General features: G+C 34.0%; 7 protein-coding genes across 8 annotated transcripts; 5 read left to right on the top strand and 2 right to left on the bottom strand.

Moving 5' to 3' along the window:
* Positions 1–15,558: 15,558 nt before the first annotated feature.
* On the top strand, positions 15,559–16,947 carry LOC118059644 (L-type lectin-domain containing receptor kinase S.4). The gene has a single exon (XM_035072553.2). The coding sequence runs from the start codon at positions 15,725–15,727 to the stop codon at positions 16,754–16,756; it is 1,032 nt and encodes a 343-aa protein (XP_034928444.1). The 5' UTR covers positions 15,559–15,724; the 3' UTR covers positions 16,757–16,947.
* A 5,171-nt stretch (positions 16,948–22,118) lies between these two features.
* LOC118059641 (proline transporter 1) lies at positions 22,119–26,307 on the top strand. 2 transcript variants are annotated; one of them, XM_035072549.2, is made up of 7 exons: positions 22,119–22,966; positions 23,388–23,612; positions 23,726–23,820; positions 24,184–24,373; positions 25,088–25,212; positions 25,589–25,804; positions 25,908–26,307. In XM_035072549.2, exons 1-7 carry the CDS (start codon positions 22,858–22,860, stop codon positions 26,283–26,285), a joined length of 1,338 nt encoding a protein of 445 aa, XP_034928440.1. In that variant the 5' UTR covers positions 22,119–22,857; the 3' UTR covers positions 26,286–26,307. The 2 variants fall into 2 exon arrangements, with proteins under 2 accessions (XP_034928440.1, XP_034928441.1); XM_035072550.2 differs by having other exon boundaries at positions 22,850–22,991.
* Positions 26,308–27,381: 1,074 nt separating this feature from the next.
* LOC118059642 (uncharacterized) lies at positions 27,382–29,477 on the bottom strand. Its single transcript, XM_035072551.2, has 3 exons — positions 29,319–29,477; positions 28,603–28,849; positions 27,382–27,661 (listed from the first exon to the last, which is right to left on the bottom strand). The coding sequence occupies exon 2, from the start codon at positions 28,844–28,846 to the stop codon at positions 28,613–28,615; it is 234 nt and encodes a 77-aa protein (XP_034928442.1). The 5' UTR covers positions 28,847–28,849; positions 29,319–29,477; the 3' UTR covers positions 27,382–27,661; positions 28,603–28,612.
* A 108-nt stretch (positions 29,478–29,585) lies between these two features.
* LOC118059640 (syntaxin-81) lies at positions 29,586–33,916 on the top strand. Its single transcript, XM_035072548.2, has 8 exons — positions 29,586–29,808; positions 29,904–30,001; positions 30,100–30,183; positions 30,297–30,401; positions 30,882–31,025; positions 31,564–31,812; positions 31,936–32,067; positions 33,540–33,916. The coding sequence occupies exons 2-8, from the start codon at positions 29,924–29,926 to the stop codon at positions 33,681–33,683; spliced, it is 936 nt and encodes a 311-aa protein (XP_034928439.1). The 5' UTR covers positions 29,586–29,808; positions 29,904–29,923; the 3' UTR covers positions 33,684–33,916.
* A 1,280-nt stretch (positions 33,917–35,196) lies between these two features.
* On the top strand, positions 35,197–36,350 carry LOC118059638 (large ribosomal subunit protein eL33w). The gene is made up of 4 exons (XM_035072547.2): positions 35,197–35,350; positions 35,480–35,515; positions 35,827–36,055; positions 36,145–36,350. Exons 1-4 carry the CDS (start codon positions 35,319–35,321, stop codon positions 36,184–36,186), a joined length of 339 nt encoding a protein of 112 aa, XP_034928438.1. The 5' UTR covers positions 35,197–35,318; the 3' UTR covers positions 36,187–36,350.
* A 9,145-nt stretch (positions 36,351–45,495) lies between these two features.
* On the top strand, positions 45,496–49,174 carry LOC118059637 (probable sugar phosphate/phosphate translocator At3g11320). Its single transcript, XM_035072546.2, has 4 exons — positions 45,496–46,322; positions 46,896–46,999; positions 47,098–47,326; positions 48,638–49,174. The coding sequence occupies exons 1-4, from the start codon at positions 45,882–45,884 to the stop codon at positions 48,782–48,784; spliced, it is 921 nt and encodes a 306-aa protein (XP_034928437.1). The 5' UTR covers positions 45,496–45,881; the 3' UTR covers positions 48,785–49,174.
* Positions 49,175–52,427: 3,253 nt separating this feature from the next.
* LOC118059636 (LIM domain-containing protein WLIM2b) lies at positions 52,428–55,532 on the bottom strand. Its single transcript, XM_035072545.2, has 6 exons — positions 55,350–55,532; positions 54,812–55,012; positions 54,272–54,371; positions 54,141–54,175; positions 53,935–54,024; positions 52,428–52,885 (listed from the first exon to the last, which is right to left on the bottom strand). The coding sequence occupies exons 2-6, from the start codon at positions 54,944–54,946 to the stop codon at positions 52,676–52,678; spliced, it is 570 nt and encodes a 189-aa protein (XP_034928436.1). The 5' UTR covers positions 54,947–55,012; positions 55,350–55,532; the 3' UTR covers positions 52,428–52,675.
* Between the last annotated feature and the right edge of the window lie 3,288 nt (positions 55,533–58,820).

Raw genomic sequence — 58,820 nt, 5'->3', positions numbered from 1 at the left:
ATATTAATACATCATGAACATAAATTTTTCAATTTAAAATGATTTTCTTACAATTCTCAAAACCCAAAACTTGGCCTGGTTTAAAAAAGCCTCGTCATATTCCCATTCGCTAAGGTTTGATCGATTGTGAAATGCTAAGTAATATGCTTTTGAATTCAAAATTCTTCATCTTTAGATGTGATTGCTTTAACTCTTTTTTCATTTTTGTGTGACCATCTCATCATGGTTAGCTTAAATTCTCAGACATCAAGTTGTGGAAGTCTCTTTCATTTTGAAGGGAAAGAATTACGTACAAAAAATTGACTTGTAAAAACCACTTACCAAGTTTTATTGTTTCCGTTAGATTGCCTTCCCATGTTTCATTTTTAATTAATGGAAGATGCTCAGATTAGTAACCAACTGCCTAAATTAGAAACTTTTGTAAGAATACATGCCAACAACAAAAGAGATGCTCACACTATTCATGAAAGTTTTCTGTGGTCACGACATCATCAGCTACCTATCGCATCTACTTTGTCGTGAACAAATATACATATGGTACTGGCATACAAAATCCATTCTCACCACATATATATATATATATATATATAGTTATTTCACATAATGAATAAAATATAAATATTATTAAATCTGATTTAAACTCAATTCAAACTTAAATCATCAATATATATTTGTATTATATAGATATATACGAAGAATAATTATATTTTTTTACCTATTATTTAATTACACTTACGAGTTAAAAGTTAATCCAGGCAATATTGGCTTGGATAAACCAGGCAACAGAGAGAAGAAGCAACGGCAAACAGTAACAAAAGGAGATGTGCATGCTTTCCAACCAACCAAAGTGCATGTACCGAGTTCACTCTGCGGAAATTGCAAACCCAACAGGACCACACATATACACCCAAAATGAAGTCCATCGAGGCGCCAATTATCGCCTTTTATGGGAGGAAATGAATGCCCCTCCAGTGCTTGTATGACGGCAGAATGGGGTCTGGCATTTGTGATATATATTCAATCTCCGAGGTGACTCAGATTTGCACATTGTTAATAGTGCCTACATAATCTAAGAGTTTAACGTTTTGGGTTCAAAACAAGCAATGTAATTCATCCATATATATATGAATTCGGTCAAGTTTTCTTATAAAAATCAATACAAGCAGTGTCCATGTATTAGTTGAAGTCAGCTGCACTTGCTAGCCCAATACAAAGTTCCCAAACCCACAAATCATTTGGATTATGGAGAACACGAACTGAAAAGATGTCAATGGCAGCTTGTGCCCCAAAACTAACAGATTACTAATATTATACATCCATGAAAAAGCTTTCGATAACAAGTCACCTTCAAAGATCGAAAGTCTTGTTGGCAACTAAATGGAATTTTTGCATATGAAATCTCAGGTAGCCGAGACAGCCCAGGTCCTACTTCTAATGCACACCTGACTACAAGCTATGAAAGCCGCTCCAAACAAATTAGGAGTAGGGCATAGAGCGGTAGGGCAATAGTGTGTCCTTGGCACTTTGTGAATTGTCCTTCTCCTTTTAGGTGAGACGCTCCTAAATGGATCGGATCCATGTGACATAGAAAATTCTAGTGCTAGCTAGAGAGGTGCCAATCATTCTGATCATTTCAACACATGGTGATATTTTAGGGTGTTTGCTCCGTGAAAAATAGTTTATTTTTAAAAGGTGATTTTTATATAATTTTTTTTTTAAAAGTAAATTAATTTTTAATGTTTGAATATATCAACAAAAATAAGTTAAAAAACTTTAATGTTTGAAAAAAAAACTTTATAGTATTTGAATATATCAAAAAAATAAGTTAAAAAATAAATTGCTGATGTTTTAATTTTTTTATGTTTATTAAAAGAATAAAAACCAAATTTGATAGATAAAAAAAATTAAAAGATGACAAAATTGAAAAAAAAAAATTTATAAATTATTTTAAATAAAATAAATAATAATAATAAAATATTTGATAAATAAAAATTTTCAATTAAGAAAAAGATAAGAGGAAAAAAAATAACAATAAAAAAATAAGGAAAAATTTAATATAAAAATAAAATAAAATTAAATTCTGATTAAGGGATGAAATTGAAAAAAAATTCAAAAAAAAATATTGTAATAAAAATATTGAGGCCTAAATTTGATATAATCAACAAATAACAAGATATTTTTGAATTTTTCTCAACTTCTAGAAAGTGTTTTCCACTCAATATAAAATAAAAATATTTTTCTAGAAACCAAGTCAATTTTTTCTTTGACTAGAATTTTTTTTTATTGATCAATTCTTTAATGTTAAAAAAACACATAAAAATTTTAAAACTTTTATTTTTAAAATTATTTTTTATAAAACAAACTAGCTTGAGTTAAAACTATTTTACAGTGCAACATCACCACCAAGAAAATCTAATTTCATAAGGTGACCAAATTTTTTGTTAATTTCATGAAGAAATCAAGGAACATTTCAAGGCCACATATATCTAAACTTTTATGATGTCATCTATATATTACCACAGAAGCTTTTCAGAATTTATCCTTTTAAAATTAGTGGCCGCATAGAAATTTCTTTCCCTGCCTAGCTACAATATGAATTACTGCAAAATTAATACTAGCTTAATTTACCAATGTGGATCTGGTCCCCAAAATTAGCTTAACTAGTCGCTAGACTGCTAAAGTTGTCGCACCCTTCTACCCTTCAAAGTTGGAACCATTGCTTTCGGTTCAAAACACCAGGAAGACAAGGGTGCGGTCATTGCAGGTTAAAAAGTTTGAGTACTCGTAGACTAGCATGGAAATGAAACACGACGGAGAAGCTAGCTATGACTGTATATCATTTATACGCAGATTTATATTTAGTTACCTTCCTCCATGATTATTTAGTTTTGTCCACAGCTAAATATTGATTCAAGAAAAGAGAAGAATGATGCCAGCAGTTGTGGTCCAACGCCTTGAAGCATCGATCCGATGAAGAAATATTGTAGTTGGAACTAGAGTTTAGCCAATGTAGGACCTAGAATTCGAAATGATACAAAAGCTATAAACCAAAAATTCTGAAAACGGGAAAGATAATGATACAAAAGTACAATTCACCATGCATCAACAAAGTTTATAACTGTATACATGTGATGACTACACCAGAGTGATAGTATAGACACTTGTTGGTGAAATTATAGATATTATCCAATGAAAAAAGAAATGTTTACTCAGTTAAATCTAGTTAACTTTACCGGTTAAAATCATGTATATATGATTAATACCAATTTTTTTAAAAAAATAAATGATAAGATGATATAATTTTAATAAAAAAAAATTACTCTAAATTACTGAATAACAAAACCAGGACCCTTACCTTTTTCTAAATCATATCACAATCGGAGTCTGACGTACGTCAATGGCTGAAATACTGGGGGACAATAGTGTTAGCATGAGCACCCACTGACCTGAAAAGTCCATGGCAACACTGATCAGGCGTATGGAAGGTGGCACAAAGTGAAATCCCATGTGAGGAAGCTTATGATATGTAGCTATAGGCAGCATTTTGGCAGGGTTCTTCCAAGGTCCTTATGCTCTACCAGATGGGAAACAGGGACTGGGTGGATATAAAACTTATGTCCTGCAAAGAAGAGACATTTGCTCTCAGAGGTGAACCCCTGGTGATGGATACAGACCAAGATGCAACCAAAACCTATACTCTCAAATCACCATATCAGACAGTATCAGCAAACCACTTTTACCCCACTATAATGTATGCGCGAGTAAAAATATGTGGTGCGTGGGGTCTGTACAGCACCATGGAAAGCCTGCACTGTGCTTGTGGCCCATTTATGCTTCATGATTGTGGACAGTATCTAGCACCATACATCAAAATCTAAAGGGGTCAACTGAGGAATTTTGCGGTGGCCCTTGTATCCAATGGCTAGTATGGCTTGTTGAGATGCCATGATGTTGTAGCAGAACGCTAGCTAGCTTTCATCTTTTTCCTAATTTCAAAAATTTTCTGGTGTTGGTATATGGCAGGAAAGGAGACTGTTATTGGAATTTCGGTTCTGAATTTACATGCACAAATGGATGGAAGAAATCATCGGCATTGAACTCTATTCTCTCACTTTCTAGTTAGAAACAAACAAGAAATGATAAGCTTGGAAAAAAGATGGAGTGTAGGAATTAAGGAAGAAGGGAGACCTTTTTTTATTATTACAAGGAAGAAGAGAGACCAAGGCCCGTTGATGAAAAGCGTTTTTTAAAAATTTAATTTTTTTCTATTTATAATTAAGTTTTATGAAAATCGACCTGGGCTTCCGAAACTAATCTGATAGCTTCCATAGAATCCAAATTGCATAGCATCTTTCTGAAAATCATGTCCCAAGCAAGACAATTACTTGATTAATTGCTTTGTATTTATTTGATTTTGTATGTTCGTGAACAAAGTCGAACTCGAAAAAAAAACTGAAATTTACTTGGAAATATTGGAAAATTTTAAAATATAGCGGCCAAAATGAAATGTTGCCGAACATACAATTTGGGTTAGAAAATAGTTTAATCAAACAATATTATTCCTTCCTGTATTTCAGCAAATCTACCCATCCACCATCTCAATAGGATTTAAATCCCAATACTTGTAAGTTACATTATTCCATCGAACCATGGATGTCTCAAGATTTGTGTGCATATATAGCCATACTAATTAACATTGCATATGATGCTTTTAATATCCTTAATAATTTCTTATAACTGTTCTAATCTTTTTAAATATTCTCTGATAAAAATATCGTTCCCACTAGAAAAAAGAAAAAGAAAAAAAGAGAGGCATGACGTGAGAAACTTGACATGTTGAAAGCCAATGATTTTTGCTATATGAAAACCAAAATAAATCGTGGAGTATATATAGAGATGTGATATAATGATAGACAATGGCCTATGGCACCCCCCACAATTGTGATTCATCATACACGTTTTCGAACCATGAAATTTCTCTCCCCGTCGATCTATCACTTACCAACTTAATTATTGGGTTTTTTTGGTGTGCATTATGGTCATGATATTGGAAGCTCCTCTTTTCAGTGATTGTCCACCCCTTGACTTCTCACCGAAATTCATCATTGTTCCAGCGTTTTATTACAAATTTAATTGTGCCTAGCTAAGAAGGCCATTCATTATATGGTGAAATGTAGTGTGTTGTGGGATTAACAAGCTCAATCAAGTCATGAAATTATAGCGTCTGCCTTTTGAAATCACCTTTAGTATTTAAATGTATTGTCTTGCATTCTTCCGGAACTATTTGCATCCTACTGCTCCAAATGTCAATACATAATGTTTGTGTCAATATTCAACTAATATATATAATTAGAATCTTTTTATTGAAGAAAAACTGTAATTAATGAGAAATATACAGTGCTGTTTTCAAAGGGTTGGAGTTGAACAACCCAATGGCTATAAGACTCGAGATTTTCAACAATTCACTCTAGGGTTACAGGTTAAAATTCCAAGGATGGAGGATGGTTACTCTCATTTTGCGTAGCCCTGACTCCTGAGTCTATTCGATCTCGTGTGCGCGCGCGCGCGCGCTGAAAAACCAGAGGTAATCAGTGCAATTTCATTATTGAAATTGTGAAGGAGACGGTAACTATATTAATAATATTAAAGTTAATAGTGTGATTTAATTGAGTCTTGATTCAATGTTTAGCGGAAAAAGGTTTTATTATTATTATTAAAAAAAGGTAAAACATTATCAGTTCAAAAAACCAACTTAAAACTCACTCAACCTTTTACGTGGAAGTAATTTTCATCACAAAAATAACCAACACCAACCTCCCATACGCTATTTTTGTTTGATTCTTCATTTGATCGATGCTGGTACTGTCCTAGATGTGTGTGCGTGTGTGTCATAAGACTCAAGATCACTGACCAGTTTGGTTCCGGTTTAACAGCTAATTACGATTACCCTTGAATGAACAGACCTACATGTAGATGCCGAGAAATGAGCAAAGTACACTATGGATAATCGGATATATATGATCTGGGAAGCTGAGCGATACCTTATTAATTTATTAGTGAAGCGAGAAATTATTGAATTAGTCAGACCAAATTACTGATCGTGTCACGTGTTCTATCTTTGACCCCGCCGATATGAAACTAAATCCTACAGCTAGCTTGTTATGCTTTGGATCCACTAATAATAATTTTCAGTCAATCATATGGTCATATCATTGACCTATATATGTAAGCATCTATACAATTGGACCAATTAATGGAGACGATATATAAATATATTTATATGACCCAAAAAAAAGTTCGACATAAATATTTGGACAAGTAATGGGAAATTGGGAATGTATTCCTTGTGAAAGAAGCATAAAAAAGGTTGGTGTAAGAAAGGGAACATGGATTGGACCACAAACCTTGATAAAATAAGCAAACAGCTGAATAAATATCGCCACCCAACTTGCTGGGGTATTTCTCAGGAGAGATGGATCATGACCCACTACTGGTAAAACCTCTCCCCTGTGTCTGGTTTAATTTGTAAGAAAATGGGGTCTACAAGTAAATAAATATCTTTTTAAAACATCTCCTGATGATTTGCTAAATCTAAAGAAACAAATAAATCATAAGTAAAATAGCATTTGAAGCTGGAGAAAAAAGGAAAGAAAATAAAATATAATTAGTCGTTGTTAGAGCACTTGCTCTCTTTTATATGGAAGGCTGATCAAGGCTTCCCTCAAACCACTTTCCTCTGTATAGAAGGGGAGAGAGAGAGAGAGAGAGAGAGAGAGAGAGAGAGCGAGACTTCTACGGAGGAGTTTCTATGTTTCTACTGCAACTAGAGGAGGCATCCAAAGGGATCGCATTGATCCCGAGTGTCCCTGGCCATAATTTTGGATCATGCTATCCCTTTGGATTCCTCCTTTGGTGGCTTCTATAGCATTTACGGGTTTCAGTGGCGATGCTCCACACTCCCTTCTCGTGCATCATCAACATCAGCAACTTCAACATGGCTCGAGAAAGAGAATTCTATAATTCCAACAGATCAAGTAAGTCATATTTATATGCGTGTGTGCGTGTCTGTGTCTGATTTCTCTTTTAAAACCAAGTACAACCGTGTAGCAGCTTCTCCTTGTTCCCTTAGCCTTCCTTTGGCTGGAACATGTTTCATTGATATTGGAAGTTTGCATGACTCTGAATATATGGTTTATACTAGTAACAAATCAATTTTCCTCTCATATTATTTGCAGAAGAGACTTTTTTCAAAATTGTATTTTGTGACTAACTCTCTACTCTATCCGATCGATCTTTTATATCTGCTTCTTTCTTTTAATTTTTATTTTCAAGCCCCGTTTGGTTAATCCAATTCAATATTAAACTCGTTATTTAAGATTCTAAATGAATCTTTGCAATCCAAAACCGAAACTCGGCATGAAGTCATTGGATCTGAACTTAAGAGGGCTACATAAAAACTTGCTCCTAAGAAATAAATATCGGACATTGGCTCCAAGAAAATCTCCAAGAGAGAGGTACGTATCTTGTTGTTATTGTTGCTTACAGTTGTCATGAATGTGATTTGCTAATTTTATTAAATACACATCCACTCCTTTAAGATATATGGCAAACCTGAAATCAAGGATATTTATTCCTTCTTTCAAAAACATGTGAGACAATAAATTTATATGGGTGTTGAGGAAGATGTCCGCACCGGATCTTTAATAGATCTTTTGTTGTTTTCAAGCAATGCAAGTGAAGTCTTAGGTGTCAAATGAGTTCATAGTTCGATTAGTAATCACATTCCCCTCCTCTCGGAAAGTATGAGTTTCTGACCTCTCCTTTGTAACGAAGGGGTGAGGTTTTTTTGCCGGAGCTTCTACACAACCACGAGCCGACTCCTCTTATTTTTCGCAGAAAGAATTTAAACCAACTTTGGAAATTCTTGGTGAAGGGAAAATTTCTCTTGCAGCTAATTTACATGCATATGTACATTCTGTCTCTTACAAACTACAAGCTTTGATTCTTTTCATTACACATCGTCATCAACGTGATAACCAAGTGGAAGCGAGCTATTCGGGCAACTATTGCAAATAAAACAGTGGCCCTTGTATTGAAGATGATATAATTAATTTCTACCCATATAAATGCTTTGGCAAGAATTTATTATCCCATTTCCTTGCGCTTCCAACAAATTGATTTCACCTTTTCAAAGGTTTGACCCTTTTCTCCCGATGAACACTAACAATTAACTGCAGGTTTGTAATAGTTTCTATAGTTTCAGGCTTAACCTAACTCCTATTGACATTAATTACTTGCCTAAACCATCTCTAAAAAGCTATGAAACATGGGTTAAAGGTCCTGAACCACTCTATGGTATGGTTCGTATATATGCCATGTGGCCCTGGATCAAGGTCCAAATCACATGGTTTGAGGACTTTAATTAGAATCCAAGGCAGTGGAAGATGATATTAAAGGACTTCTTTTTACCACATTGGGCCTCAAATTGAGTGTCCCAAAGGCAAAGGAATCATTCACATGTGATGAGACCTTAAAAAAGTCCTTTATACTTGCCCTAATTTTTGAAATAAAGGGTCTTTATGGGATCCCTCCTAGCACATGACACCAACATTCTAGTAATGTCTTACCATTTGATCCCTTTTGTCACATGGCCCCAACACCTTTCTGCATTAGGTTCCCATTTTTCCTCTAACACCAAGCATTTATGCGTCTCTCGCGCATTCAAGCATCAATGTAAGGATAACTTTAAAATAGAACCGCCACCACTAACACATGTAATTGAGCTTTTCTAGACATGGTTATCCTTTCCTTTTTCCATAAACGTTCACGTAAGTATAGCTAAGTGTTGCATATTCTGATACCTACCGGTTCAAATATTAATTTGTTGATTAGATGTTTGTAAATAAGTGCTCAAGGTTTATCCTTTTTTATTGAGGTTAATTATTTTGATTCTTCGCCTTTATGAATAGGAATTGCACTGTTGAGTTGTTGTTTCAGGATATGATTCAGATTGTCATCGCTTGTAATATTAATGTTCTTTCCTTCGGCTGAGCAAATTATATCATGACTGCACAATTATTTTTTAATCCTGAACCGCTTTGCTAAAAGCCAATCACTTGATAAGTGTAGAATTGGTTCAAAACCTTTATGTGTATGCTTTGAAACTGTTTTTTTTTTTCTTTAATAATCAAGTGTATTAATTAAAATATGGTCATTTAGAAGATGTATTATGAAAAGTTAAATAACCGTTTCTAAGAAAATAAAATGTCTATGTTACATATTAAATAAGATGAAATAATAATTGAATTAGTGATGTGTGTGTCCACATCTGAATATCGTTTGCACTACCAATAAAATTATTACCCGTGTAGCTGAAATTAAATTTATTATACTTTAACCAAACTGATAGTCTATGTAAGATAAAAAGAAAAAACTAAAATCTTAATCCGGCTGCATCTTGTTAAAAATTAGATAATTTTTTATGAGACAAACACTTCACGTTGTGTTGAAAAAAAAATTCCAAACTCAATTTATCTTTCATTAAAGAAAATTATTGATAAATCAATAAATCTAAAGTATGTCTAGAATACTCCCCATCGTTATAAGAATTTTGCTCATAATGACTAATTACTAGAGGAATAGAATAATGAATGATCCAAAATCTTCTGTTCCACAGCACAAAATAAATATTTCGGATTGCTCTACTATAATAACTGATGTCTCAAAAGAAAATAACATAGAAAGTCAAATTTTGACTGCCAGCAACATAATTGAGGAATCTTACTATATGTTTCCCAACTTTCCATCATAATATATATATATATATATATATATATATATATATATATATATATCTTGTTTAATAAACAAGAAAATAATAAAATAAATTAAATAGCCTTAGCATTGCACAAAAATATATGTGTGTGTGTGTTTGGTAAATATACAATTGGTGCATTAGCACCAAGTTATTTTTATGTTAATTTTTTAATTCATTAGAATAAGAAAAAAAATAACAAGATCTCAAAAGTTTCCCGAATCTATGAGAAATAGCCTAATTAACACTTTGAGTTGTGTAATTGATTGGTAGTGGAGTCGTGATTTTTGAAATGATGATTTTCAACTTAACAATGAAAGAGTCAAATTCTTCAATCAAATGAATATGAAGTGGAAACAATACAATAAGAGGGGGTCCTAGGGCTCGGAAGTCATCATTTTTCGGACACACGAATGTACAAAATGTCTTCGAACGTGAAATATGTAACCCAAATGTCACCCTCTTGGACTACATATATAAATTTTATGAAGGACATGTGTAACTTCCATAAGAAAAACCCTAGGTGTGATTTTTTTTCTAAGATCTCGAGGAATTGGATGCTCCTTGCCTGGGGACCCAAACCCTTTTGACTTCCCTTCAAAACTAGCGCTCCCTAACCCTCTCCTTTTCTCGCACTGTGTATAACTTAATTTGTAGCCATGAATCAGGATAATATCGATTTGATTGAGATATGTTATATAAAGTCGGATAGCTCAAACCATTACCCTTTCTTTATGTGCTCTTCTTTTTTCTATTCGAGATTGATTGACTAATCATGGAAGGATATTGACGCTGGTAATCATAAGACACTAGCTTTGTTAAATATATATACACGATTAACCCAATTTAAAACACTCTAATTATCAATTAATTAATTAATATTCCCTTGAAGATCAACCACACTTTGTTTACACCTTAAAAAATCCATTAAATCACGTTCTAATACTTATATAAACGCCTTTCTATATTATCAATCGATCCATCAGTAAAGAGCACACATCCCTTTGGGTCCTAACCCTGGGAGGTTTCTAGCTAATTACATTGAGTCCATATATCAATGCAGCAATGAGCAAGACTTAAATAACATGACAATTTGCTCAAGCAGAGTTGCTAATTATACTATATTGGATGCTTTATTGAAAATATATAGGGCTGGGCCACCCAAAGATGTTGGAGACTGCGTGTAACATGTGTAACCCCAAGGTTTTGGTGGGTTGCACCTTCGGTGGTGCTAAGAATCCAACGATGTAACTGTAAACTGGCTAGCTGCGTACTGATATATTTCTGAGGTGAAACACAATCTTGATAGAATCCTCTACACCATCATGCTGTGTTTGACTGAATTGCTACACTATGTATCTACCTTTATTAAGAACTAGTGATGATTTTGTGGGAGCAAGTCCAAGGTCAGGGAAATAGGACCTCACTCGACATCATTTTGCCTCCAAAATTATGTAGATTCAATGAACTCTAGAATTCTAGGAATTTTCCTTGTACAATCCCCCAACCTTTTGTTGCGATAGCATATGATGTTTTCATTCCTATATCTCGCTGCTATCTGATTTTTATTGCATTTTAGTGCCTATTTATAGATGGTACCTTCTGTTGAGCTAGCTCCAAGTGGATGCAGATCATCAGCACTCTAATGGATGCATACACCTATCACCCATTTATAACTAGAAACAAAATCGCAATTTTAATAATTGGTTTTTATTAGAACATAATCATGAGAACAAGCACCGGCAATGAGGGTTAGTGCATGGATATCTCATATCTCACTGTGGTTGTGTTAGAAACGAGTGTCTGTTGATTGGCCAAGTCTGCCTGGCTTCAGCATTGAAATTGAATGACAGAAAGGCAAAGCTCAATATATATAAGAGCCTCAATCTCTCTTAAAAGGACAGATCAATTAGCCTCAGAAGTTCTCCATTTTTCTTAAAGTTATTGATCATAAGCTTGCTGTGTCTACGAAGTTGAATGTTCACCATGTTAATCTCCATTAAATTACAAAGGAAAATCCTAATGTAATCTAAGAAATTGAAAATCCAAGGGTCAAGATCTCTTATTAAGCTTGTGCTAACCCAATAAGTGTTCCTCTACATGAAAAATATGAGATCATGGTAAATATTAGTGGCATGCTTTTCCTACGAAAGAAACCAAGATTTATAGAACAGTACCGACCGAGAACAAGCAAAGGGCACTGGTGAGAGCAGGCAATTCCTGGACACAGAAAACAAAGCTTCAGTGGGCTGGATTTAAGGGTTCTTCGAGCTTTCTGTACCGTTAATAAAAACTGTGAAATTTAGCGATATCAATAGTTACAAATTGCACCATGATCGATAACTTAACCTATTCGATATTTCCAGTGGCAATCAGATAAGATATTGATGGAAGAGTACACTGAAGAAGTAGTCCTTTTATTGTAATTTCTTTGTTATTTCTCTTTTTTTAATAAGAAAGAAATTCTAACTGATTTTTAATAGCACCAATGCCACTTAAGTTGACAGCATGTTGGCTGCATCAATGGTTAAGCATGCAGTATTATTCTTAATTAAATAAAAAAAAATTAAAAGGTTATGACTTTTACTGTAATTTTTAATGTAGCTTTGGCATTGCAATATTAAAATTATCATCTTGCATTTTTTATAAAAAAAATTTGGCCTTTGGTAGTTGGGTAAAAAGGTAATTTTGTTGTTTTGCATGGTAACTTACCAAAATGCCCCTTAACTAGTGGACATGGCTTTTTGCTTTTTATTTTTAGAAAGCATAATAAAATCAATATATTGCTCTTGAATTTAAATTATTTTTAATTTGAGTCTTAGAGTTTTTTAGTTTTTTTTATGATGATTTGTTTTATCATCAAGTTTGATAGCGGCAATTTAATATTTTAATAGATATAAACATTATTTAATATTAAAAAGTTAATGGCGTGTTTATTTTTATTTTGTTTAATTAATTAATTTATTTATTATTATACTATTAAATAAAATAAAAATTATTAAATCTAATAAAATTAATCACAAAACTCTTATATTTTTTCTTGCTTCTTATAAACATAGTACATAATTATTTTTTTCGTTAAAAGTTTTTTAATCCATCATGTGGCATAACACGAGTTACCGGTTAATGGCATTTACCCACCGGCGGCATTTCTGTCTGTCGTATTTACCCATGAGGCTACGACGATGTTAGAGGGTGAGAGCATCTTAGTTTCCAGGCGTGTCAAAACATTACACGGCACTCCATTTCACGAGGTAAGCAAAATGAGAGACCTTGAAAACGTTGTTTTATTTATATATTTTTTTTTATTAAAAATTAACTTTTATATATATTTTAAATCGCTGATCTTAAAATAATTTTTAAAAAATAAAAAAATATTATTTTAATATATTTCAGTATAAATAGTACTTTAAACACAAGCTGATTCTACATTAAAATCCTCTTTTTTTAAAGATTGTTGTTATTCCTGATATTTTTTTATTTAATTTGTTAAGAATATTTAATTAAATTGGTTAAACAAGTAGTTAGTATAGAGTATGAGATACGTTAATGAAAAGCTGTCCACGTGTATTTTAAGTATTGATTATTTATCTAAATAATTAGTTAATTTATATAAAGATGAAAATGATTTTTTAGAACAAAAATATAAATACAATAAGAAAAAAAAAAAAAACATGTTAGTTAAAAATAAATAATAACAAAGGAAATATTAATTTACTAACACCGTTGAAATTGATAGGTTTAGAATTTAGAAAGTTTTGCTAGGAGCAAATTTGAATTTCTAGGAGTTTGGACCTGGAGTAATTTGCGATCTAAAACAACGGGCAATCAGTAACTTGCATAGCCTTTTTTATGCTTCAAGTAATTGTTTCCCTGAATATTGTACTTGAAATGATGATAATCAAGGGTATTTATGGTATGGTTGTAACCTGTTTATTTTTATATTTTTAAAAATATTTTAAAAAAAATTAATTTTTTTATTTTTAATTAATATATTTTTAGTGTTTTTCAAGATCATTTTGATACGCTGATATCAAAAATAATTTTTAAAAAATAAAAAATATATATTATCTTGATATATTTCTGAATGAAAAACACTTTTAAAAAGCAATCGTATAACTACATTCTCAAAACAGGCGTAACTTTGATAAATATGTTACATTGTTTTTTAGTTAAAAATATATTAAAATAATATAGTTTTAATATATTTTATTATTAATTTTTAAAACAGCATGCTAAAATAATAATAAAATATCAATTTAATTTTTTTAATTAAAAAACACTTTAAAAATAATTCACAACATATTTAACGGTGACAGCATTATAGCAGACACCTATGGGTATAATTACCGATCTGCATACAATTTTTTTATTTTTGGGAGAAGATTGTGGTAATTATATTTCACTGTTATTTGGGTGTGGGGGCATAATTAAAATTTTGAATATTTGGATTAAACTTGGAGTACATGCCAATATCATGATTACCCATCATTCCTAGCTTAGTGATACTTTTTCCTAAGTTAAAGAGGTGATATTTGTGCCTAAAAAAGAGGGATAAACTATAATAAAATTTGAGATATTATGAAATTACATAAACTAATTAGAATTTTGAATATTTGACAAAAATTCCCTTAATGTTAAGAAAATATTACAAAAACTTCCTTTCAAGCTTTAATATATCCAACACGTCCTTAATTACTGTTCAATTTGAAAGATACTTTACTTAAGAATTCAAAAGGAATAGATAAAGAATATAAATTTGAAATATACTTAACTTACGAATACTAAAAGAATTGATCACAAAGAATATAAAGAAACTTCACATGATTTTTTTAGTACAAGAACAACATTAGTTTTGTTAGTTAGTTTATAAAGAAACATGAAATCAACCAGGGATGGAATGAAACTATGAGAACTAATTAACAAGGAAGGGTGATAAAAAATATTTTTTAAAATATTTTTTATTTGAAAATATATTATAATTTTTTTAAAATTTTTTACACCATCATGTTAAAATAATCTAAAAATATATAAAAATTTATTTAAAAAAAAATACAATTAAACTACAATATCAAACACCACCGAAAACATCCCCTCTGTATCCTTTTGAAACTGCTGTAATGGAAGCAACATTAAAAACGACGTGTTATATAGATTAGAGAATCCTTTTATTTTTTGTTTTAATATTTTGATAGTTTTTGTAGTTTGAGTTTTTTAAAAAATAAATTTGAGAAAAATACATTTAATTAATTTCATAAAAAATATATTTTTTTGTTAAAATTATTATGAAATGAGTTTTTTAAAGTCTTTATGAATAAAAATCAGGTTATTTTTAAGTCTGTTTAGAAATGTTGTAGAAATTATTTTTCAAATTATTTTTTATTTTTTATATTAATATATCAAAACCATACAAAAATTCTAAAAATATTAATTTGAAACTTTCAAAAAAAAAACTCAATTTTTTAAAAATGTGCAGTTATATATTAAATAATACTTTTACCTTCTAGAAATTTAAAATTTAAAACGTAATTATACTAGAACCCAGTAAAAAGAAAACAGAAATTATTTAGCTAACTTGATTATTTTTTACGAAATCTAACACAATACAAAATAATTTCTAATATTTTTTAAAAAAATATTAAATTACTTTTAATATATCATATCAATTTTAAAAATAGATATTTAATTTATTTGAGAAGACACTCGACCAGAAAAAAAAAAAAAAAAAATCCTTCCTCCTCGTGAAAGCAAGCGCTGATGCAGTAAAAAGCAGCAAGTATATGTCCAAAACACACAAAGTGATCAAAATTCCATCTCTACAAAATCACAAGAGACCCTGGAAATGGAAATCTGTTAATTAAACCATAACATTTACACCACATTGATCCAAATCCCTTCAATTCCAATTCCATGGCTACATTCCCCATTTCCAGATCCACATTACCCTTTAACCTCTTAGTTCTTGTACTCCATCTACTCTGTCCCATTTCCACTTTCTCGCTTGTAACCCTGACCAGCAAAAACCCCAACTTCGATCCCCAAATTGCCCTTCACGGGGACGCCAAAGTCTCCAACGATGGCTCTCACGTGCTACTCACCAGCCCATTTCCGTCAAGCTCAGGTCTTCTCATGTACAAACACCCTTTCAAATTTCCGAGCTTCAGTCCTGCCAAAGCGACATCGTTTTCCACTGAGTTCTCGTTCTCCATTACCGGTAAAGGCAACGGTCTTTCTCTTTTAATGGGTTCTCGTAATTTTGCATTAAGAGTTCTGGGTCAGGGTAAATCTGGGGTCTTGAGTGAGAAAAGTTATCTGGGTGTTGAAATTGGCTCTTTAAGTGATAGTAATGTGGGTGATTTCAACGCAAGTCTTGTAGCTGCAGGTGTTAGCAATGCATCATCATCTGTGCATTTAGAGACAAATACTGGGGAGAAGTTGAAATCTTGGGTCGATTATAAGGTGTCTTTGAAAAGATTAGAAGTTAGGTTAAGTAAAGTGGGTGATGAAAGGCCACAGAATCCAACTATTGCATATTCAATTGATTTATCAAAAATGTGGGGAGATAATGAGGTTTATGTGGCTTTACAGTCATTTAATGGGAAATCTTTAGAGACTTGTATTGTGTACTCATGGAGGTTTAGATTAAGAAAGGTGCCCAATCGGATGCATTCATTGCCAGCCGATCCACATGGTTATGTGGACGAGCCTAATGAGGAATTAAGAGTGCATAAGAGGAGGTTTTGTCCCTTATCAGTTCTTGCTGGGATAATTTTTGTGACTGGGTGCGGAGCGATGTTGGCATTTGCGGTTCTGTTTGTTTGGGCAGTTTTTGTGAACAGGCACACAGTTTTTCCAACAAAGGGTAATGTGAAGCCAGTTGATTTCAAGTATGAGAAAATCAGTGTAGTTGTGGAGAAAGATGGGGAAGTTGTTAAGAGTTGAGAATTAGAGCATGTAGTATTTAAACTTCTGCTGTGAGTTCAAGTTTTTTCTGTGCTTGTTGTTACTAACCTATGCGGTTGAAGATTGTGATTACTTCTTTTCTGTCTAGATGTCTAGCTGGATTTAAATGGATTATGTTACTGTTATTTATGTTGCAACGTGATCAATTTTAAGTATTTGACATTTGTACATGCCTTGTCTAATTACGTTACCAGTTTTAAATGTGTATGTTGCATGTTCATCGCCAATTCTTGTTATTTTAAATGTTATGTATGATTGTTTTAAGAAAAGTATCTATGTAAAGAAGTGGCATGCAGGCTTGCTCTGCAGATTTGTGAGACCCTGTGTCTGCTAGACGGTAATGAGACGAGTCAGAAACTTGTTAGTCACGCTGCTGGTGATGGCGCAACCGATTTCATTATTCTTTTTAAGAACAAAAAATCAGTCTTCAGAAATTTGAGGTTCCTTTTTGTTTGTTGAATAGAAAGTAAAGCCGGTCTTCTGGTTGCCAGATCTATGCATAGACTAATCTAATTTCCTTACACCACCAATGCTATGGAGGAGCTTTAGTGCTTCACCTTGCATCAACAAAACATGAAGCATCCCTGTTGTCCCGAGAAAGTCATGCACGTAATTTGTTTGATGCGTGGGCTGATAGAAGAACACAAGCGATTTGCACAAATTTAAATCAAATCACAATCAAGGGTCTATGTGCGGTCATTAAAAAAGCGAGGGAAAATATTAACAAGCCAGGAATTTGTAGTGGCTTCCATTATCACTTGGGTATGTCGATTCCTCAAGAGTTACCAGAGTGTGGTGCTTTTCTCCTTTGGTTCTCACCTGTCACTAAACTTGTCTGTGGACCCTGTACCAGTTTTGTTCACAAGAACTAAGCACGAAATGGCTCAAAAGGAATTTTATCGTTAACAAGATATCTCAGGTTCGCTCTATCCTTTTTTGTTTTTTGTTTTGTTTTATATATATATATATATAGCTAGAGTATATGCTGATATGCATGTATAATAATTCCGGGAGTGCTTAATTATAGACAATCTACGGTCTACTTTGAAGAGTGAAGCACATGCAAAGATGAAAAAGAAGTTAGGATGGATCCCGCAGAAGATGATTTGAATTTTCCAGGTAAGTACATAAATATTTTCTTTAATTTTCTCTACTCTTTGTATTTATTTTTCATCTACGGAGTATCCACTGTTAGTTACTGGTGGAACAGCAAAAATTTAATGCTATACTTGCAAATAGTTCACAGAGTATTAATCGTCTGTTGAAAGCCTTGAAACAAGTCAATCATAGAAGATTTCCTGTCATGACTCGGAAAGGAAGGTAAAAGGCTGTCTCTCCAAAGATTGTGGGATCGCAGTAACCATTTGCTTTTCGTTACGAAGGCCTGAAAAATACTTGTTCAACATTTTTTATTCGTTTCCACTTTGCTTTGATGCAAAAATACTTTGTTTCCACTGCATCCGAGCATTTGCTTGATTGCGTGGACTTTAAGCTTCCATTGATACTGGTAGATTAAACCTGCTGTGCTTGTTGAGTCCTAACCCTGCAAGATCTTGTTTAAATCTTTAGCAATTCAGCACAGATATTTGTCACAATCAAAATACATTAAGAGCTTGTCGGGATTTTTGAACTATAGCTTTAGATTGTAGATCATAATTTAAAGTTGTTTTCATAAGAAACTTAAAATGAAAATTAGTATAAATAATTTTAAATTAAAAAATATATATAGTAAAAATGATTCAAGGCATTTTTTATAACTTTTGACTTAAGAGTTCGTTTGACATAATTTCTGAATTATAACCTTTGACTGTGAGTTATAATCCAAGAGTTGTTTTCATAAATAACCTGAATTATAACTTCGCTTGGGCTGATGCTGACGGTATTCCAATTTCCAGTTAGTTCCAACACATTCTACACTTGATTCCAGGCCGTTAATTTATGTCCAAGATTACTAAAAGCCTATCATGCAATGATTTGCTGGACCAGATTATTAGTTAGCACTAAAAAGCTTGGAGCTGCCTTGGCCCAATGGGCTTTGGAGCGGAGGATATCGACATCGCTAGTCGAGATTATCATCTCGTAGCTCTCCATGGGAACGTGGCATCTCCTCCACGTTTCAGTCTCTTGGTGGTTGGAAAAAGGCAATGTGCCCCCAACTACCCAGCTATTGCTACGTAATCCAACAAGCCTTCATAATTGCTACCCTGGAAATATTGAACTTCAAATGTAGACAGGCACCTCACTGACGTGGACTTCTCACCAATTTTATTTTATTTTTTTCATGGCGTTATAGTCTTCGTACTACCCATGATTCTCAATTCCCATGGACACAGGAATCCCTTTAAAATAATCAAAAACTTACTTTTTTATTATTTTAAAGAGGGATTCCATGCAATTTGCAACCTTACACTTGGCCATGAAGGTATATCTTGGTTGTTGGTTTATGCCATTTTCATAGATGTTATTAAACCTATTTTATGCCAAGATCGTATTATACTGGTGATGAATTAGATAATATATATATATATATATATATATATATATATATATATATATATCTGTTAAAAAAAAAAGTAGTGAAATAGATGCTATTGACTTGGTTTTTTTTTTTGATTTATATGGGTGTCCGGGCTAGATTGCGTGTACCATGACTAATCTCACGGTTCATTGAACATCCTGCAAATTTAGTGAACATGTAAGGCACCGTGGCAGTAATAGACGTGAATGATGAGGTTTGAACCCAGAATACAGAGAAAGTAAATCCTTTCAACCGCTGGGTCAAAACCTAAATTACCTATTGACTTGGTTATTCTTTTGATGCTTCGGTGATTAATCATTTTCTTTTCCCATTGCATAAAATTGCTCTTTCGCCCATATCTGATCACAAGCAACATCGCACCGTGGCATGAGAAACTGTGGGGTATCTGTAACTCAGATTTTTTTGACATGTTTTAGGGCCGTTTAGGATTCAGGTGTGACCTGTTTTTCGAAAAAAATTCAAACTTTTTTTTTTTTTACTAAAATTGAGTTCGGTTTGTACTTTCTGGATCGTTTTGATGTGCTGATATCAAAAATAATTTTTAAAAAATAAAACGAAAGCATGACAATAATGTTTTTTTATTTTAATAGTATTGTGTTATTGTACGAGACAAATTTGTTTAACGACCCTGGAAACTTGCTTCCGGGAAAGAGATGGCCAACACAAATCCTCTTTTTGAAAGTAACAAGGCGCTAAACTCCTTGGGTCTATCTTAAGGATACTTATAATTGATGGCAATTAAAATATATATATATAAAAAAAAAAAAGGAAAGGAAGGGAAAGAAAATAAAATCACCTAGCTACTTACGAAGCATCACTAGTAATCTTACAACGTAGCGTTTTTCTACTTAATAATTCAAATTTAAATCGAGGGTTGGAATTAACTTAAATAACTTAATTTTTAATTAAAAAAAAAGAATTTGAAGCTATATTAGTTTAGTTAAAAAACATGATTTTTTTTACTAGCTTAGCTTGGTTTGGAATAGATCCCAGGTAGAGAAGTTACTAAGGCTCTGTTTAAAAATGTAATTGAAACCGTGTTTTTTTATATTTTAAAATAAAACTAAAAATTAATTTTTTATTTTGTTTTTAGAATATCTTGATGTCTTGATCTCAAAAATAATTTTTAAAAAATTATAAAATTAATTTAATTTAATTTTAAATTAAAAATATTTTAAATTATAACATTATTATAATTTTAATCAAAAACTAACTCAAATTGCTAGATCATAGGCCCAGGATAGGTAATTGACGGCCATTGTTAGATAATGTTTTTCTCTATCATATAGCAGTGGGATCTATACATGGCTCTCAAATTGAAACGGAAAAAAGTAATTTTTTTTATAGATGTTTATTTGTTTTTATATTTTAAAAATGTTTTTTTTAAATTAAAAGTATTTTATTTATTTTAAATTAATATGTTTTTAGTATTTTTAAATTATTTTATTGTGTTAATATAAAAAATAACTTTTAAAAAATAAAAAAATATTATTAATATATATTTTAATACAAAATTTTATTTAAAAAATAATCATAATTACACACAAATCCACCCGGTGAATGAGAAGAGGATGGAGAGCCCGATAGGCAACAGCAATTCATCCATTCAAAGCGCATTTTGAAAAGAAATAATAATAATAATAAAAAGAATCCAAACGCACCAATATTCTGTCGTGACCTTTTGAGCTATAGTGATCACCTGACCTGATGTCCGTGTGATCCGCTCATGGGCCATGATTAGATATTCTCAAGCGTCATGGATCTTTTTAAAGGGTTAAAAACAAACAATCAAATATAACACACACACCATAAATTGAGGTTATTTTTTCAGGTTGGCCCTTGCACCCTGGCATCCCCATTCTCCACGTGTTTTTTCCCTACCGATGCTGGACAACGTGGGTCTGTTAAAAACTCCATGAATATCGCTCGCTCTAGTGGATTTACGAGTGATTCCTTTTTTAAAATAACTAGCTTGGATATCTTATGCTTGGTTTGAGATACATATATTCGTATCATATCTATTTAAATTTTAGGTTGGATATTGAATAATACTTGGATAATTGATACTCAACAAATACTTAAAATTTGACGAATAAAATAAAATATTTAAATTTAATAAATAATAAATAAAATATAAACACTACATTTGTGAAATACAATAGGATACAGATCACACCAAATACAATTATAGCTCATAATACATTTAAGTTTCTCCCTGCTGGGTTAAAAATTGCTACTGCCTGGAAAGAGAGCGATAAACACCCACCTTCCATTCCACCAAATCCACAATAATAAACCCAAAATCACAAATTAGAGGAGAAAAAAAAAAAAAAAAAAAGTAGGCAGTCATTTCATGCTTGCCAACATCACATCAGTGACGACAGCACTCTCGAGTTTACAAGCATCACTTCAGGGACCAGAGCATTACCACGTCTCTTCAATTTAATTTCCACCTCTCGATATTCTATTTGAATAATACTGTGATATCGAATAATTGTTTTTGGATTATTTATGCTTTACAATATATTAAGATATTTAATTTCCACTTCTCGATATTTTATTTGAATAATACTGTGATATCGAATAATTGTTTTTGGATTATTTATGCTTTACAATATATTAAGATATTTTTTTATATTGAAATTATAAAAATAAATTAAAAATTTACCAATTTAATTTTTTTTAAGTGAAAGGTTGAAACATATGTAAGAATAAAAATTATTAATATTCCAAACAATCAAGTTTAAACTTTTAATTAAAAAAGAAACATAAAAAAACCAGTGATTACAGATACTAAATTTGCAGCCACTTCACTAAATTTTTGGGTGATTTGAAGAAACTAGCTCAGTGGTATGGATCATCCAAATCTCTTTAAAAGTTGAGTGTATCCCTTACGTTTAGGCTTCTTTCAACCATTCTGTTCCAAAAGTCTACTGATGTTATCCACCAACCCGGCTCTTGTCTTCAACTTTATCTTCGGATAATTGTGATTTACCCATATTCGTTCACTCCAAAGGAACTTTTTTGCGTTGCTCTATACGCATCTACTAATAATTAATAAATCTAAAATGGTTAACTATCAATTAGTACCATGGAGATGGTGTTTTTTCGAAAATTAATTATCAATTAGCACCATGTTGATGGTGTTTTTCGAGGGGGAGGGAGCCATGGGCCAGGTTTCTCACGGGATAATAATTCTCAGAGTTTTATGGTGGCACGCATTTGAAGGAAAAAATCTGACCGATGCCACTGCCCCAGAAGGGAAAGTATAGAAAGAAGAGAAAGAGCAGCAATATTGATTCTCTCAGAGACCAAATCATTTAGGACTCAAAACAAAGTGTCCTGCTTTTCTGGCTGCGATTAGTGTTCACTCTCTGCCTCCAGATACATAATATTAATTACTACATATATAATAGAAGGCAGATACTCGTCATACAATCTGGCTGTTATACACATATCAATTCAAGAGGCAGAGGGCCAGCCGCTCTTGGCCGGAGGACAAGAAACAAGAGAGGATCCTCGCCAAGAACCAGGCTTTATAATGGAAGTCAATGGAGATGGAGCAGGGAACTCTACCAGGCCTCGAAAAGTTATTGACGAGGAAAACTCAGCAGTTGAGATTCCCGAGACTGCCCATCAGATTAGCAGTGGTTTGTTTCCCTTTCTTTTGACACGGTGAATCTTTCTTTCCATTTTTTGGGATTTTGTGTCTGTTTTTGTCCTTTTCTGGTATCTTCCACCTGCAGAGTGAAGCGGTTGTCCGCGTAAAAACATAACTCGCCTGTTCGGTTTCAATTCCTTGGGATGTTATTATGTTGATGAAGCTGTTCCTCTTTCAAAAAGAAAACATGGACTAGATGAAAATATAGAGTTCCGTGTTTTTAGTGTTTTCTGATTGATGTATAATGGCTTTTTTACACCCTTTTTCTGATTGGTTTTTTTAACGTCTGGTTTACAATTTTTTTAGGGAAGAAAATGGATTTTTGATAAAGGGTGTTTCTGGGCAGTCAATTGTATTTTTGAGTTATTGTTACTTTGAGGTCGCTTGACTTTCTGTACTGGAATTCACAGATTCATGGTTTCAAGTTGGTTTTGTCCTCACAACTGGTATCAACAGTGCCTATGTATTGGGATATTCTGGGACCATTATGGTTCCCCTGGGCTGGATACCTGGAGTACTAGGTTTGATCATAGCCACTGCAATATCATTGTATGCAAATTCTCTTATCGCCGAGCTGCATGAATTTGGAGGGAGGAGACATATCAGATACAGAGATCTTGCAGGATTTATCTATGGTATGTGAAAAACGGAAAATGAATAATGATTTATTATACATACTCTTTAAATTAGACATGTACATTAATTTATCGACATTTCTTATATTTGATGAAGGGCCCTTTTGCTGCAGGTAGGAAAGCTTATTGTTTAACCTGGGGATTGCAATATGTTAATCTTTTTATGATTAACACGGGATTCATCATTTTGGCTGGATCAGCTTTGAAGGTAACATCACATTAGGCATATTGGATTACTCTTCATTTCAAGATTTACATGCCTGGTAAAACTGGGAGTCGCTTTTGCAGTTCATTACGTTTTTTTCAGGATAATATTTTATCTTCTCCTTTCTGTCTTTTTCGTCAAAAAAGTTGTTCTCAGTTTTTCATCGAGATTTATGCATTGAGTTCTTCCTTTGTTTTACACCAATTAATTAATTAATTATGGATACAAGCTACGACCTATAAGAGGAATACTGATTTGAATTCTTCTTACTAGGTGTAAGAAGTTCATTTATATGATGATATAGGATGTTATTTCCGGGTTTTTCTTTCTTTTCTGGATTTCTGATTCTATGCATTTGGTATGCAGGCTGTCTATGCTCTTTTTAGCGATGACCATGTCATGAAACTCCCATACTTCATTGCCATTTCTGGGTTTGTATGTGCCTTGTTTGCCATGTCAATTCCCCACTTGTCTGCTCTCAGACTTTGGTTGGGAGTTTCCACGGTTTTCAGCCTGATATATATAGTTGTGGCGTTTGTGCTTTCTGTCAAGGATGGTAAGTTTACACGTGATTTTGTGGTGCCAAAGTAGTCTGTTGTTTGCTTTTCATTCCGGTAATGCCATGCACCTTGCTTCATGCATTCTTTCCCTTTTACTATTTGATTGTGTGAAGAAATGAAGGATTTCTATGAGAGGGATGTTGCAAACCTTGGTGCTGAGTCTGTAACTGCAATATGATTTCGAGTAAGATGGAAAATACATCTTTTGCACAAAGCAATTCTTTATGCAGCCAGCCAGATGTGTAAATGTATAGATAGATAGATAGATAGATAGATAGATAGATAGAGAGGGAGGTAGATGGCGATCTTCTAAGGAATCGCCACTCTCTATTCCCTCAACACGGTATACTGTCTGGCATACGCAGCAATACTAAATTTGACATACAGTTTGATACAATTATTGGTTCTCATCAAACTTGGCTGTGCGTTTTCTGTTTGTATGATTTGATTACTGTTTCCATACTTTATGTTGTCCCTAGATTGTTAGAATTAACAACTTATAGATCATATTGCTTCCTAGAGTTTCTTTTGCTAAAAAATTTTTGAATTTCATTTTCCTTCAATTTCTTACCATTATGTTTCCAGTTCTATTTGCCCACCTTAAATTTGAGTTTAGGCATAATATAGGTATTTTTTATTTTGCTTATTTTTCTAGCCCAGGCCATTGTTTCTCTAGTTCTGAATTTGCATCAATATCTGTGCTGTTATAGGAATTGAAGCACCAGCCAGGGATTACAGCATTCCAGGAACAACAAGAAGCAAAATCTTCACAACAATAGGAGCATCTGCTAATCTGGTTTTTGCATTTAATACAGGAATGCTTCCAGAAATACAGGTAAGCAAGGGATCAAGTCTGAGTTTTTCACAGAATTTGAGAGTGTTCTTTTGCCCCATCTAAATAAAAATAAAAATGATGTAATATAACTGTAGTCGGGGAATTAATGCATTTTTATTGGATATCTATTTTATATCCGGCTGTGAAGCTATTTTGCAGCCTCTTATTCTCTTGTATGGTCCGAGATTTATCGAAGTTTGACCCTTTTGTATTTGGAAACCTGTGTTCGGTAGTCATAATAGTGCATACTTCTTGAGGCTAACATTGATGGTAGTATTTTTCACAGGATGTAGGATATGTAAGGTTATTTCTTCCCTTTTCTCTTGTTTTTATGCCTCCAAAACTTACACGTCTTTTGGTGTCTAATTTGCACCAGGCAACAATAAAACAGCCCGTTGTCAGAAACATGATGAAATCACTTTACTTCCAATTCTCGGCTGGAGTTTTACCAATGTATGCAGTGACATTTATTGGATATTGGGCTTATGGATCTTCAACATCAACCTATTTGCTTAGCAGCGTCAATGGCCCCGTTTGGGTGAAGGCATTGGCCAACATCTCTGCATTCCTTCAAACAGTCATTGCTCTGCATGTAATTCATTCAAGACTCGTGCTTTCTGAAAATCTCCTTTTATCGCTATATCTTCTTCTTCTTCTTTTTGACTGCTGCGCTAACATACACCTGCTTCTTGTAGATATTCGCAAGCCCAATGTATGAGTACTTGGATACAAAGTATGGGATTAGAGGAAGTCCGTTTTCAATTCGCAACTTGTCGTTTAGGGTCGGGGTAAGAGGCGGCTACCTAACTATTAACACGCTGGTGGCAGCTCTTCTGCCTTTCCTTGGAGATTTTATGAGCCTTACTGGAGCTATAAGCACCTTCCCCCTTACATTTATTCTGGCCAACCACATGTACCTAAAAGCAAAGAAGAGCAAATTGACTTCTCTACAAAAGCTTTGGCATTGGTTCAATGTTTGTTTTTTCAGCCTTATGTCCATTGCAGCAGCAGTTTCAGCTCTGAGACTTATCGCAGTAGATTCCAAAACATACCATGTATTCGCTGATTTATAGTGAAAATTAGATTTCGATTGAATCCCACTTGATTTTGACCTTATCCGCATTTTAGTTAACATTTGATTGTTTTTGTATTTTCTTATCGCTACCTTCATAAAATGGTAATATGGATTTTTCGCAATCAACGAAGCTTCACACCTTCATCCAGACTGGTGTTTTTCGGTGTTTGCCAATTTGTATACTTTGTTGCCTGGTGTGCTGCTTGTGGCGTTTAATTTTGATAACTGCAACTTTCGATGAAATCTATTGCTCATAAATAGATTGAGAAAAACCAAAAAAAGATAAAAAAAAAAGAAAAGAACTAAGGGCTTTAGAAATCCTAAGTATAGCTTCAAAATACTCGCCAGGCGCCCTTGAAACGACAAATCTTTTCCACTGAACACCGTCTTTCACAAATTTACAACGTAATGAGGCGATGCCCAGTTCTCTGCTTAAAAAATGCAGGAGAATGGTTGCATAACATATGGTGTGATTATATGCAGAATTCATTATCCCGATTACTTGACATCCAGATCGAGTCTGCAAAAATAGATGCCAACATAAAAAAGATGGCAGAAACAGCTACATTCGACACAGCTCTACACTTCTTGAAATAGTACCTCGTTAAATATAGTATAAAAACTTCTAAACTTGTGCTCTCCATCACAGCACAGCCCGTATGTAGGTTGTAGAATCCTATAATGGAGAGTGGAACCTTGATAGGTTGTTGGTTAAAAAGGATAAGTGAAAAGAGTGCGCTTTCATTCCTCTGATTTATAAAAATTTTTGGGCAAACATCAGATTTTGCGCATCAATATCACAGCATTAACTGAAAAACGGCCTAGCACCCCAGGTGTCCTATTTCAACATCTGCCTGCATGTTGAAGAATCACATGAAGCCCCTCACCACACTGATGAAATGAACGCCATTGTTCCCATAAGAACAGTGAAGTCACAATTGGCTTTCACACACAAGACCGCAACTTCAAATGCATAACGAGCGTAAAATACATCAACTCCAGTAAGGGTGTTCCTCGCATTAACATACAGAATCTATCGAGAAATGGAGAAGGAAAAACATTATTACTGCATCAAATCATGAAGAATAATTAGGTTGACAACAAAACACTAAATGTCATAGAACGTTAGTTACTTTTGAAACTTGTCAGACAATACAAACACCAGTTATAAAATGGCCCAAAACCACACCATTTTCATCCCACATCTCATCGTTTTTTTTTTTAAGCAACATGTGTAACCTTAAAATCACTAGTTTTTGAGAAAGGATATTCCAAATAAATCAATCATGTCTTGGATTTCCTGAATCGTATGCTTCCTCTGCCTTTCTAAAAAGAAATGTTGTTTACAATCCTATTAGCCAAACTCCTTGATTGCTGCCACACAAAAGAAAAGGAACTAAATTAATCACAGAAAGTTAGTTGTAAAATTTATATCCTAGATTCAAGTCCAAACAATAACTTGTGGACTAAATGTGAACTTTAAAATAACAAAAAAGAAATGAAAAGAAGCAAAAGGGATAAAGTCAACGCTGAAGGAACAGATGCACCCCCCCCTCGAAATTAGTAAGCTTATGAGTTGAAGCAGGAAAATAAAAGACTAGTCAACGAGCAACCTATGCACTGAGCAAAGGAATACATAAAATGGGTTTAATCTTCAATCACACGAGATTGAAAAAGAGAGATGTCACACATCCAGTCACCATTCTCGTCATAATATTTGATGTCAATTTGTATTTTCTTTTATCTGCCAAGCTCAATTTTGCCTCTGGCAGCTCCACTGTAAATCCAATCCAAAGGTACGAGATTTAGTTGTCTTCCTACCTGATTAATTTTAAGGGGAAAAAATCTTTTTAAGCACCAATTGCATTTGCATATCCTCATCCTGCGATCCTTGTTACTGATTTGACACACTGTGTAAGCATAAATCAGAAAATGGCCTACGACGCACGCTTAATCTTTAGAAAGAGAAACAAAAACATTCTCAAAGCATACTGGAGGCCTTATCTAAACAATTGAATTCTTCAAAGCATATAGCCAATGATTAAAATCTACTAGTAACAAAGGCCACTGATCTCAGATTCTGGAGTTGTGTTCATGCAAACATTCTCAAATTTCTATCTCATTTCTCACGAGATCCATGTCACTTCATCATAATGAAAAAACTCAGTTTCTATCCGTTTTAGCATGTATGTTAAACAAAAAGTCCCAGCCAAGGGTAAGGGGCTAGCCCTAGTGAAGCCCATCATTACTTGACCAAAAATCTACCCATACAATCTATTACCAGCAATCACACGTAGAGATAAGTTTTAACTTACCTTAGCATCATCATCCAGACACCAGCTTTACAAAGATGCAAATGGAATTGAGTATTATAAGTGGAACTCTCATATATTGGGTCGCATAAATGAGACCGATAAGCTGGCCTTTCAAAGACTTTGTTCGTCCTACAGAGAATTCAGAGAAGCTCCATCCTCTAGGTGCAAGAAACCGATCTTCATTTAATATTGCAAATGCATTTGCAAGAAGCAGAAAGCCCTCCAATAAAGTCCACAAACCCATTTCCTAAATGATAAAGAAAGCCCAAATTAACTACAGAGAACCCAAAATTTTATGCTCAGAATCGATGGAATTCCAGAAAAAATAAAGAGGGAAGAGGTAGACAAACAGGAGACAAGTTACTCTTATGCATGTGAAAATAGGATCTCTCACTCCTTCAACTCTGTGCTGCCCTATAAATCTTATTTATGTCTACCTTTTGTTTTGATCCAAAGATAAAAGAGGCATAAGCTACCGTAGAATGACTGAGTTTTTCATCAATATAATTTCAAAGAAACTGCTTTAAAAATTCAAAGAAAAAAAATCATCAAAAAAATATCACGCATTGAACACGAAAAGATACAATGTCATCGTTGGCAGCATCAAATAAACTAATGCTTTCGAAGGTAGCAAGTTAAGCACACAAATGAAGAAGCAGATCAAATTAAGAATATGAAAACACAATATAAAAGAACCGAACTTGCAATAAAATAACCTGTGAAGGCAAAGCTGCTTCCTCTTTGATGCTTTGAATCGCTGAGCAAGTTATGCGAATGCGAACCCAAATCAGAGCGTTGAACTAAAGCAAGAAGCCTCTTCTTGTCAAGCAACTGTGAGAATTTAGATTGATTGTATCAAGGGCACGTTTGGTTAGGCAAAAATTATACAAGAGACGGGCTGTCAAATTTATTTTTTTATGATGGGCCTGAGCCCAATCAGCCTACTTATGTAAAAATTAGAGAGAGAGAGAGAGAGAGAGAGAAGCGCGTTTCGTGCAAGCGTTGTCTCTTTTGAGTCTCGATTCTTTTATCAGACTCCAATCTCTTGTCCCTCTCTCTCTCCCTCTCTCCCTCGTAATCGAAAGAATTATTCAACTTCAGTCTGATCATGATTAAAGTCCTTTGCACTTCCGTGGCTGTTATTATATGCTGCAATTCAATTTGATCCAGTTAACTTGAATTCAAATTAGTGATTGCATGATCAAGGTTAGATTTTTTTTTCCTCAAATTTGTCTTGCTTATATGTATATATGAGGTGCATTGAAGCTTTATTTTTTTTTCTGGACATTCTATGTGTGAAGGTAATTAACTGGTGGGTGGTATGGCTAAAATTAGAGACAGAACAGAGGATTTTAAAGATGCAGTAAGGCACACTGCCGTTTCCTTAGGTTACAATGAGGTAAATTTTTTTTTTTTTTTCATTTCCTCTTTCAAATTATGTTTTGCTGAGTTTTGTGTTGTGTGAATGCGAATGTGGATGTGGTTACTTTTTGACAGTCCAAACTGGCTGCCATTATGGCGTCCTTTATCATTCATAAACCACGGCAAAGGTCACCGTTTACTAAAGCTGCTCTTAAAACGGTATGTTTAATGTTTCCACTCGTGCGCTTGTTTGTGCTAATTTTGGGATGCACATAAAATTTATATTTGACTGACTAACCCTTTTTTTGGGGTTCATTTGATGTATGTATTAGCTTGAAAGCATTGGAGCTTTAGAACAATTTATGTTGAAGCATAGGAAGGATTATGTTGATCTGCATCGTACCACCGAACAGGAGAGGGATAGCATTGAACAAGAGGTACGTTATGGGGTATTATAGTCTGTCGGGTCACTGTGTCATATATAATTTGCCGACACAATAGAAATGTGCAGATCGGATAATCTTTCAAAGTGCTTGATAGAGGAAGTAGCTGTTAGTATTATTTAAGTTCTTTCATTGGTGTTGTTTCTAACCGGGTATCTTCTTTTGATGCCTGGAACTACAAGTGAGAATGTGAAATTAAAACATTAGTCCCCCAAGTGGTTGATAGATCAATGAGCCTTGGCTACGATAGATTCCTGGGTTTAATTCGATGGCATATTTACTGATTTATTGTCTTTATTATTGTGTTGAGTGTATCATAAATTCCAAGTATGTTCACTAAAGCAGCATTTGAAAATAGGCTGGATTAATGGATCCTTTTTCTTTTTTCCATTCTGTCTTCACTATTTCTATCTGTCCTTTTGCTTGATGGTATTTGTTTTTCCTCAGCATTTTCTGCAACATCGATTTCTGCAGGTTACTGCATTTATTAAAGCATGCAAAGAACAAATTGACATTCTCAAGGATAGCATAAACGATGAAGAAGCAAATACAAAGGGATGGCTTGGCATCAAGGCTGATACCTCCAACACTGATACTATAGCACACAAACATGGAGTGGTGTGTTTATTATCTTCATAATGTTTAATTGAGCTTATTCATTGCATGCTAAACTTGTCTGGGCGATAAAATATTTAGCTTACCGGAACAGTATCCTTCATTTGATCACCTTTTTCTCTTCCTAATCTCCATGGTAAAGATTGTAGTCGAAGTTTGTTATTTTATAAGATCTATTCTTCTAAACATTTAGCATAGTACAAATATTAAATCGATTAGGGGCCTCGGAACTCTAAATGTAAATCGTCACAATTCTCAGTTGTATAAGATATCATAACTACCAACAGTCGTAATGCCTCATGCACATAGTCTGACACACACCCTTTTCGTTGTTATCTTAGTTGTGTTGGCAAGAAAGTCTCTTGTCTTTGCTTAGTCTTAGTACAAATTTCATTCTTTGCAGATTCAGGATTTGCTAATAAGTTCACTTTCTATATTCAAATCCCTGCATATGAATCTCCTGTTTCTTTCAGAATGAAATGAAATCGAAGGCATTGTCTAGCTGGATTAATTAACCATTCTGCTACTTTTAAATCTGCAGGTTTTGATTTTAAGTGAGAATCTTCATTCCATCACTGCACGGTTTGATCAGCTTAGAGCCATACGCTTCCAGGATGCTATTAATAAGAGGATACCAAGGAGAAAACTTAACCGGGCTGCAAATAAAAATACAAGCTCTGTTGATTCCTCTAAAACAAACATTTTAGAGTTTAAGGAACCTGATGAAATTCAGCCGGAGCCTCTTGGAGTTCAACAGCAATTGTTGGATGATGAAACTCATGCCCTACAGGTTATAAGAAATAGCTATTGATGAGATTTTTACAGCCTTTTCCATTATCAGACTCTATGATTGTTCAGATGGGTCTTTGAGGCTTCTATAACAAGGGCTGCTTCCTGTTGGACTTGTTTGCAGGTGGAGTTGACTAGTCTTCTAGATGCAGTTCAAGAAACTGAAACTAAGATGGTAGAAATGTCTGCATTGAATCACCTCATGTCCACACATGTTCTGCAACAAGCACAACAAATAGAGCTTCTGTATGAGCAGGTCAGCTTGTCTAGCTAGAACATTTGTATTTCTTCAAACCTCCAAATATCTTTTTCAGGAAAACTAATAGTTATATGAGGCTGTGTGGTTGGGTGGGTTCTGTCAAGTTAAAATCTGCCTCGAATAACAGTTCGCACCTGCATTATGAAGAAGAAACTGTGTGCAGAATGCTCCTTTGTATTTTAAACTTGGGAAAAAAGGAAATATCCTATTGAAAATGAATTTTTGGTTCATATTTCTCTTGTGTGTGATTGCATTCAGGTTGTCTGATCTAAGCTAATAGTATATCAATTAATTTCCAGGCTACTGGATAACTCCAATGCTTTGAGTACTGCAGAGCCTCTGCATCCATTGCAGTAGAGTGATTTCTTGATTGGATGGGTTAGGTGCCAAACATTGAGTAAAATTGATTCTTTAACCAATGAACTGCCAGTTGAAACTACCAGATTGGTCTGCAATCACATCAGAATTCTCTGATTGCATTGCTGAAATTCCTAAATAGCTTCTCCAACCTTTTGGGAAAGGATCTTTCACCTCCCCAGTTACTTTGCATTCCAAAGAACAAATATAAAGTGCAATTATCTTTTTAACCCCCATAATTGAAAATCCTTGCCACACTATTGGGCATTGAAAAAAAAAAACACAGGACCTTTTGATGCCAGAAGACCAAACAGGAAAATACTTAGGCTTGAGTTATACAAATCAGTTAGTTTCTACTTCAGAATAGATATTTTCTTATTCGGTGATATTGAGTTTAAATAGGCTTATGCAGAATCCAGGTTGATTTAGGATCCACATGGCTGGAGGCTGACTGGCTGCTGTTAATAGTGATGTGACATGTGTGCTGTGTACCAAGTTTTCTTTTCACTTTTCAGATCATGATTTTCTTCAATTGCTGTTGCATATATCGAGTTGCTGTTTCAAGGTTAATACTTAGCACATTTTAATAGCAAAACTTGATTAAACTCTTTTTGAGATATCAAGGATCCTGGAACTATGTTGTCAAATGTGATGAGATTAATTACAGCAGTGTATAGAAGAATTCCTACTCAGACAAATTCTTATTTGCTAAATATTCTCAGTTTTGTTTTTAAAATGAAGTTATGTTTTGATGCCACAATTCTGATGTTGTTCTATGATTAAAACAAATTTGTGAAGTAGTAATTTCTCTTCAATCAAGTCTCCAATACTGCTAATATCCTTGTTAATTCTGATTTCGGATTATGAATTTTGCTGCTGCTGCAAATACCTGAGCAGATCAAACCTTGTTCTCTGCCACATGTGTAATATTGCATTTTTTTTTTTTTTTACCATTTCATCTCAAAAAAAAAAAAAGGAAAAAGGAAAAGGTAAAAGATTGCCTTGTCTTTTGGACTTCCTATTTAATTGCTAATCAACTGAAAGGGCTTTCTTTTTCGCTCTTTGATTTGTAATCCGTTCTCACACCTTCCTTTTTTTATGTCTTACTATAGGCAGTTGAAGCTACAAAGAACGTAGAGCTTGGAAACAAAGAGTTGTCGCAGGCAGTACAGCGGAATAGCAGTAGCAGGACTTTTCTCTTGCTTTTCCTTTTTGTGCTTACTTTTTCAATCCTCTTTCTAGATTGGTATAGCTGAGCTTCTCATAGTCCATGTTTGCAAGTACAGTTTTTCTTGTAGATTTGATTGCAGTAGGGGGGGAGGGGGGGAGTTATTATCAACATGTGAGCAAATTTATTTGAGATTGCGTTTTCATTGCTGGAATCAAATCTCTCCGTTTCTTACTGAAATAGAGGCATGCATTTCTAGGCCTGTGAGAATTTGTTAAGGTACCATTATTTTTCATTTAAGGCTATGGTTTGGTTTTTTTATATTGGAAAATCTCATTCAGCTAGGATTAATAAGATAACTTGTCAAATTAAAGCAATGAATGTGTGGAGTTAAGTTGAAAGCTAAGGCTATGCTGGAAGTTTCATCATATTCTTCGTGATTGCACTTCAAATGAATAAAGCATGGACCCAAACTGTTCTTTTTTCTCTCTTTTTTTCCTCTAGCATGAGACCTGTGATTTCTTTCCTGACTCCCCTCCCTTTTCCCGCTCAAATTTGACCTTGTTTGTTTCCGCGGTTGGGTTTAGGTAATGTTAAAAATAAATCTGTGATTTTGGAATACAGGGTTGATGTTTTTCCTAAAACCTTCATGTTTTCTATGATCTGTCACTGCCGTAGACCATATTGTAGCGGTCGCTATGAACAAAAGCATCACTCTCGACCGCTACAATATAGTCTACGGCAGCTAGCTGGTTTTGGCAATCCTTAAAGAGCCTCAATTCTTCCTCTTTTGCCAGAGAGAAATGAGAGTATAAATTTGGATACTTGGCTTTGAGTGCTTTAATTCCATCATGACCATGAATTTCTCCGGCAACTATGTAAATTATTGTATCAAAAGAACATTCCATTGCCTCAAGAAACACTGCAGTCTCTCTTGGACTCCTGGGGCACAACCCTTTAAGTCGCTGCTTTGTGCTATTGATAGTTTCCTTCTTCCAGATTTTTTTAACTCGGACTGAAACCAGTGGAAGCAAGGATGTCTTTTTTCGTATCTGGAATTGGTACTGCTTGGTTAGTAAAATTTAGCAAAGTGAACACGTTTTGGTCATGTCATATATATATATGGCACATCAAATGAAGAACTATGAATGGTCCACCGTCATTCTTGAGTCTGTTGACCAACTTCTTTCCTAGCTTTTCAATTTCTTTTGTAAACCTTAGTCCTCCATACACTGTATAACAACGAAAGTCTTTGGATTGCAAAGGCAACACCTCTTAAAATTCTAAGTATATATTTGGATTATAGTATAGGGTGCTTTTTAAAATAGTTTTTTTTTTTTTTTTTTTGCTAGAAAATACTTTAAAATATTTTTTCTTATTTTTAAAAAACATCTAAAAATATTTTTAAAGAACACTGAACATACTCTAAAACAAGAGAAAAAAAATTATTATACAAGGACGTCTCTTCAAAGAACAAAAGGACCAGTAGTATTACTTCAGCAACTGATATTTTTCACGGGCCTGTGCTGAATGAAATTTATAGTGGGCTTGCGGCCCAACTAAAGTATACGCTTATAGTCCACCAGAACGGTCTATGAACTCTCCTTGCTCTATATAAACAAATTAAATCGGCAGCAGCGGCAGCAGGAGCTAGGGTTTAAGGTACCCGTCTCGGTGTCAGCCACTTGTTTTTGCGAGAGAGCTTGGACTCGCGGGATTGAAAATGGTGAAGGGACGTCAAGGAGAGCGAGTCAGGTCTGCGATCTATACTTGCATCCTCTACATTATACATATATGTTTTAAAAAAGACGAGGATCGCTTTTTCATTTTTTTTTTAAGCTATAATTGCTTTAATGCCTATTACTTTCTCTGTTTCTTGTATAGGCTTTATGTTCGGGGAACAATCTTGGGTTATAAGAGGTAACAACTAACAACTGAGCTTCCTTTAGTACTCTGATTTCAATTTGTCTGGTAATAACTAAGCTTGACTTTAGTACTTTTGAGTTTCCACATCTTGGTGGCAGTACAAGTTTTCGTTTTTATTGATGAAATATATCAATATGTGTATCAATTTTAATTGACTAATTAGTGGAACTGATTTATTAGATTTATTGCGAGTAATTTAATTCTTTTGTGCGAGTGTCAGCGAATGAATAGTCTGACAAGAAATGAAATTGAGTCTGGATTTTGTGTGCTAGTTTCGAGATTAAAATATTATTCTTTGTTACTAGGTCGAAGTCCAACCAATATCCAAACACATCACTGGTCCAAGTTGAGGGAGTCAACACCAAGGAAGAGGTTGCATGGTATGCTGGGAAGCGTATGGCATACATCTACAAGGCCAAGGTGAAGAAGAATGGAACCCACTATCGCTGCATCTGGGGCAAGGTCACCAGGCCTCATGGTAACAGCGGTGTAGTGAGAGCCAAGTTCAAATCCAATCTACCTCCAAAGTCAATGGTATTGTTAAAAAAAATAGCTATTGTGATTGATGTGTCACAGTTTATGCCTATTTGGCTATGTTTAATTAATTTTTGGCTCATTTGCAGGGAGCTCGAGTGCGGGTTTTCATGTATCCCAGCAATATCTGAGGTACAGTTTGCTTTATATAGTCAGTCATTACTGGTGGGTAGTTTAGGTTTAGCTTCTCATGCCTCTGAGTGCTTTCTTTATCGAGGACTGTTTATGGTTGTAGTGAGGCTCTTTCTTTTGTCCGGATCTTGTGATTTTTAATTGAATTTTGGCTCTTAAGATCTGATGGATGGAAAGTGGAGTCAATTTACTATTACATCAAAGCACTCTTCTTGCTTTTTCTGTTCTGCTGCTAGGTTACCTCGGGAATTTTATGAATGTTGTGTTGCTTAATCATCCATCACCTTCGTGCAGTATTTTAACTTGTATTTTTTAAATAATTGGCGTTGTTCTTTTTTTCTTTTCTGCTTCCATTGGGTCAGCTATAGAGCTATGATCAGCGTGGATCTGTTTTTTGACCTGAGATGCGGTACAACCCCCAAAGCGATGGTTTTTAATGATAGGAAATTGGGAATAGCCCTTCCTTTTTTAGGAGCCTCGTTTTTTTTCCTGCACATATGCATGTCTAGGATGGTGTCTCCCTTGTGGACCTTTGTATATCTTTAGCATCTTGGGCTGCTATGGAACTGTTCTGATGAGGATTGTCACCCCGAAGTTTATGGACTCCGAGCTGTTGTTTCTGTCTTACGACATCCTAATATCTCAGCCCATGTTCGGGAAACACCGAAAGCGCTGAGTTATGCTTTTATTTTTTCAAATACATATTATAGTTTATTAGCTGTATAATAATTTTTATATATTTCAATTAATGACTAAACAATTTTTATATTAAATATTGTAACTTTGCTATTGGATTTTTAAAAAATACAACTAGCCCACCACCGTCCTTTTTCTCCTCAAATCTTGCAATCTAAACCCAACAAATGCTCTTTATTGAAGCACCAATTTAGCCGCCACCTGAACGCAACAAATCCCTTTCAATTGTTCTTCTCTAAGAGCACCCTGACCTTCAAAGCACTAGAATTCCACCGAATTGCTTATGGTGTCCTGCTACAGTTGATAAGGAAGAACATTAGAATATGAGCATTTAATCACCACCCAGATTAAGATTTTGCACCTGTAAACAGGTAATTTCATGATTGGGATTGCTATCCAATTTTCTTCAGGAAGCGATCCAGTGAAATTGTTCATGAGAATCAACGTCTTCAATTTCCTTATTCTAAATCTCGCGGAACCAATCTTGTTAGTGATTAAAAGACAGCTTCCCATTCTGGCCAAGATTAATGAAGTGTTTCCTTAAACTTGAAGCGTTTAAGGTTTTTTGAAGAATCACCTACAAATTCTGGGATTGAACCGTGCAACTAGTTTGGAAAGAGATTGATTAGTTTTATGTTTTTCAAATCTGAAAAACTAGTCTCTCCCCAGGGAGGTTGTTGACTGAAAGATAAAGTTATTGTAATTTAAGACTCCTTTTTAGGTTTTCAGAAAAAAGTTGGGGAGAGATATCGTGTCTTTACATCGACGAGATTGTGGAGCTTGACGTCCGAGCGCCAGGGCTTTGAGAAGGGAGAGAAATTTTTAATATGACTCTGAGAGAATAAGCTGCTGGTAGCTTTAATATGACTTTAGGTGGATTACTTTAGACTAATTTTCTCAATAGATTGATGAAGGTGAGATTCAAATTTATGATCATATCCATTTTTCTTCATCAGAGTTTTCATTCATCCATGATCCTGTTGCTACTTCACCTCTAATCTTTAGCAGTTATGCAATCCAGATTGATGTTTACTAGTTTTTGTTATGTTTCTAACCGAGGCTACCACCCTAGTAGGAAAGATGCTATAACAAAAATGTACTCTAAACTTTATTTTAAAATAATAAGAAGAAAAAAATCTTCCGTCAGGTTCAGGGATGTAAAGTGTAAACACGCAGTTTATCGTATTGCATTCATCGAGGAAACGTCTACTTTTGCACACAAATTATGCATGATTAAGCTAGCTTAACGGCTACAATTGACTAGAGCGCGGCATCTGAGAGTATGGGTGGAGTAAAGTATGTATAAGCAAATACAAGTGCTGTGGATGTTTGATAACATGCCCAACGAGTCTCTATCACGTTCTGTATGATAATTCGTAAAAGTTTTACTCAAATTAAATACGATAGGTCGCCGTATAATCTATCTATCCAGGATTTTTTATAGGAGGCATAGTATAATTTTGGGACTGATGGAGTAGTTGATATGTAGGCCAGAAGCTAAAAAAAATTCAATTGATAGAAAAGGGTAGATTGCTAATTAATGGGAAAGTACCCATTGGCATTGAAGAGGCTAGTTAATTAGCCGGGAAGTAGGCTAATTACCGTCAGGAATTTCTTTAGCAGCGGGAATCAGACTGGTGAAACATGGAATGGATTCAGTAATTTTTGCTTTTTTTTTTTTTTTTTGTCCGTGTATTTTGAAGTCAACTTTCCTTTTTTATTAGTTTTTGATACGGTATGCATGTCCTTGATAATACATTCATAAAAAATCTACCACTTATAAACTCTTGTCACCCGATTGATTATACGTATGAAGAAACATTTTTTTAACGAGAGATTTTTTTTTTCGGTGGAATTGAATATAATTTCTCATTTTTTTCACAATTATAGATTGGATATCATAAAAAATTTCGTGCAATAGCTAACAAGTGTTTGCATTTTTAACTCATATCTACTCGCCAGCTATATTGCACCTGCTCGACTACAAGTTGGATAATTTTTCTTTGGTTAGTGTAAAAAAATGATGTTCATTCCATGTAGATGTATCATAAGGAAAGGGAGAAAAATCCTCGCAGCAAGTCGGAGGCTTGATTGAATCAATTAAATATGTTGCATTTATTTTAATAAGATGATTAAAAAAAGAGGATGACATAGGATAAAATTATAGGGGAAAAAAAATAATAAAACAACAAGAGATCCAGGCGTATTCTAGCAAACATGCCTCCTTCATTCAAAAAGAGATTTGTTCAATATTCAAGCCTTTTTTGTTTATTTTATTTGCAATGAAGGACGAAGATGAAACAAAAATCTTTAATATAAAAAAAAACAGTAAAAATACAAGAATTTAAGTCAATGTATGTTAACTTGTTAAATCTGCAACCTTGAAGATGAGACATTGACAATCCCGTAGAAAAAAGAATGAAAATCAAATTTAATATAAAAACAAAATAAATTATTCACGGATGAAATTAAATAGTAAAGTCAAATAGTGAAATGAAAAAAAAAAAAATATATATAAATTAAAAGAATGAAGATAAATATTTAAATAATAATTTTGGATATTTTTACTATGCGTGGAAAAAGAAAAAGTTAAGAAGGCCCTTGGAAGAGATATATGAAAATTTTGTTTTTAAAAATAATTTATAGGCTGCACTGAGCTACAAAAGTCAAATATCAATACACCTTTAATAGATTTTACAAAAACTGATTGGTAACGATAAGAAAAACTACTATACCCTCAGGGAAGGCCTACAAAACGAAGGGCAAAATAGAAATTTTACCGTAGTAACCCACATTAACTTGTGCAATCCCAGCGACGGAGGCCTCAGTACGAGTCTGCCATAGACGTCTTCGCATCGGCTGACTAATGGGCTAACTACTGGAATCTGCAATTAATTCCATGGAATAGATTCAATAATTTTTGCCTTTTCTTTTCTTTTTTTGTCTGTGTATTTTGAAGTCAACTTTCCTTTTTTATTAGGTTTTTGATACGGTATGCATGTCCTTGATGATACATCCATAAAAAATCTATCACTTACAAACTCTTGTCACGCGATTGATTGTACATATAGAGAGATTCTACACCGAAACAGAGAGAGAGAGAGAGAGAGAGGAGGGGTATTAGAGAAAATTAAAGAAACATTTTTTTAACGAGAGATTTTTTTTTTCTGGGTGGAATTGAATATAATTTCTCATTTTTTTTCACAATTATAGATTGGATATCATAAAAAATTCCGTGCAATAGCTAACCAGTATTTGCATTTTTAACTCATATCTATTCGCCAGCTATATTGCACCTGCTCGACTACAAGTTGGATAATTTTTCTTTGGTTAGTGTAAAAAAATGATGTCATTCCATGTAGATGTATCATAAGGAAAGGGAGAAAAATCCACGCAGCAAGTCGGAGGCTTGATTGAATCAATTAAATATGTTGCATTTATTTTAATAAAATGATAAAAAAAAAATAATAGAAGGATTAAGAAAAGAGGATGACAAAGGATAAAATTATAGGGGGGAAAAACAATAAAACAAAAGGAGATCCAGGCGTGTTCTAGCAAAAATGCCTCCTTCATTCAAAAAGAGATTTGTTCAATAATCAAGCCTTTTTTTGTTTATTTTATTTGCAACAAAGGACGAAAATGAAATAAAAAATTTCAATATAAAAAAAACATGAAAATACAAAAATTTAAGTCAATGTATGTTAACTTATTAAATCTGCAACCTTGAAAATGAGACATTGACAACCTCGTAAAAAAAAGAAATTGATATAAAAATAAAATAAATTATATATGGATGAAATTGAATAGCAAAGTTAAATAGTGAAATGAAAAAAAAAAAAATTATAAATTAAAAGAACGGAGGTAAAGATTGAAACAAGAAATTTTGATATTTTTACTATGCATGTAAAAAGAAAAAGTTAAGAAGGCCCTTGGAAGAAACACATGAAAATTTTGTTTTTAAAAATAATTTATAGGCTGCACTGAGCTAAAAAAGTCAAATATCAATACACCTTTAATAGATTTTACAAAAACTGATTTGTAACGATAAAAAAAACTACTATACCCTCAAGGAAGGCCTGCAAAACGAAGGGCAAAATAGAAATTTTACCGTAGCAACCCACATTAACTTGTGAAATCCCAGCGATGGAGGCCTCAGTACGAGTCTGCCATAAACGTCTTCGCATCGGCTGACTAATGGGCTAACTACTGGAATCTGCAATTAATTCCATGGCAGTGTAGATTGCTTTGCTAACTTGAAGACCTTTATCCTCTACTAACTTTCCTTTTTCCTCTTTCAACTTCACCATAAGGTCAAGAAGACCCCACCAATGACCAATCGCATGCTCGAACCGAGTCCTTAGCATGGCACTTGCTATCTGCTCCCATAGCCCGCGCACCAGAAGCCTACGACGGTTGACGTCACAAGATTATTTAAGATTTAGGTAACAACGGTGGTTTAAAATAATTTTTATTTAAAAATATATTAAAATAAATTTTTTATTTTAAAAAATTATATTTAATATCAATACATCAATTGTATTTCAAACATGTAATAAATAGATAGAATGGGTTCCACCTATGAATAACCGAAACCTACCTAAGCCGAGCATGCTCAATTCTCTATGCATGACCCCCAAAATTCTTCCCCATGCCCAGAACTTTCGCAACAAATGGGCCAGAGACTCTCGTAAACACGCTCATTATTCAAATCGTTTTAATTAGTTAGGCTGCTGTTTGGACCGACACTTGTAATGTGTCTGGCACGTCGCTGTGCCGAGCATTTATTAAAAAAAAAAAATTGAATGGTTTTGATTTGTTAATATTAAAAATTAAAAATATTTTATTTTAATATATTTATAAATAAAAAAAGACATTAAACAACAGCTGATATATTAACAAACACTGCCTACCTTGCAGCCATGACGAGTTGACTAATACATCTCCGTCTAGTCTCCAAGACGTGTTGATTTTGTCGTATCTCACAGAATACTCCAATTATTTGGAATCGTACCTTCCAATGGATCTCAAACACGTATGTATACCAGCTTCGTGTGATTGAAAAGTAAATGCCTAATTTTAGGTGCAAATTTCTTGTTTTTTTTTATAATTTTTTCAAATACATACAAAATAAAGGTCCGAGTACCGATGGTGCTTTCGCCTCCAACCTGCCTGTAATTCTATGTTCCTTGTTGGTCTCCGATAGTGAACTTTTCAACACTGACGCTTGAAAAAAGAAATTGGCATGGCTAGTTTTTCTATATATATTTTTTTATTATTATTAATATGAATACCGGATGAGTATATATATATCTTAACTAATCCTATAATTTTTTAGATTTATAAGATTCGAATTAAAAAATCTCAGAAAATATATATAAAATCTAACTAGTTGAGTTATATTCTTAGAATTTTTAATTTTTTTTTTTTTTAGTTTAACCTGGGTGTCCGGGCTAGCTTGCGCGTACCTCGACTAATTCTACGAGCCTTGAAGTTAACAACCATGTAAGCCTTCAGGGGCCATCATATGAGCAACTTAAGGCTCGAACTTGAGATCACAGAGGGAACAAATCTCTTGATTCTAAGTTCTTATCACTGAGCCACCACCTAGATGGTTGATTAATTTTCTTTTCTAATTTGAAGGGAGGGGTCTGTTACTTAATAAATGTTAAAATATTGATTTAAAATTTTAATTTCCTGGCATTAGACGAACGAAGAAGCTCTTGATGATCTCTTAATTTATCTTGGAGTTACACGAGTTTAAAGAAGAAAAGGGAAACCCCCATTTATACTCCCTGGCGTTATCCACATAGAACAGAACACTTGTTCAATAGACTACAAAAACACCATTTTTAAATAAATATAACATTTTTTTATTAAATATTTCAAATAAAACGACCCGTACTTAGAATTCCTGATGTATCAGAAATTAAACGAGAAATCAAATTGTTTGGAGACCCAAATAAGAATTAGTTTGTAAATCCAGTTCGATTTTTTTCTAGATAAAAATAAAATAAAGACAGGGTTTGTCTAGATTGTAAAACTGGTTTATACAATAAAATAAATTAATGAACACATGTCGTATAAAAACTATTATATTTTTTTCATAGACATGAAAGCATGTGTATCATATCTTTGCTAGAGTCTTAACATAATATTGTTGTAGTGTTTGCTTTTAAAATTATATTTTATTTATAAATATATTAAAATAATTTTTAAAAAATTTGTTAATAACAGCAAATTAAAACAATATAGAAATATTAATTTAAAAGTAAAAAAAATAAAATAAAAATATTTTTTCCTAAAACCTTTTTGAAATGTAAAAATAACGAGCTCGAAATTTAGATCAAGTATTAATTGTGCATAAAGATGCCCCCTCACTAGGAAATTAATGATAAAATTCAAGCTTGAAACCTCATTCCAGATGAATATTTTTTTTACAACCTGAACAGACTCATCCAAGATTATTTTTTTTAAGTCTAAACCGGTTTTTAGTTGTAATGTCCTCAATTTAGAAATTTCTTAAAAAAATAATTCTTAATTAATACAGTACTGTTCTCATTATGCATGACCTGCTCGATGACAAATTGAATATATTTTATAAAGAAAGTTAAATAGCTTGAGGTTTTTACTGTAGTTTTAGACATATTATTAGAGGTGTTCATGGTTCGGTTCGGTTCGGCTTAGACTCAAAAAACCAACCGAACTGAATTACATTAATTTTGTGAAATATTAACCGAACCGGACCGAAAACCGGTTCAAACCGAACTGGTCCGGTTCGGTTAAATCCGGTTTTCTTGGCAAAAAACCGGGAAACCCGGACCCTGACCCGCCAACCCAAAAATCCACCCGGTCCTTTGGCTCTCTCATCCAAACCTTAGCAACCAAATCTGAATCCGTCGTTGAAATCTACAAGAAAGACCTGGAAGAATTCAAATCTGGCTTGAAAAATGAATATGTCATTCTCCGCGATGTCGCTTCACACACCATCCATGATCTCCCCGCTTCCTTCGAGGCCAGCGTTGCTGTCGATTAAGAGTATATCAAGGGGTGATGCTCGTTTGGGGAAACCTGGCTGGATTTTCATATTTGCTCTTGTGAACATGAATAGGTACCACTGGGTTTCTTGAACAAAAAACACAATTCAAATGTTTGCTATCCCTGGAGCCAAGAAAACATCTAAACCAAATCTCTCTATATACATATCTGATACATCCATTATCAAGTTGAACAAATAGAGGAGGCCAGGGCTTTGCTTGTTAAACGTTTTAACATAGATGGTGGTGCAGAAAGTAGGAAAGTGCAGAAACTGGAAAAGGAATATTGTGAATTAATTGAGGAAGATTGAGATTTTATTTGGGAAGATGAGATGCAGATGGGAAGGAGGCGGCTTTTTTTAGATGAGATGCAGATGGGACGGGTCAACCGGTTAGGTTACCTATTTATACCATAATTTTTTGCTAATTGTTTACTGGGTCCGGTTCGGTTTGATCCGGTTTCTGGTTCAAAACCAAAACCGAACCGGACCTGCTAAAATTTATGGTTTTAAAAATCGATTTAATCAGTTTTTCATTTCGGTTCGGTTTTTTCAGTTAATTTTTCTTTGGTTTTATCGGTTATTTTGAACACCCCTACATATTATTATGAATCATGGCAATCAAATTTACATAAATATGATGTGTAATTGAGAGAATTAGAAGGGTATTGTCTTTTTTTATTTTTAATTTGAAAAGTTATTATTGCATATTACAGGCGTCTAAGAAAGTGGACGACGCCTATGCCACTAAAAAGGCGAGCAAGGCATTTCTTGATAGCCAAATCTGGTCATTCACTATCAAGATCGATTGTTTGTGTTTTTTTTTATTGACAATTAAAATACATAATTATTCTCTATTTGTTTTGTTGTTTGCTTTGTCTGACATGAATTGCTAGACTCGAGCAATTTGGATCTAGAAACATGTCAAATCAAAGAAATATAGGTCCAATAACAATACCACGCTTAAAAGTCTCAGGTGTGACAACCATGTTTGGTGCCATGCCCAGGCTCGAGTCTGATTTAATTGCTAGATTTCAGCATGGGTCTAGTATGACCACCAAATCCAGAAGGCTTAAAATATTTTTAATATTTTTTTAAAAATTTGATATTGATCAATTCTGAAGTGCGGCTAGATATACTTAGTTTATACATCAATTTTTATGATATATCATCATGAAAAGTAAAAATTACTTTATTGGGAAAACAAGTGTGAAAACTAGGTAATAAATAATTGGAGTGGAATAAGAGTTAAGTTTTGTTTTTACTTTTTAAAAGTTTTTTCTAAAAATTAATTTTTTATATTTTTATTTTTTCAGATAATATATATGACATTAAAAATAAGTTTTTTAAAATAAAAAAACATATATTTTTATTTATTTTTAAATAAAAAATAAATTAAAAATCAACACTACAGGCTGTAAATCTTACACTTGCACTGGCGAAAAAGGAAAGGCAGGTAAAAAAAAAACTCAACTACATTAAAGAGTCAAAGCTTTACCTTTCCTTATACCGTACACAAAATAATAGAATACAACACAAGCACCGTATTCTCCTTTTTCATATACAAAACCCATAACATAAATAACACCGCACAGAGAAAGAGCGAGAGGGAGAGGAAAACAAACGGAAGCCAAAACGAAACGCCCCAGTCCCCACCCCACGCGTTTACCACTACCTCTCCTCCTCCTCCTCCTCCTCCTCCTCTCCTTCCTCAGCTTTTTATCTGCGAAGGAAAACCACATTCCTTTCAATTCCCTCCCAATCCCTCAAATCCCCCCCTCTCTGTCTTGCAAAAATCCTCTCTCATTACTATTATAATTATGTCACAGATCCATGGGAGAAGAACCCTCGAATAATCTCCATTAGATCCACACCATTTCCCTGCACCCCAGCCCACCTGATTTAACCAGCGAGCACCGACACCCCTCCAATAATCTCCACCGTCCGATCTCTAAAAAAACCAGGATGAAGAGCACATCACGATTATTCACGATCGGTCTAGTGTCATCATGGTACTGCTCAAACATAGGAGTTCTGTTACTAAACAAATACCTTTTAAGCAATTATGGGTTCAAGTATCCGATCTTCTTGACCATGTGTCACATGACAGCTTGTAGTTTGCTAAGTTACGTTGCAATTGCGTGGATGAAGATGGTGCCTATGCAGACTATCCGGTCTAAAACACAATTCATTAAGATCTCGGCTTTAAGTCTCGTGTTCTGTGTGTCGGTTGTGTTTGGTAATATTTCTTTGAGGTTCTTGCCTGTCTCTTTTAATCAGGCTATTGGTGCCACTACGCCCTTTTTTACGGCTGTTTTCGCTTATCTGATGACTCTTAAAAGAGAGGCTTGGCTGACTTATGTTACCTTGATTCCTGTTGTCACTGGGGTTGTTATTGCTAGTGGGGTAAGTTACCTGTTTTTTTCTTATTTACGTTGTTATTCTGGGATTTTGTTTCAATAACTGAATTGGGTTTCTTGACTTTTTTACTGTTATTATTGTATTTTTTATGTTCCTCCAAATGGGTTTTCTTCGATTGGTTTCTAGCTGTTTTAGTTGATTTTCTTTTTTCATGTGTATTTTATGCTAGCTTGGGAAGGAATGGGATTTGTTTTTCTATATTTTCAGCTCCTTATCATGACCGAGAATTGCATTTCTGTTGCTGAAATCAAATAAATCTCCAGCATCCAAATTTCATAATGTGTTTTGGATTCCACGGTCTGTTATGTTGACTTTTAGTTGTTAGTAATTTGTCTCCCAAAATTCTTGAGAGTTCAGTATTCCATTGGATTTAAGAAGTTTTCATTTATGTATTTTGGTTTGAAAATTATCTTGCGAATTTGGTCAGCGTGATTACTTCTCTTCGGTTTTCTTTTCTTTTTGAGCTTAGGCAACGTTTGTGGTGTTGTGTTATGAAAATGGATTCCATTTGAGCTATAAGTGTTTTAACTCTGGTCTGTCTTTGTTGGGTGGAAATAGGGTGAACCAAGTTTTCATCTATTTGGGTTTATAATGTGTATTTCTGCTACGGCTGCAAGGGCGCTCAAATCAGTTCTGCAAGGGATTTTGCTTTCTTCGGAAGGGTAAGGATGTTTGTCTCTTGATTTCTTTATTTTTTTTGCAAATGAAGGTGATGGCCAGGCTCTTTGTATGCTGAGAAGTTTGCATTTTCTTTTTTAAGTGAGAAGCTGAATTCAATGAATCTCCTCCTATACATGGCTCCGATAGCTGTTGTATTTTTACTCCCTGCAACGCTTATCATGGAAGAAAATGTGGTTGGTATCACACTAGCTCTTGCCAGAGATGATGTCAAGATCATCTGGTACTTGCTATTCAACTCCTCACTGGCGTATTTTGTGAATCTGACCAACTTCTTGGTTACAAAACACACAAGTGCTCTAACTCTCCAGGTAGGTGTTTAATTTCGGAGATACAATGACTTGATTTTTTTATTTTTATTTTAACACACCATGCAATTGTCATAAAATTATTATGTGTGCTTTTGCAAGTCAGTCCGATGAAACAATAATTTATTCCGGAAAGAAAAAGGAAATGAGGTGTTTCAGTTCAGGGTGTTGCATTTTAATCTCTAAGAATGTGCAAAACCTCTCATATCTAAATGTGTTCAGTTCATTTCTCCTCGGTTAATTTTCTGGGAGTTTTTCTCCAGAAGTGATTAGCTCAGGATTGCTGTCCTGTCTTAAGGAGTAGTTTGTGCCACACGATGGTTCAAACTTTTCAATTATATTTCCACATATTTTGATGATGAAATGTTAGATCCAGAGAGCAAGATGTGTTTTGGAGATTGAGAATATGGAGGGTTGTGGTGTTAGGAACTTAGGAGGGGCTTGCTAACTGGAAGATTTCATTAGATTGCTTGGTAGTCTCTGTTTGTATAGCTCATTATAATGCTGAAAGTTATTCAGTGTTAGTTCTTCTGGATATATGTAGCTTATGCATTTACATGTTTTTTGAAAGCTGTGTTTTTAATTTCTTTTTAAGAAATAGCTGGAACATTGAACTTGCTAAATGGGGGTGTGGAGATAATTCTTGTAGCAAGAAGAACAAATGGACTTGTAAAAACATTTATTTCAAGAAACTCTAGGCTGTATTAAGAGAGGACAATAGACGGAAATCCTTCAGTGCACAATGGCATATGAATGGTTATGGCCCATTAAGACAAGGAGTGATTTGTTATCTAAGTTGAAAGCAAGGAAAGGACAAAAGGAGTTTTTGTTGTAAAAGTTGGAGGGGAAATCAATCTCTGCTTGGTTGTCTGTGCTTCTTTAGACAATCGATTTCATTCTCATTTGATTACATGCTTCAATGTTTGTAGTTTCTGTATGTACAATGTTGGCACCTGATGTACCAGCAGAAAAGAGTGATTAGATTCATCAAACAATCCTCTTTATAAAGAAAAAAAGATTGAAGCTTTAGGATTGAGCAAGGAATGTTGGACAAAGAATGGTGTAGGTTGAAGTAGTAAAAATGATTTAATCTCGCCAGCCTACAGAAAACTTGGTTAAAACAGAACTTGGTACTAGTTTGGTATCAAGATTCCATGGTCAAGAAATAAAAAAGGTTTACTGGAGTTAAATTGTTTAGTTGCTATTTTTGAACTTGTTTTCTTCTGGTGAATCACTGACATTTCTGCATCACCTTTTAGCATCGTGTTGATAGGCCTTGATCTCTGAGATAACAAAGAATTCTTGATCTTCCAGGTTCTCGGTAATGCAAAAGGAGCTGTAGCTGTTGTGGTTTCAATTTTAATATTCAGAAATCCTGTGTCTGTTACTGGAATGCTTGGTTACTCGCTTACAGTTTTTGGAGTCGTCCTCTACAGTGAAGCCAAGAAACGAAGCAAATGATGATGTATGATTCGGGAAAAGCATTAATTGCGATATTTTATGTCGGTGCCAGGACGGCAGCAACCTTCCAAGAGGCAAGTTCAGGATGTGGTTGGTGCCATGGAATTTGGCTCTCTGGATTCTATATTTTTTGTCCAGGAAACCCGAGTGGGTGGTTTCCGTTTGTATCAGCAACGACAGCAGGATTAGCCAGACGTAGAATACTCAAATAAGTGACTGATTTATCTCTACTATTCCAGCAGCTTGAGGTTTTAGAGAAGTATCATTTTTATCTTTTTTATTCTTTCAGGAAAAAAATTGTAGAATCGGGTCGTTACACAGTCAGTTTGTTATTAACATTTGTCATATTCGATTAATTAATGAAAGGAACACTCAAAATTTTACTACTTACATGTTCGTATCCTCGGGGATTGGAAGCCTACAAAGTCTTTATGCCGGTGGTGGCTGCCATGTTTGTTCTACAAAATGTCCACCATTTTGAGAATGGAATATCCGAATAAGAGGGCCGGTAAATGCTGTCATGCCTGTCGAGTTGCTGTCCATTTAGGGATAAGTGGTTGCTAAATACCATCCCATAGGGTGTTTGAGAGTGTGGTAGCGATTGCTTTTGAAATAGTTTTTCGTGCTGAAAAGCATGCAAATAATATTTTTTTATTTTTTAAAAATTATTTTTGATATCGGTACATCAAAACGATCCAAAAAGTACAAACCACATTTAATTTTAACAAAAAAAAAGTTTAAAATTTTCCGAAAAACAGTTTCAACCTCAATGCCAAACACCCTTAATTTTTCCGAAAAAAAAAATATGTGATTGAAGATGAGGTTAGCTCGAACCTCTCCGAAAGCAGAATCCACGACAGATCCACCATAATCAAGCATTTAGTATTCTCTGCTGTTGGCGGGGATGCTTTTCAAAATCGATCTACAGTATCACTTAATTAGCAAGATACCTAACCAGAATACATGTGCAATGTATAAAAAAGAGCAGACAAATCTGGTGATATGAAAATTAACTAATCCAGAATTATCGAAAAACTCAAAAGATCCTTTATTTGCTGCATAATTCATTATATCACACAACCTTTCTTACAAGAAATGTATTTTCCCTTTTTATTTATTATCAAGATTATTTTTTTCATTGTTAATCAAGTTTTAAATAAATGATCACACCCGAAATAAATTCTGAAATAACTTCATCAGAATTTATTTCTTTTGACCTCCCTTTAAATTTAACCTGAAAAGCAAACCCACTAACAAATTTTTCAAGCCAACTCCCAGTTGCTCGGGAGATTATTCATAAGTGGACTCTACAAGTGTCGTTCAGTGCCAGTATAGAGAAGAAGTGCAAGCTAAGTTTCATGAGATTTAACTATTTTTTTGTTTTTAATATGTTAATATTAAAATAATTTTTTTATTTTTAAAAATATTATTTTTATATATTCCCAAATAAAAATCAAATTTAAAAATAAAATTTACGACACATGCGGGCTAAGGGTAAATAAGAAGAAGCGGGTGCGGTCCAGTCATCACAGGTTTCTCTCGTAAATAAGAAGAAAGGTCACCAGCCAAGGGTAAATAATATTTCTTTGCACGACACCGTTGCCATCCTTAATTATAGCGGGAAAAAACCAGTCTTGTTTCCCGCTAAAAGAAGAGCAGACGAACACAACACCCTCCACTTCCCCCCAATCTCTCTAACTCCCATCTCTTCCAAAAATAAGACCCTAAATTACTCACCACTCTCAATAAAAAAAAATTCCATGTTCGAGCTAAGGTTAGCGCGGGGAAGTTTATTGAAGGAAGATAGTTGTACGTGTAATCAATCAAAGACCTAGTCAATGATGCCAATTTTGACTGTTCCTCCACCGGATTCTCTCTCAAATCCATGGGTTCTGTCCACGTGTCAATCATCTCCCTCCTCCTCCGATATGATGGCCTCGAGAACTACCGCTAGCCCGCTGCGATCGCAACCTCTCCATGGGCATGAACATCGGTAACATGGAGAAGATGTTGAAATTCGCCAATAACGATGATATTGTCATTATCAAGGCTGATGGTGGTGGAGATGCCGTCTGTTTCATGTTTGAGAGCCCTAGTAAGTAGCCATAGCCCATAGCTTAGTTTTTTTGATCTTTGATTGAGGATTTGGTTTCTTTCTGTTAATCGGTGTGAAATCTATGGGTTTGGTTCGACCATGGCGAGGAAAGAAAGCCTAGGGCGGAGAAGACTGACCTTGAAATTAAGGCTGAAGTTGAAGTAGTGGATATTGGGCAGACTTTGTGGCTATAATCTAGAAAAGATGACTCTGTCTCTTTATGAGATGAAGAAATATCTTTAGGTTATTTACATTTTGGGACGTGTAACCTTTTTGTGGCAAAGCGAAACCTAATTAATGTCTTCTGCTTTTGCAAAAGGCTGGTGTTCACTTGCCATTTACAGCCCACTCATCATTGGACCGTTGCCTTTTGCTATTAGCTCTTCTCCCGAGCACTCTATTCACTGAAAAACAACGGCCGGCTCGAAGGATCGGATCCAGTGTGGCTTAACTTTTTGGAAATAATGATTACACCGAGCCTTGATGGCTGTAGCGCCCAATCTTTCCTTGTCCATAAATTCCAGACACTATTTAGCAAGCCCTAGCTGGCGCGGCAGAAATCTCATCTCCATCAACACTCTTATCAATTGAACTCTCTTTGATTCCATCTTTCAATAAAGGCAAAACCTTAGGCATCAATTCAATCACCAATCTCTTCTCTTCACCCACTAAACTACCACAATCCACTCCCAACAACTCACCAATCCTCCTCTCATATCTGTCACCAAAATCATCTCATAATAAGCTTTCGATTGCTCGTTGAAAGCCAAGTTAGCTTCAATTGAGAGGTTGTTTGGGATCCAGTAGAGCAATTCCTGCGTGGAGGATTGAGAGGAGGAGAGCAATGCACCTGCTAAAGTGAAGCCTTTGATTGAAAAGTTGTGTTTCGGTGATGGCATTAATGTTAGGGTTAGGGTTTTTTTATCGACAGCAGGTTTTATCGAGATTGATGCGCCTTCAGGCGGGGGGTAGGGCTCTTTTTTTTTAGAGTTTAAAATTGTCTCGGACAACCTGAATTAAACACATGTACACACAGAAATTAGAGCTTCAAAACATTTTAGGGCTTGCGGATACTGAATTAATATGGGCATGGAGAGCTGAGTGTCGATTCGACATTTTTTGGCTCCCCCGTCGCGATTTCTTTGAATTTTCATACTTGATTCTTTTTCACAGCTCACGGTATCAGAGTGTCAAGACGGTGTCAAGACGTTTTTCGTGAGTGACGTAATGTTACCCGGAGTTTTAGAAAGGTCTAATCGGGACCGGCCACGTCTCAGATTGAGGTTTTTTAAACAGCCATCACAGTGCCCTTACTGTTAGCCACCCATTATCATCTTCCATCCCAAATTACAAGTGAATTTTTCCTTTAAGGTTCTTGTTTCACATCATTACAAGATTGCAGATAAAGATTGGGACAGACGGAGTAAGAAAATTTATGGTAACATATGAATAATTATCCGTGTCAGCAAGAATAGAAGCGTATGAGATTCTGAAACACTTTCCCCCTAATTTTTTGCAGTAACAACAAGATACAAAAGTGATAATCACTAGTAGAATCCAATATTTGCAATTGAAATTCCTCCGCATGTAATTTTACATTTGTGGGAATTTGAAACCCATCTATCAATCAAACACAACAAACATGCCCATTATAGCTGGGCTGAAAGGAAGAGAGAAAAAAACCAAGGCAGAACCAAGTTTTGCATACTCCTTCCGATGGAAATCGGAGGGCATGGAAGGAAAACACAAATGAAAAGTAGATAAAGCCACGCAAATGAAATATCAAATGGAGATATTTAAGCCTCTGGCACAGAAGCCGCTGCACGCTTCATTGTTGCGGACTTGATGAGGTGGTTGTAGCTGCCCTTTTCCTTGAAAAGTTGGGAGAAGTGATGCTTGCAATACAATACGCCCTGAAGTGCTGCATAATTTGATGGTGTTATAGCACAGCCACCGTGCGAGCACTTGAAACATGATTTGTGATAGGCTTGGCTTTCAACTGTTACCTGTAGTTTTTTGGAGAACAGAACAATTATTATGATTCCAGAGTATTTTTTAGCATATAAAGATGGAACTCGCACCAAAGAAAAATAAATAACTTCTACATCAAAAGAGATGCAATTTATTTTCGTGGGAATTTTAGATTCAACCAATTTTCACAAAAAGCTCAGCTGGTACGTACTTGGAAATATCTAGCATTTGGTTTTGAAACATCTAAAACACGAGGAGCTGGGGGCCATTAATCTCATTCAGCAAGCCAAGTGCCAGTTTACTAGGAAGAAACTGACCAGGCAAGGTACCTCATTTCTTCCTTCAAAAACTTTTTATCAACCACCAATCTAATAATGGAATAACTGATGCTGCATCTAATAATAATGGCCAGGTTTCTAAAGCCTTAGATTGGGAGGTGGATGGATAATAATAACAATACTGGTAGAATAGCACCACAATCATCAAACCATCTACCAAGAAATAACTATGCTCTTCTCAACAAAGAAAAGAAAAGGAAAAATTAGACTCACTATAAACAACCGGCTATTTCAGGCACTAGACAGGGAGCTTGCATTACGAATTGTGATTTATCAGATTCTAAACAACTTGAAATGGTCAATTGAGATAACATATGAGCAACCTTTATTCCATAACTATGTCATAAGGAGACATATTCTATCAATGTTGTTATCACGAGCTCCTCCATCAATGTCCACCAGAAAAAATGAACTTCATGAACGAGACCTCCTTGAATTCATGAAGTCCATACTGATGTCAGATAAAATTACCCCAAGCTTAAGTAATGCATTTAAGTTACATGAATCGTCATTCCTAGCTCTCTAAATCTGTAGCCCCGCCACTTTGACTTCCCAAACAAGCCCCAGCCTTTTCGTCAGATTTAATTTGTTTATATAGGCTCCATAAATGAGCATTCACAGGACAGCCTCGGTGGAACAAGAAAAACTCAACCAAGCCAATCAATCAAATTTAACGATTGGAGTTCTATCAAGCAACCTTATAAGCATGTATGTCATGAAATATCTGGGAAATCTTTGACTCTCACCTTCTCGAGCGGATAAGCAGTTTTACCGCAAGTAGCGCACTTTTCTTGTGTCCCTGAAAACATGCTAGCAGCTTTGCTAGGTGACCTTGTCTGGAAACAGCACAGCCATAGAGTATCAGCGACCCACAGCATTTCAAAATCCATAAATGAAATTCACTAATTATAAATAAATGCCAAATACAAACAGTGTTGCAGGGAACATTTACCAGTTCAGGATTTAACTTCTCAGCTGACTTTGCAGCTGTAGAAAATGAAATAAATTGCAAATTAAAAACCAAACACCAAAAACATAGAGTTATCGAAAAGAAATCAATCTCGGCAAGAATGAGAAACATACGTGACTGAAAGTTCTTGTTGAAGTTACCGGTCTCCTTGAACAGCTGCTCAAAGTGAGGCTTACAGTACAATACACCCTCCATCGAAGAATAATTGCTTAGCTGAAAAGCCATAAATTGCACAACCTAATTAGCACAAATCGAAGAAATACATAATCTACTAGTCATCCATTAAAATCAGGGTATATAACATGAATATTTTCCTCTAAAAAATCCCAAAAAAATACGTATAAAATCATTTGTTGATCATAAGCAATTATCCTTAAAATCCCTCTGTGATATGCTACTAGTTGATAAGTAAAAGAGTTCTATCAGATTCTGCTTATCATACCCTCCAGTTAGTTAAAGGCAAAGATCTTTAACAGGTCGATGTGTTAAACAAGCCATTGCCTAGCAGCTAAAACGAATCACTTGGGTCAATTTATCTGTAATGCACAATTCTAAAAGTTGTAGATATAAGCATTGCCACCTACATTCTTGACTATATTAACAAAAAAATTGTAGAAAATAAGGTAAGTCAAAGATTAAAAAGGTATAAGCACCTTTAACGTGCCTTTGCAGTGAAAACACTTGAAGCAAGTTTTATGGTAAGCAACCCCGTCTGCTGATAGAAGTTCCATAGGATACACAGTCTTCTCACAAGCCTTGCATTTCTGTTGGGTACCAGTAAACGACATCGTTTGTAGCTATATAAACTATACCCTCTAGATCTGATGACTGTCCTGTTAACTCCCTTGGATAACCTGCCCATCCAAAACCCCCAAAACAGCTATGTATGAAATCAATGGAAGCTTTGCAGATTAATCAGTATCAGTTAAGACTCGTAGAAGATAAAGGTTGAACTTTCAAATGAAGCACGGTAGATCAGAGAAGTGTTTATTAATAAATATAAACTTCAAGATTCAAAATTCAAGATTGGTAACCGATCTAAGACTTCAAAGAAATGCAAGAAGTTTAATAAATTTTAAAAATGAGCTAATTAGCAGAAGGAAATAGACAAGATTACCGTAAAAAAAAAAAAAAAGCAATTGAAATGAAGTGAGATCTGTTTGGCCAAAAATACAAAGAGAAGGCGCGTACCGAATTGAGATTATAATCGGAAAAGATGGATATTTCGATCTGGGAGTCAAAGGTAGTGAATCGAGAGATGAAAAGAAAGCGAAAGAGTTGAAAGGGTGAAAGGGGTGTTTTAAAGGATAAAAGGGCGAGCGAAGGGAGCGGGGATGGGGCGCTTTTTGCAGCGAGAGGATGCAGCGAAGTGGGCGTGTTTTTGTGTTTAAAAATATTTTAAGAATTGTTTTGGATTTTTGTTAATTAATTATTTTTTATAATTTTTTATATATTAATATATTAATATCAAAAATATATTATTTTAATATATCTTAAAAAAACAACTACTATTTCAATTCTAAATACATTTATAATATGTAAGGAGAAATAAATTCAGAGATTATTACAAAAATATTACATAGACTGATAGAAAAAGATTGATGTGAAATACCTAATTCGCTGGAAGCACCTGCACTACGGGCTCCGCAGACACTTTTTGTTTGTCTGATTCAACGAACTCCATCGTGCGTTTTTTTTTTTTTTGGGATATAAAAATTACACGTTGACCCCTGTTTGTTTGTTTGTTTTTAATTTACCCTGGTAACGCTGCGCGTGGTTAAAAATGTTGAGAAAGGTCCAAATTATTGCTCTGTTCTCGATTGTGTCTCCTGACACAATATGTTGCAATTAAGTCTTCATCTAATTTCATGTTATCTAATTACCCAGTTTGTAAATAAATTTCGGACCATAATCTAAATATATGGAGGCAAATATTTAATTAAATGAGGGATTCAATTGAAGAATTATTCAATAGTATCGTTAACTATGTGTTCAAATAAAGCATAGTATTAACAACGGGTTCAAAACTTTAAGAATATGGTAGCTTTTAGAGTAGCTTGGACCAGAACAAATGATTTATTGAATTTAAAACAAAAATTTCTTATTATAATGTAGATGGGAGTGGCTGTGCGCCATTAACTATTAACAACTAATATAAATTTATTGATTTTTAATTATTTAGTAGGTGGCCCAATAACAAGAACTTAAAACTAAAATATTTGTTTTTCATGTGATCTCAGGTTTGAACTATGTGGTTATTAATATGATGATCACTTGAAGCTTATATAGTTGTTAACTTTAAGATTCGTGGGATTAGTCGAAACACGTGTAGGCTGGCCTAAATATCCATATTAATAAAAATAAATTATTAATTTTTTTAACAGTTGATTATGGCATGTGCCCTAGATTTTTGGTGTTGATCACCTTGGTTGGCATGCACAAAATTTCATATTTTATATATTTTTTTAAAAAATAATAAAAGGTATTGTGTTAAAGAGTATTTTTAAAATATTTTTTATTTAAAAAATATATTAAAATAATAATTTTTTATTTTTTATATTAATATATTAAAATAATAAAAAATACTAAAATAAAAATTATTTTCATTTATATTTTTTTTAAGCTAAGCATATTTTTAAAAACACTGCATAGTTCTTTGAGGGAATTTTTCATTAGTGCAACGAAGCAAATTGGAAATTAGAGAAAATATTGATGTCAAATCTTCAAATCCTCACGGCGAGCGACACCTTCACATGGCGTGGTAAGCATGTCTATAATTACTCTAAGGATGATAAACTTTTATTACTCAAAAAGCACGAAAAGTAATTTGGTCGGCTTGTCACATGATGCCCCCCTCGCCTGGCAGTCAGTTGTTCAGACTTTCGGTGTGTTTGATATTGCGGTAGTGGTTGTTATTGTGATTTAAAAAAAATTATTTTATATAAAATACTTTTAATTGAGATTGGTTTGAAAAAATAGATGTTTGGTTAAAATTGAGGTTGAAAAAAAAAATAATTTTAATGTGTTTGGTTAAAAATGCTTTTGAAATTGAGGTTATAAAATAATTTTAAAAAATATATATTAATATTGATGGTTTTTAATTTAAATTTTATGGATTTAATTATTGCTATTACATCATGAAATAAATCACACTTAAAAAAAATTACTTTAACAAAAAACTATCTACAATTCCATTACGTACAAAATTCATCCGATAAGAACTATAAAATTATATAAAATATTATCAAGAATAAAATTAAGATTATACTACAAGTAAATTTAATTCACCTTAAACTAATTTAAAAAAAAAACAAAAAAAAATTATCATTCATAGCACGAGTGAAATCAATTAACTACATTAAAAAAAAAAAAAAAAACTTGTTCAGCGAATAGTGGAGGCATGCTCCACTGTTTACTGAACAGTAGAGCTGCCATGCAAAAAGTAGCAATTTGCTGCTTTTTCATTTTCCTACGACCAACTCACGCATAGTAAACAACTTTTTTTATTTAACCAATCTCTCAGTTATTGTATTTTTTTAAAAACGCAACCTCTACCTCGTAGCTAAACGAGCTCGAGAGAGTGGACAAATGTAAAATGTTTGTTACCATCTTCTCTTTTGGTATTTATATTATTTAAAAAATTGAATTCTCAGAGCTCAATTTATCGAGAACTATGCATGTCACCGGTGAATCTATTTGAACTATTCAATTGAGTCGCCGGGAGAGAATCCTGCTATTCGGGAATGTAATTATGATTTTTTTAAAATATTTGTTATTTTTAAATATATTAAAATAATATTTTTTAAAATAATAAAATTATTTTTAATATCAACACATCAAAATAATCTAAAAAACCTAAAATATTATTAATTAAAAACAAATTCTAAATTTTCTTTAAAATATTTTTAAAATATAAAAATAAATAATACATTATTGTTTCTCGCCTGCCCATGGATTGGGCTTTTGTATGATTACTAATATCGGTCTAGTATGTTATTTTTTTCTTTTCTTTTTTTTCCTAAGTAGTATAGTATCAAATTACGGTTGCTCGATACACTTTTAATTACATCATGATTTTCACACGTTTATTGTATGTTGTTCACGATATTAAATAAAAATAAATAAATTGGAATCATGGACATGCAACTTTCTAATTAAAATCCTGTAAACGTTTTTCCTTAATTTTAAACACCATGTGTATTAATAAATCTGGAATTGTCGTAGTTTAACAAGAGAGTACTCTGTATTACTTGGACGATATATAAAATTTTAACAATTCAAAACTACAAAACAACACAGATCTTATTAAATCAATTTGTATAATTTGGGTATCTTTAAATTTTTTTAAAATTATTTTTTGATACACAAGTTTATTGGTGTTATTTTTCAGTCTTAGATAAAGAAAGCAAAGAGGAAAAGGTTGTTGTGTTCCAACAACGAGAAAAAAACCATTATTCACTATATTTTTTAATACTATATATTTTTTTTGTGCCCATATGTTCCTAAAAATGAGACAAGTTTCATTGTGATTGTCTGGATCCATGACATTGCGTGAAAAAACATATCTAAATCGAGAAAGTCAAAACTAATCCTATTTGATTTTGGGTTTTCTAGTTATTTTTTATGTATTTGAAGTTAATGAAATGGTTTTTGAATGTTATA

The sequence above is a fragment of the Populus alba genome, chromosome 10 (genome assembly GCF_005239225.2).
Source record: "Populus alba chromosome 10, ASM523922v2, whole genome shotgun sequence".
Lineage (NCBI taxonomy): Eukaryota > Viridiplantae > Streptophyta > Magnoliopsida > Malpighiales > Salicaceae > Populus > Populus alba.
This window is presented reverse-complemented; position numbering and strand designations above follow the sequence as displayed.

Bases quoted from the DNA above. Each gene is read 5' to 3' on its own strand.
- LOC118059644 (XM_035072553.2), top strand. From the start codon at position 15,725: ATGGCTACATTCCCCATTTCCAGATCCACATTACCCTTTAACCTCTTA.
- LOC118059641 (XM_035072549.2), top strand. From the start codon at position 22,858: ATGGAAGTCAATGGAGATGGAGCAGGGAACTCTACCAGGCCTCGAAAA. The intron at 22,967-23,387 runs GTTTGTTTCCCT...TGGAATTCACAG, and splicing joins TGCCCATCAGATTAGCAGTG to ATTCATGGTTTCAAGTTGGT. The intron at 23,613-23,725 runs GTATGTGAAAAA...CTTTTGCTGCAG, and splicing joins TCTTGCAGGATTTATCTATG to GTAGGAAAGCTTATTGTTTA.
- LOC118059642 (XM_035072551.2), bottom strand. From the start codon at position 28,846: ATGGGTTTGTGGACTTTATTGGAGGGCTTTCTGCTTCTTGCAAATGCA.
- LOC118059640 (XM_035072548.2), top strand. From the start codon at position 29,924: ATGGCTAAAATTAGAGACAGAACAGAGGATTTTAAAGATGCAGTAAGG. The intron at 30,402-30,881 runs GTACGTTATGGG...CGATTTCTGCAG, and splicing joins GGGATAGCATTGAACAAGAG to GTTACTGCATTTATTAAAGC. The intron at 31,813-31,935 runs GTTATAAGAAAT...ACTTGTTTGCAG, and splicing joins ATGAAACTCATGCCCTACAG to GTGGAGTTGACTAGTCTTCT.
- LOC118059638 (XM_035072547.2), top strand. From the start codon at position 35,319: ATGGTGAAGGGACGTCAAGGAGAGCGAGTCAG. The intron at 35,516-35,826 runs GTAACAACTAAC...CTTTGTTACTAG, and splicing joins ACAATCTTGGGTTATAAGAG to GTCGAAGTCCAACCAATATC. The intron at 36,056-36,144 runs GTATTGTTAAAA...GCTCATTTGCAG, and splicing joins ATCTACCTCCAAAGTCAATG to GGAGCTCGAGTGCGGGTTTT.
- LOC118059637 (XM_035072546.2), top strand. From the start codon at position 45,882: ATGAAGAGCACATCACGATTATTCACGATCGGTCTAGTGTCATCATGG. The intron at 47,000-47,097 runs GTAAGGATGTTT...TTCTTTTTTAAG, and splicing joins ATTTTGCTTTCTTCGGAAGG to TGAGAAGCTGAATTCAATGA. The intron at 47,327-48,637 runs GTAGGTGTTTAA...TTGATCTTCCAG, and splicing joins CAAGTGCTCTAACTCTCCAG to GTTCTCGGTAATGCAAAAGG.
- LOC118059636 (XM_035072545.2), bottom strand. From the start codon at position 54,946: ATGTCGTTTACTGGTACCCAACAGAAATGCAAGGCTTGTGAGAAGACT. The intron at 54,372-54,811 runs GTGCTTATACCT...ATGGCTTTTCAG, and splicing joins ACTGCAAAGGCACGTTAAAG to CTAAGCAATTATTCTTCGAT. The intron at 52,886-53,934 runs GTGAGAGTCAAA...AAAAAACTACAG, and splicing joins CTGCTTATCCGCTCGAGAAG to GTAACAGTTGAAAGCCAAGC.